Source organism: Sciurus carolinensis, chromosome 7, assembly GCF_902686445.1.
Source record: "Sciurus carolinensis chromosome 7, mSciCar1.2, whole genome shotgun sequence".
Classification (NCBI taxonomy): Eukaryota; Metazoa; Chordata; class Mammalia; order Rodentia; family Sciuridae; genus Sciurus; species Sciurus carolinensis.
The window spans coordinates 49314553-49386641 of record NC_062219.1 but is presented as its reverse complement, the minus strand read 5'-3'; the positions used below and the strand labels follow the sequence as shown (position 1 = coordinate 49386641).

General features: G+C 35.5%; 1 pseudogene; it reads right to left on the bottom strand.

The window, feature by feature from the left end:
- Positions 1–29948: 29948 nt before the first annotated feature.
- LOC124989125 (non-histone chromosomal protein HMG-17-like) lies at positions 29949–30220 on the bottom strand (annotated as a pseudogene).
- Between the last annotated feature and the right edge of the window lie 41869 nt (positions 30221–72089).

Below are 72089 nucleotides of genomic sequence, written 5' to 3'. Positions count from 1 at the left end.
GTATACTCGAGGGACTGCAGATATCAACATGGAAACGAGGAGTGGATAGAGATCTCTGTATTCTGTACATTTTACACCCACATCCTGGTTCTTTTCTCCCTACTGGACAGAATCACAGTCTCATAGCTCTGGAGTGTTTAGACTCAGTTTTATCCTCCAAGGGCCATATTGTAAAAACTAAGTTTTTAACCTACTTTATACCGTCTTGCTTTTACTGTTTCCAATGCGTTCTTTGCTTTTTCTATCAGTAACTTTAAATATTTCTAGAAATGGTGGATGTGATATGATTCAAAGTCATATTGTGTAGGGACTTCAATGTTTTTCTCTGGCATACTTTCAACTTTTCTTCCTTCCCACACTCACTGTTTTTGAAGATTCCCTGGGAGACACACACTATGTTTAAAGTGTCCCCGGCATCTCCAGTTCAATATCCACAGAAATGGAAGTTTCTGAAATTAGACATCCTCCATAAATAAGTTATGAATAATTTTCAGAGAGATTATTCAGTTTCCTACTCAGGATTCTCTGCCTAACAACACTATGCTTTGTCAATAAGTTTTAATAAATTATATTTATTTGACTAGGATGAGCCAATTGTGAGACATATATTCTGTATGAACTGTTGTATAATGTCTGATTCTCCAATTGTACTGATCAAGTTATCATACCAATATATCAATATATGGTGTTATTAGCAAGGACATCTGGTTTATTACTGCATTTATTTCATGCGTGTGTAACTTGTCATACAACTAGCTTGTATCCAGTCGTGAACAGAAAGGTTCTTCTCACTTTCACCTGTAAATTCATAAATCCTTGGTTCACAGAGGTGCCTATTGCTGAGAACAGTTTAAAATGTTACTCCTTCCAAAGTTTTCCAGTCAAAGAAGATGGAGTTCATTGAGGACAACTGTGTGGAATCATGTCTCAAACCCTGAAAGCTGAAGCTCCAGTGTCAGGGGCTGAGAGGTAGTTTGCTGGAGCCTACGGAACCCTAACCCTAACATGGTACCATAAGATTTGTATTTGCTTCTGATTCTCATGTGAATTAGTGGTTTGGCTTTAGGTGGGGGACTAAAACTGCTAGGCTCTATTTCTATTCTATGAAATAGGAAAGCATATTTTATAGACAAAGCAGGTAAAACAGATGGTAAATAAATTACAGAGCTATCCACAAGTGCCACCCATTATTACTTAACTTCTTTTCCTATGATGTCTTTTTAGGTGCCCATTAGATACTTTTCAATAAATGATGGCATGAAGTTCTAGAGCAGCCCAAATATAGTTATTTGTGATCATTAGACATTTTTAGGGAGCTGCCATTTAATAATATATATTTCCATTAAATTTTATTTCTTGAAAGAATTCTATTATTTAGAAGCTATTTTCCCTTGGTTATCTGGGCTAAAACATTTCAAATAAATCTCACAAGCTAGTCGCAAGACTGCCTTGTAAGATTGGTTATAGAGTTCTGAAACAAGATTGCATTTCAGTACAAAACCAGTTTTACAGTTTAGTAACTCGTTCTTTTCCCCCCCTTCTTTTGTATGAAAAAATTTGGTCAAAATCCAGCTGTATTGTTCACATGACATTCTCTCAGCCAGGTTTGAATCCTTCCTCCTTCCAGTAAGCAAAACTGAATACACAGAGTAATCTGTAAATTTTGTCCCATAAAATTTACACTATTTTTTTTCTTTCTTTTTTTTTTTTCCATTTTCTTTTTGAGCAAAATACTGCCTGTGAGGGCACTGTCTGGATGCATTTGAGAGAGCTTCTATTTTTAAGCTTCTTAGAAAAATTACCTCTGTTCTTTGGGAATCATCTTAAGGGATTTATCACAGTAATTTTATTATGTAGAGTTAAAAAACACACTTGGATTATTTAGCACTTGATAAAATATAGTAATAAAACAGATTTATATATTTTCTTCAATACAAATATGTTGCCTCAGAAATATCTGATTTCTTGCCATTTTCTTCCTTCTTCAAACTCCATGAAGATATTGAATTTTTACAAATAAATTAACTGTGCATAAGTAAGTTCTCCCTGTTTTAATCCCAGTCCCTGGGCCAAAACTCCTTTAAAATATAAATTGCCCAAGGATCTTTGGTTCTTACTTTCATATCAAAGACTTCTTTCTAAATCTGTATCAATAATCATGCTGAGTGAACCACACTGTGCTCGGTTCATCACCCACAAAAAAAAAAAAAAAAAAAAAAAAAAGAAAGAATTTAGTTGATTCTGTCTGTGTTTGACTTCATGACTAGAGGTAATCAGAATTGCTACTCAGACCAGATCCTGATCCTAGACCACAGTTGATGGATAACATTCTTTCATTTGCTCACAATCTTTTGCTATTCATTTTTTTTAAAGAAATTTGAATCATTATCTAATGTGGTGGCAGATGGCATGTCTCTCAGTGAAATCAAAGGCATATGGCAAGCTGTTTTCAGTAGTGTCATGACACCTAAGTTGCAGTATTTATATTTCAAAAGAAAAAAAATTTAACTGGTGATACCAAGCTTCAAATGTAGTCATAATCAATACATAATTCCCAAACACCTTGCATTTTAAAATTTCTAAGTGATTATATGAAAATTCTTCATTGTAAGCAAAGTACAGAGGGCAGAAACATTTTCAGATGAATCAGACCATTCTAAGAGACCAAATGAACTTTTAAGTCATTTTAGTAAGTTTTATAGCCTGAGAGAGGACACTGAATTTTTAAACTATGTCATCTGTTTAGGTGAAAAAAAGTAATGTGTACATTTTAACTGAAAGCCTTTTATCACTCTTCACCTTTTTCTGTTTGTTCATTAATTTAGGGTTGAAACACTTCTTAAGTTATTTGTGTACGTCATTAATGCCACACAAATAATTCATCACAGAGTAGTAGTGATTAATTAAAACCAGAACAACATGGCACAAATAAAAATTCTAAGAAAAGTATTTTTTCTTCTTTATAATACAATAAACCCAGGTGTCCTCAGAAAACTGGACTCAGACTTAATGTTAACTCACACCATTAAATCTCTCTAGAGTGTACATTTTTTGCATGTAAAAAATCAGCACCATGCAACAGGGACAGCTGCTGTGATAGCAACCCTGTAATTGTCCAGGGCTGAACTCCCAGGGGAGTAAAGCAGGAGGGGTGGAAGGAGGGACAAACAACACCAGGGCTCCGAGACTCCATCCTTGTGAGTATCACAACACTTACAATCTAAGTGATGGATATGTTTGAGTTCACTGGTGATATTTGCCATTTTAATAAATGAAAGTAACATTCCATTCTTCTTTCCTCTACACATACATTTTTTTTTTATCTTTTAATGAAATGACTATTTGTTAACAAGTTTCAGGGCTTTTGTAGAGCAAATCTCTGAACTCAAGTTATAACATTATGCCCAGTTCCCATAAGACCAACTGAAATCATCTCTTTTCTTCTGTCTCAAATTTCCCACACTCACTAGAAACCACTAGATATTATAAATATAATACATTATTCTCCTTAGATTTCTAAGATAATTTTACTATTAGATTTCTCTTCTTTTTGAAGTACCATGCCACCTCATATGCATTTATTGCTTCTTGAATTGACTCTATATTTATCTTTATGCATCACAATCATGAGGTCTAAACTCAGAAAAGGCAGCTTAATGGAAATTATATGTTAACTATCACCTTTCCCACAACTGCATGTTGTTTATATCTTCTTCTACTTGCTGTTTGTGCATTTAGCATGCTAAAGGGTGTTCAAAAAGCACATGTACTAAGGATGAATTCTTATCGATCTGAAAGTTCTTAACTGTTAGAAAAGACTCAGAATTCACTTTGCACAGCATGATGTCTCTGATGTCTGCTGGGTCTTCCCGCCCACCTTGGGAAAACAGAGGATTGGTGTATTTTTTTTAATTCACGAATTTCTCACATTGATATTCTGTATCACTATAATATATCTTGATCTTCAAGGAGCATGTTGTTGCACATTTTAGTAGCTAAATGTAAAAAAATGACTGTTTGGAATCTGCTTAATATTTGTATACCATTATGGTTAAAAATGCATATTTGGAGTCAGTTACCTGGATTAGAGCATGGTTCTTTACTTATCAGTTTTTTCCAGCTTAGGTAGATTGCTTGATCTCTTTTGCCTTATTTTCTCCATTTGTAGAATGGAAATAACAACACTTTTCTCACAGAAGAAAGTCCAGCATATAGTAAAAACTGTATATAAGTTAGCTGTTTGCTTTTTAAATACAGGAAAATGTGAATCAATACTTACAGATCTTTAGTGTATTCTAAGTGTTTTGTTGACCCTATTAATCCCCCATGAGAAAAATCACTCACCCTTTTTACCCTTTGTTTTCTCATCTGTACAATGGGGATAATAAAAGTTATACTATGAGAATTGCTGTGGATATCAGAAATAAAGCATTTAAAAATCCTACTGAAGTTCCTGGCACAAACCAGACAATAAAGACATCAGTAGTTATTAGACATATTTCCCTAGATCAATGCTCTCTAATACTTGGGGAACTGATTTCAGCAGAAAAGAATATGGATGAAAACATTCTTTCTGTAGTTGCACTGAAAACAAACTTATAGGGAACATATTTGGAAAAATTAGGAAATATGGAGCAACTGATTAAGCTAATGTTGTACCTCTTTATCAATCTGTCCTGGCTAAGCATGGGGAAGTGCAGGCCAAATTCCTTAGCTCAAATCCAAACTGGTGCCAAGGGAGTCATCATCCTTGATGTGGGCTAAGAGTGGTTAATGTGGATTCACATATGGTTTTTTTTTTTTTTTTTCTTTTTTACTAAGTGAGATTATTCCATTGAAACTGCTGACTTCCCAAGGTCAATGAGAACTTTGATCTTCTGCAGGTGTGCCTGTTCTTTCAGCGGTGAAATTCAGAAGGCTTAAAGTAGTTGAATTTCAAACCTTGGTTTGGAAGAAGAAAATAAACTGTATGAATAAAACGATTGTTTTCCATTTTAACATTTCCATTTCATATTCAAGGAATGTGAAAGTACAAATATAAAGTTTGACTATCCTTAATCTGGAAACTTTTGTCTAACAAACAAAACAGCATATACCCGTTATATGTTAGCTAACATCGTTATGCATTGCATAACGTAGGCAGTTGTTCTTGTCACATGCCACACATCACATGTACCTGGACATTTAATTTCCAAGTACTTATTGAAGGAAAATTTCCTTCTGTATTTTCTTTGGAAGAACTCTGTTTTCATCCTATTTTTTCTTATGCAAAATTTCTCTCTGGAGGGTCAGACAAGTTTAATAGCCTTAATCAGTAGTTAATTTTAATAGGCCACTTGGTCACATGGTGCTAAAATAAGTGAGTCAATTAATTTTCTTTAATGCATTTATCATTAGTTGAAGTCTTTAACAATTTTAAGATAAAAACCTTAACTTCTGCCATCTCTTTTTCTCTTAAAAAGAAAAAACAAGAAAAGGAAAACAGTGATAGGCACATAACAACTAAAGAAAGTGCTTTTCCTCCTTTTCCATTTTGAAAATATTTCCCTTCTATTTTTAAAACTAAAAATTTAAAACTAAAAACTAAAAATTTCAACTGTTTTAGTTTTCTAAGTCACAAGGGTGCCAAATGGAAGATAAATTTAAGTTAAACTCTTAACATCTATCTAGTGATATTAAAATAGTGAGAATATTAATCCAACTATACCAAAAGATATTAAAATAAATTCATTAAATAATTCACTTTTATAAGATATTTGTTGATTCATTGATTCAGGCCACCTGGGTGTGACGTTAACATCACCACCTATGAAATATGTACAGGACTAGATAGTGATTTTGAGTGGCCTGGAGTTTGCTGCATCAGAATCACCAGAATCTCTTGTGGAAAATGTATAAGTTCTGGGTCCCTGTCTGTGACCTGTGAATTTGGATTCTCTGGAGTCTGAGACCTAGAACTACTTACATTTAACAGAACCCTGGCTAATCCTGGTGCACAGTAAGTTTTGAGAAACAATGGATTGTCATCTGTATCTCTAACCCTTTGGGTTTCCTTAATCACAATCCAATTATTTATCAACTAGAGTAAAGACTTTTTGACGCAACAGAGCTACTGAGACAGCACATTAGAATAACATGGTAAGCGTTCTAGAAATGTCTATATCTGGTTACAGATCTGAGGGGCATTCAGTTCCCCAGGCATGGTGGCACATGCCTATAGTTCCAGCAACTCAGGAGACAGAGGCAGGGACATTGCTTGAATCCAGGAATTCAAGACCAGCCTGGGCAAAATAGGGACACTCCATCTTTAAAAAAAAAAAAAAAAAAAAAATATATATATATATATATATAAATATATATCTATATATCTATATATCTATATCTATCTATCTATCTATATAACTGGGGATATAATTTAGTGGTAGAGTACTTGCCTTACATGCTAAAATTCTGGTTTAATCTCTAGCGCCACAAAATAAAAAAAAAAAAAAAAAGAAGGAAGGAAGAAAGGAAGGAAGGAGGGAAGGAAGGAAGGAATGAAAATTCAGTTCTATTCCTTAGCATTTGAAACACAACATTCAGTAATTAAATATGCAGTGGCTCATCCTACTCTCTTTTTAAATCATGGTTAAGTTATTTTTCTTCTCTGTTTATTCATTTATTTATTTTTCTTTATTCTCTTTTAGATATAGATAACAGTAGAGTGTATTTTGGCCTCTTATACATACATGGAGCATAACTTATTCTCATTAGGATCGCATTCTTATGGTTGTCCATGATGTGGAGTTTCACTGGTGGTATACTCTTATATGAACATAGGAAAGTTATGTTTGATTCATTCTACTAATTTCCAATTCCCATTCTCCCTCCTTAAATTAAACTGTAATTTAATTAGAATTTCCACAGTGTCATATTTTTAAGCATGTATATTTCTCCAAATATTGATGCTGGGTACAAAGGGGTTGTTCAAATAATATTCTACATTATAGAGATTAGACTGGAAAAAAAAAGAAAGCAAGATAATGAAGCAATTTCTCAAAGATATTGATAAGCTTGGTGAAGAACACCAAGTGAAAAGAGGGAAACAACTTAGTAGATAGAAAACGGAAAATTGAGATAACGTGATGAGCCTGGGTCAGCAAAGATTTATTTCTGCTTCAAGGTTTGTGGGAGAGGTCTGTGGTCATTACCACCAAGACCAAAAGGGCAATATCCGGTGCTTTGAGCAGGCTGGTGTACTGTGTGCAGGAACATGAGCCTATTCTAGATTTGGAGGTTAGAGAGGGAATTTAAAACGGCCAGTGGTCACTAGTAGCCCACTATTCTTAATGTTTTATTAAATGTCTCTTATATGGTAATCTACTTTGTAAAATGCTATTTAAAAAATAATAAGTGGTCTAACTATCAATAGTCAATTACAAGAACTTGAATGTTTTTCTTTCAGGGGTTTTTAATTTTAAGAGATCTTTCTTCTTGGGTGTCAACAAACATTGCTTTGCCTTTAATTTCTGATGGCCTAATCCCTAAGTGGAAGCTGTAACAAGAAAATTGTAGATTACAGTATCCCTGAGTTCTCAGTCTTTGAGAGACATGACTGTCAGATTTGGAGGTTCTGTTGAAATGGTACTGCCTAACTCTGCTGATTTTAACTAGAATAAGAGCTGAGATGGCTGCGTGTAAAGATAAGAATTGTTGGTTAAAAAGAAGGATAGTTACTTAACAGTGAACTAAGTAAACTTACATGAGAATGTGGGCAAAGGTATCTGTCTCTGGATTCAGTTCTGGATGGTTTACTTATTATTTTTTTTCAGTTACCGGATTATTTTATGATCGTGGGCTTCATAAGACTGTCCTGTGGAAGCTGTGAATTGGCGAGTGGGGTCATGATTCAAGTATAAAGCACTGAAAGAAGATAGAAGTTTTTCATAGCTATTCAGGTAGAGTGGGCACCACCTAGGGACATCTACACAGCCAAAATATATTATATGTAAATGATGAAGTCATTTTGGAAGAAGGGCTACAGAATGACTCCAGGTGTTCTCATGAAGAAAGTACTTCCATCTTCATGTCTGTGTCTCAACACAGACATACAAAGAGTAAGAATGTGAAAAGTAAATAATGAACTTGAAATTTTGATAAAGGTGAATGAATTATTTTTGGTAAAACTGAGTTCAGTGGAGTTATGATTCATGATTAGGAAGAGGATTCTTTTCCAAAGAAAACTAAAACTTCAAGGAAGAAATTTGTCTCCATAAACCCAGCTGTGATTATGGTAGTTTGCTTTTCTTTTGGTCTTAATTCAAAAATGAATATCATTTGGAAATTTTCCTGTATGGAAAAAGTAAGGGTAATAAGTAATCAACATACCTCTTTAGGTAATTCAATACTAGACATTTGTAAATCCATCATTTTAGTGTGATATTTAAAAAACAAATAAGTCTAGGTGTACTCTAGACAGTTGTGTTCAAGAACTTAATTCAATTATATATGGAATTATATATAAATGCTAAATTTAGAACAATTGGTCTAGAATTTAAACATTTTAGATTATACTTAACATTTTTAATAAAGTTTTAGGAAAAAAATGATCTAGGATTTAATGAGCATAAAACTCACCTGTCCACTTCCCTGAGCGTTCTATTTTATGATATATCTCATGGCTCCATCCCCTTGGTGTAAATGTCACGTACATATCTTTTCTCTGCAGTAAGGAAGATAGACTTGGCCAAGCTCCATTTTTGAAAGCAAGGTGGGAACTACAGCCAAGGCACCTTTTTGCACAGAAAAATGTAAGACAAGACTTCACTCACACTTTTCAAATAGAAATGAGTAACCCCTTGGTCAGGGAACTGTATTTTATATACATGTTATCTGCATGTATTAGAGGTAAAAATCAAGTGGAAGTCTGGCCCCATTTTCTTCCAACTTCTCCTCTTTAATCTCATATCAATACTCACTGTCTCTGAGGAAACAATAGCATGGAGGAGTGCTTTCTTTTCCTTTTCTTCTTAAAGCAGGAGTTGGCATCTGGATACATCCAGCTGCCAGGTGTATCCCATGTAGAACTACAGCTGTTCTTTCTGATAAGAATAAAGTGCAAGGAGTGAAGTATTTGGAGTCAGCAAGAGACAATATACTGGTCTGTTTAAATTACACAGGGCTACTGATTAATACTACAATTGCAATATAATATTTTTAAAAGGTTTGTGATATTCAGGGAAAAATATCAAGCATGTCATTTTCAATAGCTCCAAAAGTTACCCCAAAAAACAGTTCACAGGAACATAAACCCAGAAGAGAGGGAACAAAAATTATTACCACAGCTTTTGAAGCTGTCAATATAATAGGTACAAGAAGTAAAAACTGAATATTTTCTTTAGAGAAATCTGTCATGATAGTCTTTTTATAATTAATTTTTATCATAAGAGATCTTTATCTGAATTTTTCCCACTTAAATATATTATGTTTATAGATTGAGTTTTTTAAATGTAAGCTTACTAATAAGTTATAATTATTTAAATTTATATATGTATTTATTTAAAATTTGATGACTGAATAATTGTATTAGATAACATGAAAAGAGTAAAATAAAGTATTTAAAATAACATTTGACCAACTTATATGGAACAATCATGATATATATCTTGATTTCACTAAGCCTCCATCTATTTTATAGTTAAATTAAGCTAAGATATCACTATCATAACAACATGAGCAAACAGATGGCTGATTTAGCCTATTAAGGCAACACTGTGTTAATCAATATGATTACTAGTATGGATTTAGTAAAAGGTTTTCACATTCAGCTTTCATACAATGGCAAGATATTTTGCTAAGGAGAACATTTAATAAATTTTAAAGCATATTCATTGCATTATAACACATACTTTATATTTAATTGTCATATTTATAATTATAATAGTGAATGAATACCTAAAATGTATTGGAGGGTGTTAGAAATGTGGAATTGGACACATCACCAGATACTCTGTTTACATTATAAATATTCAATCAATCATTTTTGAAAGTCCTCTGTATGCCAGGTATGGCTCTCAAGAAGTTTACATTTCAGTGAAAGAAGACAAAGAATAAACTGCAAATAGTTGATAGATGTTACCAAGAAAAATAAAGTAAGGTGGGGAGAAGTGAAATGAAATTAGAGTTGTTGGAAAGTTCTCAGGTAACATCAGATCTTGAAAACAAAGACCCAAGTAAAGTCAAGGATGGAGACAAGCAACTGCCTGGAATAAGACTATTCACGTGAACTTGAAAAAAGAAATTCTTTAATTAGTAAATTACTAGAAATATTTGTTTATTCATGAAACCTTTATTGAGCACCTTCTAAGTCTCAAGGATTATACTCAGCTGAAGGATTACAAGAATGAATAAGACACAGCCCATCATTAAGAGATTCCTGGAAAAACACATAAAAGGTAATTAGCAAGAATGCTAATTACCACAATGGGCTATGCATGGGGCATTTAAGTGCAATTCTACATTTTAACTTGTATTACCCTATTAACAATGGAATTATTTCCATCACTAATTTGTCTTTGATGAAGAATTATAGTAGGTCATATGGATCTATAATCAGAGGGACTGGGTCAAATTCTGGCTGTAGTATTGTATTAACCAGCACTTTTCCAGTTGCATTAAGAGAAAGCCAGCTCTAGTTTAAACAATAATGGTACTTATTGGCTTTTTCTACTGGCAGTTCCAAGGATTGGCATCTTCAGCTATAGGTAGATTCAGAGGATGTCATAGGATTCAGTTTCTTTTCATTGCTCAGTTCTGCTTTCTTAAATATTGGCTCCATTCACCTGCAGGCTGTTTTTGTAGGGACAGAGAAGGTCCCTAGTACCCTAAAATATACATGACACATAGCACTCGATTTCATAAAAGCAGAAAGAGCAGTTCTCTGTCGTGTGACTTCTTGTCCTGAAAGGATCACATGCTCACTCCTAGACTAATTACTGAATCTACTCTGACTATTCATTTTGGTGATTGATCCACACTTGTGGGGTTAAGTCAAGGAAAAGCAGAGCCATTGAAGTGACAAATCTACTAGAATTCTATCCACTGTGGAATGGACAGCAGAAAAATAGTTCTACTGCTAGAAGAAAGGAAAAGAATATTGTGTTGGCAAACAGTTACACCAAAATACCTACTCCATTTAGATTAATTTTGTGACCTTGATTACAGCATCTCACCTCTCTGGGTCCATTTTATCATCCATAAAAGTACCAGCCTTGAAACATTGAATTATATAAGGTACCTTGTGTATCAAGGTTAAGCACACAGAGAAAAGTGCTTAATAAATAACAATATGGTTGTTACTAATGATAAAAACCCATGATTTGTAGCAATTTTCAGATAATAGAGACCAAAGTGTCAGAAGACATGAAGGGTATATTTTTCCCCTGCAAATAAAAAAGTGACAGGGCCAGTCAGAGTTTGGACGCTTGTGGGCACCACTGAATGATTTTGGAACAGGGAAACAGAATCTATCAGCTTCACATACAAGGATTCACTTAGTTGCAAGATGTAGTCCTTAATAGAATTTCAACCTAAAGGATGAGAACCTTGCCTTTTTGTTGCTACTCCTTTTTTTTGTGGGGGGGTAACCAGATATTGAACTCAGTGGCACTCGACCACTGAGCCACATCCCCAGCCCTATTTTTTCTGTTTTATTTAGAGATAGAGTCTCACTGAATTGCTTAGCGCCTCAGTTTTGCTGAGTCTGGCTTTGAACTCATGATCTTCCTGTCTCAGCCTCCGGAGCCACTGGGATTACAGGCAAGCACCACCGTGCCCAGCTCTGTTGCTACTCTTAAAATCTACTGCAATAATTAGCATTTCAGTGATTTAAAAAGAATGATGATTCAATAATAGTCATAATTAATTCAGCTGATAATTAAAAATGTAACAATATATCCTTCCCTGCTAGGATGCTATGGAACTATATCTAAATGAATGGAATCTAAATGTGGCATTTTGTTTCCTGAAGTGGCTCTTAGGCAAACAGATACAAATGATCACTTTAGGCCAGGGGTTGCAAACCAGCCCATGGGTCCTGTTAGCTCTCTGTATTTTTGTGAGTACCCTGAATGAAGAAGGCTTTTTAAAACTTCATCTGGCCCTTTTCAGAAAAAGTTTGATGGCTCTAATTTCAGGTAAACTTTTTCTTGAGAATTTTATTTCCTTTTATTCACAATTCAGGTCCCAATCTTGATGAGCAAACCAGTTAATTTTCCTGTGCTGTTTCAGGCCGTTGAGGCAAAAGGGAAAGAGCCTCTTTGCCCCAGGTGTACTTTCTGCACATTTTGTTAATTTTACCACTTGATATGATTTTTCCTCAATGCTTTTAAGTAACTCTGTATGTCCCTCCCAAGATCTGATGGTGCACATCTCCATCAGAGCTTCCAACTGAACTTCATCCTTCAAGTTCTGCTCTATATTATAGTTCCTATGTACCAATGATTTGCTGACTGACTGACGCTAGTCTTGCTCAAGTCTGTTTACTAGTTCCCTTTAGCTACAGCTTACCACTCAGCAGACCTTCCAGAATTATCTCGCAAAACAGCTAAGGAGAATAAAGGGACAGAGTCATTGTATATAGTTTGGGCTTTCTGAGAAATGGACACCAAACTTGGATTAGAGGGAAAGTGGAGGAGAGCTCTTGAATCAAAATGCAGGGCTGGGACCATGAAACAGAAAGAGAAGGGGGCTTTGGCAGAAATAGTTGGAGAAAGTGGTATATATAATTCTAAGAAAGTTTTGGCAAAGCCTCGAGTCACTGGATAGCTTTCAAAATTGCCTGTAAGTATCCTCTTTGCCTGGAAAGGGCCTGTAGGAAGCACAGCCATGGCCACACAGTGGTGGATTCATAATGTAGAAACTGGGGTTTTTGATCAGTTGTGCTGTCCACCATTGCAATACTGCAAGGCACATTCTCATATCTACCACTGCCATATTGGATAGGAAGGAAAGATAAGGCTTAAGCTAAGCACTGGGGAAAGCAGGTGGGTCTTGGTCATGAGAAATGAGTGAGACAAGGGGAAGAGAATTGGAGGATTACATTTGTCTTACATAACATTATCTAGTGTTGCTTCCTGAAGAACTGACCACTGGTAAATGAACAATGCGGGTGGTTTGTCCATATTTCACATAGATTTTGGATAGCCATGCAAGGTGGACAATGGAAGTCTCGCACAGATTGACGGAATCTGGGTAACACATAGGAGAGCTCTACCTTTCCATCCTAGCTAGGTCTAGTGAGCCATCCATAGCCTGTGTTTTGAAGTCTGGACTTGACTTCCGCCAATTTCTTCTCACAGGTTTTTCCATTTCTAACTTGTCTCCAAGCCATCTGTTCAAGATGCTGCTGTACAAATAATTTTTCTTGACGGCTGCCACAACAAGAGGGAGAATGATGAGCATGGCTGAGCTGCCCTTCTGGGCGGGGGCCCTTTCCCTACGGTTGCCAGCAGCGACCTAGCAACAGTCAGTTTTCAGTTCTGGTCAAGATTGTTGAAGGATGATGTCTGGTCTTGTTAAAAAAGAATGTCCTTCAATTGCCAGTGCTTCAATTTGCTCAGTTTCCTTTAACATGTTAATTAAGGAGAGAGAAGTGACAGAAAAACTTCCTTAAAAGATTGATGCATGTGAGATTTTGAAATTCTGCATTTCTTATTTTAAATGTCTCTCACAGAAAGCTTGACACTGAACTGGACTTTTCAGTATAAAATGGAATGATTTGATATTCTATCAGTTTTGGCTTTCTGGTAGTGAGTGTGTGTAGATACACACACTTTCCCAGGGGACAAGCAGTTTAGTTGTTGTCCCCACTGTTTATTTGAAAACAAGTCTGCAAGTTATAAAGGTGGAGACTCTGCTTTTTCACTGTTCTTTCATCTAGTTCCAAAAGAGAGGGAAAACATGCAAATAGTGATATTTAGTCTTATACCTCTTTAAAATCTTTGAAGATATAGCTAACTCTTCATTCTTCACATTTCCTGATACCTTTTCACTGACTTAGGACCTTCTAAGAAATATATATTTGCTCTGTTTTTTTGATAAGCTATTGCTGGAATAGCCCTTTAGATTTATTAAGAAATGAATGAGAAAAGAGAATATGTGCTGTTAATTTAAGGTTATAAACACTTTCTTTGTCAACTAATTTCTTACCATTTTCGAGGACAAAGATTATATCTTTCAGATATACAGAGATACACAAATGATCTCATTTGTACCATTTTCCCTACCACCTTAATCTTTCAGTTTGTAGAGATAGTTTGAGAGTCATTGTTTTTAGTTAATTTCTTCTAGAACGTGTTTTCTGTTTAGTGACATTAAATGTTTAGTGACATAATGTGATTCTGTTTGAATTACAGAACAAGTTTCCAGCTAGGTTCTTCTTTCAATAGTGAGAGACATTGTGTTTAAATAAAAACAAACAAAATATAATGTCTGAGGAAAAAACTTAAAAAGGCTGACACTTCATTTTTATTGTTGTCTAGGACATTAACCCTACAAATACATACAAACATGTGTATGTACATATAAAATTATATATATATATTTTACATATATATTATATATACACTTATAAATATATTTTTACATATATGTATATTTTGTGCTGGGGATCAAACCCAGGGCCTCATGCATGCTAAGCACTTGATTTATCATTTAGCTACATCCCCAACTTTTTTTAATATTGCTATTATCAGTGATTGATTATGGAAAGCTTTTTATTGTGTAATGTAAAAAACAATTTTAATATAAAAATATGACATTTTTGTTTGCTATTGTTAAATAGAAAATCCTAGTTTCTAACTAATGAGAATTTTTATGAAACAAAAAAAATCAAAGATCACATGAGGAAGAATAACAAATAGATCTTTTCTATATTGTATATGACTTCTGTACTCTGAAAAAGTTACAAGTCTATAATAAAATACTATTAGCAAAGATTATTTTTATTAATTTCTTCTGCTAACTTACATAGTTTTAAGATTTTATTTTGTCAAAGCAGATTTAAGTTTAGGTCAAAATTAAGAGGAACATAGAGAAATTTTCCATACATACCCTGCTCCACACAGGTATAAACTTCCCCATTATCAGATCCTCTCCCCAGAGTACTACATCTCTGAGTCAAACTATGTCAACACATAGCACCCCAAATACATAGTTTAAATCAGAATTAACACTGATTTTAGACATTCTATGAGTTTGGACAAAAGTTCTTTTTAAAATTTATTCTTTTGATACAAACATGACAGTAGAGTATATTTTGACATGTTGTACATACATGGAGTATAACTTATTCTAATTAGGATCCCATTCTTGTGGTTACACATGATGTGGAGTTCCACTGGTGGTGGATTTATATATGAACATAGGTGTCACCGCCTGCAGCAACAGTCGCGCGGATATTGTTACCGCCTGCAGCAACAATAGCTCGGGTATTTATCGGAGGTGGACTGGAAATGAACTACTTCTACTACTTTTCTTTTAGTGGGCTGCTTTCTTGCTTGTTTGCTTGTTCCCTAGCTTATAGAGGAAGTTTTAGAAAAAGAGAGAGAGAGGAAGAAAAGGCTTTGCTTAAAGGAGAATCTTTGCTTATTGGAGAGGCTACACTTTCAGAAATGCTACTTCTTCTTAGAATTCTGCTGCTTCTTCTTATCGGTGCATCCTACATCCTGTGTCCTAAAGGTGCGTGCTAGAAGTGCGTGCTAAAGGCATGTCTATGGTGCATCCCGTGTACTGCGATCTGTGATCTGTGATCTGCCATCTGCCTTCTGCGATCTATCAGATGTGCTGCTTATACGATGGTGCTTCCTATAGGTGTGTGTCTTATATACCTAAGGCAGCCAATCAGCTTAGGATTAAGTAGCATGGTTGGAGCATGCACCATAGCACCAATTAAAAATGAGGAACATCTGTTGACCATTAGCGCAAAGGAGACATCAACCAATCAGGCAAAAGTAGATCACTCCGTGTTAACACTAAGTATGCGCCACCTCTTGGCTCAACGCCAGCCACCGTCTTAGGGTTACCCAAACATATCTTCTGCACATAGGAAGGTTATATCAGATTAATTCTACTTTCCTAATTCCCATCCTCCCTCCCTTCCCTTCATTCCCCTTTGTCTAATCTACTAAACTTCTATTCTTTCCCTCCCCCACCTTTATGTGTTAACTTCTGCATATCAAGGAGCACATTAGACCTTTAATTTTTTGGAATTGGCTTATTTCACTTAGCATGATAGTCTTCAGATCTATCCGTTTACCAGCAAAGTTTTTTTTTAATTCTTTTTTATGGCTGAGTAATATTCCATTGCATATATACCACATTTTTAAAATCTATTCTTCTGTTGGAGGACACCTTTGTTGGCTCCTAGATATTGTGAGTTGAGCTATTATAAACATTGATGTGGCTGTATCACTGTAGTATGCTGATTTTAACTCCTTTGGATATATACTAAGGAGTTGTATAACCTGAGCCAATGGTGGTTCCATCCAAATTTTTTGAGGAAACCTCCATACTGCTTTCAGAGTGGTTGCACCAATTTGCAGTCTACCAGCAATGTATGAGTGTACCTTTCCCTTACATCCTCGCCAACTGTTACTTGTATTCTTGATAATTGCCATTCTGACTGGAGTGAGATGGATTCTCATTAGAGTTTTAATGCATTTCTCTAATTGTTAGAAGTGTCAAACATTTTTCATATATTTGTTGATCTTTTATATTTCTTCTGTGAAAGTGCCTGTTCAGTTCCTTTGCCTATTTATTGATTGGGTTATTTGGGCTTCTGTGTGTGTGTGTGTGTGTGTGTGTGTGTGTGTGTGTTAACTTTAGCATTGAATGGCACCAACACGGACAGGAAGACAAATGAAACAGAATAGAGGACACAGAGACAAATCCACATAAATGGTTATCTCATATTAGACAATGGTGCCATAAACATACACTAGAGAAAAGTAGCCCTTCAACCAATGGTACTGGGAAAACTGAAAATCCATATGTAGCAGCATGAAATTAAACCCCTGTCTCTCATCCTGCACAAAGCTCAACTCAAAGTGGATCAAGGACCTAGGCAATTGACCAGAGATCCTGAGCTTACTAGAAGAAAAAGTAGACCTAACTCTCCATTTTGCTGGAGACCAGATATCAAAAGCACAAGAAGTAAAATCAAGTAAATGGGATGGTGTCAAGCTAAAAAGCTTCTTCACAGCAAAGGAGACAACAGCATGAAGAGAAGCCTCCACAATGGGAGATAATCTTTCCCATCTGCACTTCAGAGCATTAATCTCCAGGATATATAAAGAACTCAAAAAACTTAACACCAAAAAAACAAATAACCCAATGGATAAATGGACAAAAGTTTAATGAGATGTATCACCCTTATTGTATCACACAGAGTAGTTTCACGGCCCTGAAATTCCTCTGTGCTTGGCCTATTCATCCTTCCTTCCTCCCGGCTACTACTGATCTTTGTACTATCTCTGTAGTTTTACCTTTAAGTACAACTGGAACCACACAGTATGTAACCTTTTCAAATTAGCTTCTTTCACAGAGTAATATGCAGTTAGGCTTCATCCGTGTTTTTTCATGGTTTGATAGCTCATTTCCTTTTAGCACTAATCACATCCATTTTCTAGATGTCCCACAGTTCATTTATCCATTCATATACTGAAGAACATTTCAGTTGCTCTTGCTTGTATTTTAACAATATGATTAGCATGTTTATTTAAATATTAGCAAAACTCTATTAAATATTTATGATATGCATTAGCACATAATATCCATACAAAAAACAAAGCTTTCAATTTAAATAGGAATCTATATTGTTGGTTTTGAAGCTTTTTTTTTTTAAATTAAAGTATTTGTGTTAATTTCTCTCTTTTTGGTCAGTTTTAGTTTTGTTGTGTTTTTAATACTATTATTATTAGTAAAGAATTTAAGTGAAAAGAACTTACAGAAGTCCAGGAATTTGGACATGAAAGAGAATGTTCCAGAAAGATACCCATGCTGCTGGGGCTGCCATATGCTGAGCAGGTTTCCTTACTCCCCGTCAACATAAGCTATTTTGTTCTCTGCCTTTTATTAATAGAATTGAAAAACATGATAAAGAAATATAATTATGTTTTTTATTTAAAACCTCTTTCATTTCTGGTTTCTTCAATTAAGTGAAAAATACCAGTTTAAAAATAGCATTGTCTTTTTTTTAATTAAAAAAAAAAGTACCTGTTTTTGTACATGTGAAGTTCTGTTAAGTATTGTTGTGCCTGTGGAAAAAGTTTTTGGAGAACTTTCATTGTTTTATCATTGAATTTCTTTTTAAGCAAGTTCATCTATAATTTCTGTAATATAAAGGTGTTATAAATTAGTAATAAAGAATAATTTTTATTATTGCAATTCTTTCAAGAATTATTTTGGTTATAATTATCCTTATCACTATTTTTAACAAACATTGCATATCTATAATAATAAATTTTGCATCAACTGTCCCAGTTTTTAAGGAATTTTATGGCTAGCAGAAAAATTAAAATTGATTTTGAAAGCATGAAAACTTTACTTTATAACTGGGTGCAGTGGGGCACACCTGTAATCCCAGCTACTCAGGAGGCTGAGACAGAAGGATCATAAGTTGAAGCCAGCCTCAGCAACTTGACAAGACACTATCTCAAAATAAAAACTTTTTAAAAAGGGCTGAAAGTATAGCTCCCTGGTAGAGTGCCCCTAGGTTCAATCTCTAGTACTGTAAGAAAAGGAAAACAAACAACAACAAAGACAAACAAACAAGCAAACACCTTTGCTTGACTATTTTGATAAAAAAAAATGGTCCTGAGGTCTGTTAAAAATGACTGAAAAGTTACTTATTTTGGAAGATACTTATCAGTAGAGTATCAGGAAAGTTACCCTCAGACAAGGGCAGTTTTAAGAGCAAAAGGAGTTACAATCAATAATACCTCTAGTCAATAGATCTTAGATGGTAATGTCCCAGACAAACCAAGACAGAAATGATGAATCCTTTAGTCAACTAAAAATAGAATACTAATTTGATAGATATAGGAAAATTTATTAAATATATATTTTGATGAATATGATTTAATGAAAATTTGTTCTGGTGTTAAGTTCACAATGTATTTTAAGTTTAATGTCAATATTTGAAACTAATGTGTGAGAAATGTTACCAGGCTAGTAAAAATAATGCAGAACTCAGTATAATGTAGATGGCGATCTCCAAGGGGTTTATAATTAAGGTACCCAAAGGCCTCATTATGAGTCTGTTTTCTACTGCATCATGAAGGATCTGATGACACCTCTGAGAGGGAGGTTCCAAGGTGGGACTGGGATGTATTTTTCCTTCTAGGAATGCAATCCTAGCTTACATGCTGTACTTATATCTTACTATTCCTCCACCAAAAAAAAAAATGCTGGTTTGGCTCATATGTGTCCATATTATTCACAATGCATTAAAACGGGGAGAGAGAGAGAGAGAGAGAGAGAGAGAGAGAGAGAGAGAGAGAGAGAGAGAGAGAGAGAGAGAGAGAGAGAGAGAGAGAGAGAGAGAGAGAGATTTGGGTGAGGGTGAAGTTTAACTAAATTCCAAGATAACTTTTAAAGAAAAAGATAATATATTGTATTTGAAAAGGCATTTCATACTCATTATTCCTTGCTGTTAAGTAGTTCTACTTATCATGTATTAAAAGAGACAAGGCAATTTCCTACCAAATGCAGTGAAAAATCAAAAGGCTATAAAAAGAAAATAATTTAGTATCAAGGCACCCAATTGGGTCTGTTTATGTGTGTGTATATCAGTCTACAATATCATTTATCAAACAATAGCCCACAGCATCAGATACCTGGAAACCTTTCAAAACTTAATAGATACATTTTTAAGATGGTAACAAACTACTATTTTAAATTTGGCCAATTGTTGGTATTTGATTGGTCTTCACCTTATTTCAGGGGAAGCTTCAAGAGCTAATCAGAGTTGTTATCAGCTATGACTTTTATTACTGTTGGACAGAAAACAGCAATAAAGAAAACTGTATATTCAGGATTTATTCTTCGTAGGGGTATTCCTCATGCTTGGAAGATTAATGAAGAATTCCTGGTCTACTGTTTATTAAAGATACCACAATTCTATAACATTTTAATTGTGAATTCACTCTTTGACATCCTAACTAATGGTTTCTGCTAAATTAATAAAAGCAACATATTAAGTTTAAATCCCAGATAAGGTAAAGATTGCCATTTTAATATCCCATCCATATCCTTTATCTTTCTACAGGGGCTTTCAGGCCAGTAGTTTTAATAACATGCATGAATGAAGATGCTCTTTTTTAACTCAAATGGTGGCAAAGAGTTTTTCCTTTATATTAGCAGGCAATCAATTCCAATAGCTTTTTAATGCTTTCTTAAAGAATCAATTTTAAAGCAGACGCTCTTCAGGGGACCCTCTTAAACTTCTTCACAGCCGGTCTCCTAATTTTCTATTACAATGCAATCTAAAGAAGCTACAAAAATAATGCAGATAATGTTTGCTGGGTAATGATTTCCAATTTCCCCATTCCATGTACCCTGTTATTAGGAGGATCATCTTGGTTGTGTAAATTAATTTTCAATTCACTTCAGGGGAACATTACAATGATTTATTCAGCACCAATGTTGAAGAAAGTGTTGGGAGGATTTTAGCAATCTGAGAAACAAAATCAATTTGTTCTGATTATCACCATGTTAGAGGGAAAAAATGGAAAAACAGAAGAATCATTTGAATATGTGCCTTGGTCATTGCCTGCACACTGTACCATGATTTGATGCTAATGTTGTCAATTTCAAATGCATGAAGTTAGAATGTTTGGTGATCCATCTCTACTTGGAGATTGGGTAGTGAAATAGCCAGGCATGCTCCTCTGTGTGATACCTCAGTCATGGGCCTTTAATGCAAGATAACCATTTGTTCATATTTCCTTGGAAGAGAAAGGTAACACACAAATTTGTAATCATAGAATCATTTTCCCAGTACAGTTTAGCCAGCCAGTTAGTTTGATATGAAAATGTTAAAACTGGAACTATTCTAACAATGTAAGAATTACAAATTTTTATCATAATGTATATCATTAATTTCTCTAAGATTGTATTGTGAACTATGGTCCTTATAATATTGCAAATAGTCATCCCTGTAAAACTTTTACTGACTTTTTAATTTAATAAATTTGTATGTGGTGACTGGAGTCAAATTTAACTGTGTTGAGGTGTAAATGCAAATTGCCATCTTCATTCCTGTCACCAGATCACTAACTGACACATGCTATGAGCCTCTATACTGTCCAAAGCACTATCATGGGAGCTAGATACTGACAAACAAGAGCACAGTGCTATAAAATCATGTTTAATTATTGCAAACATAAAGTTACGACCTCAACGCAACTTATGAGGAAGAGGTTCATGTTATGAAGATGTAAAACGTAAGCATTGGACCCCATGGGGAAGACTGGAGCTGGCTTCCTGAGAAAAGGATGGTCACATTCTGATAATCTAAAGGATGAGAATGAATTAATTAAGGGAAGAACAGGAGAGAATTATCTAGAACAAAACAGGATCATATTTGAGTTTGGAAAAAGAAAACCATGGCTACTATGTTGGGAACAAGTTGTGGAACGGCAGAATATGTACACAGATGCCTACCACAGTCTCTGGTCACAGTCCAGAGAAAGAAAGATGAAGTGTGCAGATTTACTGTCTTCCCCAACCTCTGCCCATCTGCAGGTAGCCAGGTTGGATGTTCCTTTCTCAATTATTGTATAGTTAAAGAAGAAGTCACTATCTGTGTGGACTGAAGCCAGTGAGTTCAGTGTGACTTCTGAAACTAGGTACCTTCAGAATTTAGATTGTGGGGACCACAGAGAGTAGACATAGAATCCCCAACTGCTCCAACAGTGAAGCAGCACAGAAAGATTCAGAAGTGTGTGTTTGACTTATAAAGTTTAAGTTTTTTAGTGCCAAGTTCACAAATATTATTTTGGGGGTACTACTAAAATTTTTTTTGTTTCAATGTAATGTTTTAATGAATAACCACAGGTGTTCTTTCTTGGGCTCCTTCTGTTTTCAGGTCAGAGCCCAGCTGGTCTTCTAAGACATGAACTGTTGCAGTATTGAAGCACTCCTAGTTTATGCTCTGCCTGACATGCACACACAGACTGTCTCTATCCCCTACCAGCTCTATCACTTGGGTAGCTACCTAATCCTGAGTCCAGTTTCCTCATCTGTTGGGTGGGGATATTCAGTACCCACTTCATAATCAGCCAGTGAGGAACAGGCTAGATAATGCAGGACCAGCTCTCTAGTAAGTAAGCTGTACACCTGTGTCCCACAGCTGTTTGTGTAGAGGTAAGCAATTAGGAGAAATATGTGTTTGGGCACAAACTGGCAGCAGTGTTGGCCCAGGTTTATGATCACAAAAGTATCAGGTAGATAAATGACACAGCCTTGGTGGTAACATGTCACTCATGATGGGTGAGTACCAGGGATCCAGGAACCAGGGTTCTGGAAAAGTGGGCTTACTGAAGATCTGTAGGAAGAACACAGGTTTACTTCTGAGTGCTGACTGGGTTCAAAATCTCCTGGTCAATATGGAGTTGTATGGTGCTTCTGGTTTCTCATTCCTCCATTGCCAAATGTACTTTGACCTTTTGGCACCATTTTTGGCATTGAATTATTGCCAGGGTCAGTACCTCAAAGAAGCCGAACCATAGGGATTCACAGAAAAGTAGATGATCATATCATCCCTTTCAGTCTTTTGCATAGTCATTAAATAAAACCAGGGCAAGGTTTCATCTATATAGTAGATTGAAACATGAATAAACAGAAATTAGAAGGAAACCCTATGTTTCTTTTGTAGTGTAATCATTATTAATAATGCTATCTCAACAATGCAATTTGAAGATTTTATCTATGGTATGTGTATATGTCTACTGAGTTGGACTGTTCAACAAAAGAGAAAGACATTTTTGATGTTTTAAATTGTATAAATGTTAAATGGTGTTATGGCAGCTGGAAGCATTGTATGTATGAAAACTGCATTTATGAGAGTTAGTGGTATAGATTTTTTTAAATGCCAGCAATTTTCTCCCATGCATTCTAAGATCCATTATCAAGATTGTCAAAAGAGAAGAAACTATCATGATTTCAAAGGACATGCCAACCTCATTTGTTAATCTCCTGATTGCTTGAGTTTTAACAACAAACTGACAGCTTGAGTTAGAAGAAAGCCTATCTAAATATTCTGTGTGTGGGAGACATCACCTTCACTTACCTAGTCTTTCAAATCTATATAAAGGTGACACCTGTCTTTTGGTTTACTAATGCATCAAGTAAAAATGGAGATGTGGATTGTCACCAGATTTGTAGGTAAATTTGCCATGGCCTGAATGTTAAAATGTAAACCATATAGGTAGCACCTTCAAATTACATTAGGGGGGCTCTGAAGATCACTTCAAAGAAAGAGGTAGTCACTTCCCAGAAAAGCTGAACACAAACATGGATATTTTCCACTAAATATGGAAGATAAGTGGGAAACCATCTGACTTTTAAAAAATAGACTATTATGTACTTAAAATTCTTTTTGAGAGAACCTGAGGACACCACAGATAGTGATAAATTCAACTTCCAGAGATTGAAAACATAGTTCGTATTGAGGTCCTTATGCTGCTCAGTGGGAAAGAACGATCTTACATTTTAGGACACTTCGGATGGTGAAAGCAATCTGTGGTTTTAACAAATGATAGGACAGATGCTCGGAATTCCAGGCATCAGTTTGACTCGAGCTGATTCTCACACAGGCAACTCCATTTCTTATTCGTGGGTGAATTGTGGAATTAGAGCATGGATTATTCAAAAAATAATATTTTTTAAATGTCAGCAGTTTCCCCCATGTGTTCTATGATCCTTTATCAAGATTATCAAAAGAGAGAACTCTATCACAAATTGAAAGGACATGCAAACTGCATGTATTAATCTCTTCTTTTTGAGTTTTAACAACTAACTGACAGCTCTAGTGGAAGCTTCTGTGAGCTGTTAAGAGCCACCTGCATCTGATCTTCCAACTGAGACACTGGGGGAGGCTTCTTCAACCTTCTTCACCACAGTTTTTCCAGTCTTTTAAAATGCCCAAATTTCTATCTTAAATATGTCTTATCTATAATGCAAAGAGTGGTTGTTCTCTTTTACTGATCATGACCTTAGAATAATAAAATAGAGAAACAGTTTAGCCTAGTGGTTAAGAAATTGGCTGTGGAATTAGACATATTTAGTATTTTGATTGTACCACAAACTGGCAAAATTACTTAAAGTATCTAAAACTTAAATTGCCCATTTGTAAAATATGGATAATAATAGTACCTGTTTTAGTGTGTTCTGAATATTGGAAATAAGCAACATAAAGCACTTGGCACAATATTGGATATTAACAACTGTCATTATGATTTAACTAGAGTTTTGCTTAGAAGCAGTGTCTGAGTTTTCCTGTATCATCACCTCTCCATATATGAAAAGCTAATGTTGAATTTTAACTCAGGTAAATGGAAACTATGGTAATGAGATATATTTCAGATTTTCTCAGAATATTTTTAATGAATGGATTATTTTTCTTTTAAAATAATGTGGGCTCACTGCAAAATGTTAATAATGCATAAATGTATAAAAGTCTAAATAGAAGGCATCTCCACCTCTTAATAATCACCAGCTATAGTTATGTATCTTTTTCTATACCTACTTATATGTATATATGTAGTTCAACAAGTAAAAAAATGGATGCATATTTATTTTTTCCACATTTTGATTTAAAATAATAGATTTGTGTAAGTACTTAATACTACTTTAATCATCTTAATAGCTGCATGGCATTCCCTTGTTGTTATGCCATACTACAGCTCCTATCAGTGAGTACTAAAATTATTTCCAATTCATCTGAACTATAAAAATGTTTTAGTAGGAATCCATGAAACTTTTTGAAAAATATAGTAAGATTCTTAGAGTAAATACTTGCATGTGTAGCTCTAGGGCAAATTACATGTGCATTTTCAATTTTAGTTCATATTGTTAAGTGTCCAATAGAAAGTTGAATAAGTTTTATTTCCAACAAGGAATATAAAAATACTTGCTTCTGTAAACTTTTGATAAGCTTTATGTAGTGGAGACAGAGGTATTATGTTTATGGGATCAAGGGTCATGGATAATTAAAATGTTCCTTATCCCATTTGTATCAATGTTCAATGTCTAAAGTAAGTCTTTGGCAAATGCTGGATGATAGTTCTTAGAATAATTCTTGGAAGAGTGCTTGCTTTTTGGGCCAGGAATATGTGTTGTTAAATCAAGGAGAAAATCACATGCTTTTGATACCAGCTGCAGAGACCACAGATCTGACATGCCATTGTGAACATGTGGGAGCCTGATTTAAGTTTCTGCTCAACTGCAGGTTTGTTCCAATCAAATGGAAGTGAGCTGTGGGCATACTGAGAAGATAACTACCTTTTCCTTCAAAATTTTTTAAAAAATGGGTTTTATATGTACATCAGTATGTATTTAGTTGAGGCATTTAGGGTCTCTGATACATACTAATGAAGAGTTGATTTTTGCTAGATAATCAACCTCTATATGGAAACAAGAATAAACAACTCAAACACCTCAACTAAAATGTGAGATCTTAAATAAAAGTTAAATCTTATCACATACCTAAATAGGTGAAAAGGGCTTCTAAGTAATTGAATGAGTGGAGCTCTTAGGTGGAATCATTTTATTTTCATTTAAGTTGTTGTAAAACCATGTGTTTATTGATTGATGGGAGCAACAGAAAATAGGCTCAGTTGTTTTCTCGGACCTTTTCATAAAAGCAAAGTGGGAAAACTGACCCAAAGAAAGGTGATAGTTTGTTTCCTCCTTGCTGTGACTAAAGAAAAGGCCTTCTTTTCAACACTTGCATCTAGTAATTTAATATACATTAAAAGTGTAACAGGGGCCAGTGTTGCTTTAGGCCATTTGAAATAGAAAGTTAATTTGTCAAAAAAGCAATTCTTTGCCCTCTAACTCTGGCAGCAGTATTATGTGCTGCCAGGGCAGTGATCCCTGCTCTCTAAGTTGTCCGTCTAGGAAATCAGAAGTAGATGGGATGAGGTTTTCTTAGTGTTTTTTACTGGTTTCATAAAGCAGGACTTGAATTTTTTTGCCCATGTATTTCCTTAACTGATTTTCTGTATATCCATTTACACATATATCTATCCATCCAATTAGAATAAAAAAGAATCTAATAAAAGAGCTCTGGGATTGGAAAGAATATTGGGCAAGATATTCCTAATAGACTGATATTAATTTGACTTTTCTCTCTCTCTACTAAAATTAGTTTGAAGACTGTGGGTGTCAGGAGAGGACTATTAGAATAGGCTTTGCCAGAAGAATCTTGTCAATTTTAATTTAGAACATTTTTGTAAAAATATAACGTAACTTACCCACTAACAATACATATTGAAAGAAAACACACCTTTGTATAAAAAGAAAAAAATAAAAACTGGTTCACATAGACTCCTAAATAAGAGCTCTTAGAAGAAAACTGCATACCCCTTAATGCATGGGCCACGGGCCTACATACAATGATTCTTTTATGCTACAGCATGAAGATCAGTCCTTGCCCTCAATTCAGGACAACTCTCTCAAGGACCATCTTAGCTCCAAAGCTCACCTGTTGAAACTCATCACAATTTAACTTCTCTCCTTGCCCAACATGCTTTGCTCATCCTTCACAGATAGTGTTCTTGACAGGGAACTTTCCAATAACATCTTGCACACAACTCTGAAGTCTCAGAATCTGTGCCTTGGCAACATGATTTAAGAGACTTCATGCCTAGAACCCTGATGGTGGTGGCTGGGTTTTGTCTCCTTCCATGTAATCTCAAGACCTTTCCAGGATGTTTATCCAGCAACTCAGTCATTTCTTTCATTATGAATCAGTACTTTGAGAGACTAAGGAAGAAGTAGTCAGTCTTCTTAAAGGCTGGGCCCAGAAATAGTATAGAATTGCTTTTTCCATACTAAGTTGATCAAAGTAATAGGACAGCCCAGCTTTACAAAACAAGAAAGAAAATCAAAGCATGAAAGAATTTTCATTCATTTTTAATCTATTCCATGAACTAATTGGAATATGCTTTAACTTGACAGGGAAAAAGAGTTTTTTCCAACCTCTCTCCAAAAGAGAGTGTATGTAGATTTAACAACTTATGAATTATTTGTCAGCCCAATGCATTTTTTAATGTCAACATAGAAAAATAAGAAGTCCTCTTGGGTAGAGGGTGTGATAAGAGGGGTATAATGTGTGGAAGGATACTAGAGAAATTATTCCTCTCCTGTGTAAATTCTTAGAACAATAGCCATTATAGGTATATAATTTCAATTCAAATACACAGTAATGTAACCTAGTAGAAAAAACAACAGCAATCCGTTGGAAACTAAGAACATGAGATCTGAAATTAGGTAGATTTGGATTTGAGTTCCAGCTTTGGCCCTGAGAGAAAGTGACTGCTGATAAATTAAATTTGGAGCCTCCCTTTTCCCATCTGTGCAGTGGGGATAGAGATGATCCCCTCATGGGCTTTGAAGGTCAATTAAAATGAAGCAAGGTGATGTCTAAAAGTATTTATATCAGATGTGGTGCAAAAACCAACCAAACAAAAACAACAACAACAACAACAACAAAAATCCTCTCAAGAAATAGTGACCACAATTGCAAAAAAAAAAGTAGCAGGAGTTACATTACTGATATGAAGAAAAACCAAAGAGGCACTAATGATGAAAATCCTGAGTAATAAGGAAGGTGCTCAGAGAAGACACTTTGCAAGTGCTGCAGAATCTATTACCATGAAGATATTAACCAGGAAATGAGCTGCATTTTAAGGATCCTGGTAAAGGATGGGCTAGAGTATAGATGATCAGAAACCATCTTTCTTTATCAGTGTAGTCAAAGGTAGTAGAGTTTCTAGTAAACCTTTCCCCAATATTATTTAGATGCCAATGCAAAACCTAAGGTTTAAAGGGGGGAATGTTTGATATTCATAGATTCTGAAGTCACTGGATAACTTCCTTCAGTTATTTATCATTCTTAGTGCTGATTACAGACTCAATTAGAAGTAAAAAATCTAGACTTCTTGTGCCTGTCTTTTAAATTTTTTATTTATTTTATTGACTTTTTGACAGGGTATAGCTAGAGAAGACTAAAACCCAGTTCAAAGAAAGTATATGTACCAATCCATTCCACCCATTAAATATTGATAATATTACATTACTGTTCAAGAACAACAAGAATTATGCTCCCGTATCAACCAGTCTGAAACTGAAACAAGTCTGTTTTCCTTCCCCTGTGGTTAGTACAGTGTGTCTGGACAAACAGGCACTTAAGTTCTTAAAATATGAACCCAAATGAGGCTGAGACTGGGTGTGTTTTCATATTGTTCTACATTGAAAGGCCTTTAACTCATCAGGTGGCTTAGCTTCTTCTGACTTGTCTTGATAAACTTGTATATTATGCTGATGTTTATACAAGTTTTTAAGTTTAAGGAGGAAGAATTATTTGTAAAATAAAGAACATATTTTCCATATTTCAGTATTGATATGGTGGAAAGTAGAATTTTTCTGTGGTAAAGGTCAGAACACTTTGATGGATGTTATTTCACCCATTAGCTATTAGCATGACCTTGGGAAAGTCTTAATTTCATTCATCTGACCTGCAGGTACCTCATCTCTACAATGTAACTGAAGATAATTCTTGATCAACCCACCTGACAGATCTGTGAGGCACAAATGAAATTATGAATAGGAGAGGGAATTAAAGTGCCATATAAAGTTCATTTTCCATCAATACTTTAACATTAAATCTATAAAAGTTTATAGTATTATATTGTGTTTGCATAGCCTTGACACAAATATTTTGAATGTAAAGTTAAAAAGAGTTAGCCAGTTTCTCTATGCTGTGTTTTGCAAGAAGGTAACAATCTACCTACTTGAAATTATATACACATATGCAAAATAAAATACACTTAAGCACATTTATTTTATTTTATTTTTCTCCAAGCCAAACTGTATCTAATTTTATTAAATATACTTTTCACAAACAATCATGGTATTCAGGCAGGACATGATCAGACAATTGATAACAGTATGTGATAACTTTCAAACTCTCTTCTTGGATTAACTGCCAAAATCAGAAAGCCACTATAAACCCCAATGAAGTCTTCATCTGATACTCTGAATAGGGGGAGTTTAGAAATGGTCATTTCATATTAGCATATTGTTTAACATATTTTCACAACCCACCCTGACTTTCAGGAAATGAAATAAAAATGGCAGAATTATTAATCTGAAGATTCACAATCTAGAAAAGGAACTATTGTTCTTTTCAGGGACACTATTTCAATGATGTCACTGAAAAATTCAGATTGCCCAACACACTGGTAAAACCAACTGTTGGAAGTCAGGTCCCAATAGGTATCAAGGTTTAGGGGAGTTAAGTCTATGCCAATGGCAGAGAGGGAGAGAAGGACATGAAGATGAATTTGAGCTTTTCCTCACTACAAGGTGTTTGTGTCAAGGTGGTTACATTTGCCAACATCACAGAATCCCTCCTTCTGGGAGCCAGAAGGAAGTCTCTCAAAACTGGCAGGGAAAGGTGTTTTCTCCCATAGCAATCCAGCTTTGGAGGCATTCTACTGGTGATGTATGCTCCTTCCCCCAAAACAATAATGAAGTGTTCTGTGTGCTAACAACATAACTAAATAAAAAACAAAAAACAAAAAAAGTACAGCAAAATTATGCATTTTTATAAAACTTGATAAAAGTAGTATTTCAAATTGTACAGTCACCAGATGCACACAGTTATCATAAATGCACATACTTCACTTGGCACCTCCAGTGTCTTCAGCTTTCTGTGCCTGGTCTGTTTTGGCATCTCCATTTTCTGCAGGGATATTCCTATTCTTGCCAGCATCAGCTTTTCCCTTTTTCCCTTGGATAACTTCTCTCCCTTCTTTGCAGGGACCTTTTTAGGCTTGGGCTCTGGTTTTGGAGGAGCAGGTTTAGCAGACAACCTTGCAGATCTTCTCTGTGGTTCGTCCTTCACTTTAGCTTTATCTCCTTTAGCATCCCCTTCAGCCTTTCTCTTGGGCATGATGGTGATGACAGCAGGACACAGGCACTGGACAAAGGGATGCAGTGGAGCGTGGCTTTGGTTTATTCTAATTTATTATTTTTAACAATTTTATTTATTTTAATAAGTAATTCCATTTTCTATACATATGTATTATACACAGAATGAATGGCACGTAACTTCTTTTTTTTCTGTACTGTGGATGCTCTATCACTGAGCTAGATCCCCAGTCCTTTTTATCTTTTATTTTGATCTGGGGTCTTGTGAATTGCATAGACTGTCCTCCAACTTGTGATTCTACTTCTCCTGACTCCTGAGTAGTTGGGATTACAGGTGTGTGCCACCACTCCTGGCTAAACTTAACTTTTAAATTTTGTTGTGGCTGTATTCTCAAGCTGTCCCCTGCCTTTTCTATGTTCTTCCTTGAAAACTGCTTTAATGTTCATATCTTCCCTAGTTCCTTCTCATTTGGTTTTATTGTATCATGGTTTGTATATAGTTTGTTATGGCCAACATTGTTTATGTAAAATAATCAAATAAGCTCATTATCTGTATTCACTTTAAAAATCATTTTCATACTTTTATTATTACTTTAGTAAATGCAAAGTGGTGGTGTTGGGGAAGGGGATATTTTTTTAGCAAATTCTATTTAAGATATTGCTGGAAGTAATTAATAAATGTCAAAAATTCTGAGCCTGAAACACTCAGGACTTTCCAAGAGGAAAAAAAAATGGAATAAAATTTGGACCTCATTTATGTAAATAGTTCTTTTGATCAGAGCAATTTTTATTACATTCTTTTAATTTCCTTCCTCCAATTTGCTCATTGACTTTGTCTATATAGCCACACAGTTAACAAATTGGCTGATATTTCTGGTTATCTTCACAGTCAATTATGCATTGATCAACCGATTGACCATGTTGCAATTTGATTTGGTTGCTAACAACAGCTGCAAATATTGGATTGACTACTGCAGTTGTTAATTCAGCTGAACAGACAAGGTTTCAGAGAATTGCTTTTGGAGTATGTATAAAATACCTCACATTTGAAAATGATACTCCAAATGTTGAATCTATGGCCAAAATAAAGTTTAATTTGAATACTTCTTGTTTTCACAGATTGTACATTAAAAATAGACTTTGATATGGAACATAATTTAAGGTATTTTGAAATAACAAGGAAATGTTTGCTTAGTTTTCTTCTATATAAAGAAGGTTGACATGATTGCTAGATTAACAATGAGGTATATCAATAAATATTGCTGTCCTTCAACATGGAAGAGGATGTTGGTTCTTATAGTTGTATTGTTCTTTTACCCTTTGTTGATTTTGGTAAAATGATGAGAAATCTTATATCCTATTCTATATCATTATTAATGCTCCTCTTTTCTGCATAAGTGCTATTGAAAATTAAGGAGAATTCAATTGCTATGAAACAGGAACTCTGTAGCTTAATTTGCACTGATGAGACTATATTGCTTGCATGTCTAAAATGTTTATTATTCAGCCCTTTAAGGAAAGGTTTGCTGACCCCCACTTAGTGTTAGTACTGCCCTGTAGGGGGAGTTCAAGACTTTTCCACCCAAACATCAGTCTTCTCTCCATCCTACCCAAGAAGTCCCACTTGGCTTCAGATTAAGGCAATAAGAATTATTCTGAGATATCAATGGGCCAGGTCTCTAGAGAGTAGGTCTTTGAGTGGGATAGCAAAGAATTAAAATCCCCGGTATCCCTGGACTTTTGAGTTTTGGGAGCTTATTGACTTTTCCCCTTTTACATTAGTGTCTAACAATGATCCAAGTCTTCTTTCTTTTAGAAATTTTCCATTTTTTAAAAAAAGTATCATAGACAAATAATGATGTATATTTATGGGGTACAATGGGATGTTTTGATCTATGGGCATATTGTAGAAATATTTAATCAAGTTATTTAGCACATCTATCATGTTAAAGTCTTCAGGAATTCGATTGCAATCAGGATGGAGTTCTGAGTCCTGGAGTCTGGGGGTCAATTGCTAGCTTGCTGCTCTAAGGTCTTGAAATTATCTTTCATTGCTTTGCTTCATTATACCATTAGCGTGGACAGATCATCTTAGTAAGGGTGCATGTTTAGGGTCAAGGGGGAAAGATAGATATCTGACATTTTCATGTAGGTTGGACAGAAAAGATTTTGTGATTCGTGTGGGGTTCATCTAGCTCACTGGGGTTTAGAATCACATTCCAGATTTTGAAGCCAAGCTCCAGTGATAAAGCATGTGTGTTTACTGGTCTTTTACACAGAGCATCTGTGGTGTCAATAGCCTTTTTTGTCAAGGATTCAAAATCCCCAGCCAACTTTCCCCTTCTCCACAAAACGGACAATAATATTACTACAGATGCGCCTCTACTTACGTTGGGGTTAAGTCCTGGTCAACTCATCACAAGTTGAAAACATCACAGTTGAAAATATATTTAATATACCTAAGCTACCAAACATCAGCAGTGCAACACTCTGTAGAGTTTTGGTTGTTTACCTACGTGATCATGTAGTTAACTGGAAGCTGTGGTTATCTCAAGAAGATCGACCACAGAATCCTAACCCTGGGCAAAGAGCCAAGTTAAAAATTTGAAGGACAGTCTCTCCAAAATGCATGTAGCTTACACACCATCTGGGAAGCTGAAAACTTGGAAGTCAAACCCTTGTAAGTCCTTTTGAACTAATTGATGTTGTTAAAGTCCCAGCCCTTGAGAAATTCCTACTCCGGTGACTAAAACAAATGCAAACAGTTAACTATAATGAAACATAGTAAGAAGGTGATATTTCTCAGTAGTGTGAGAAGCTGGCTCACTCTCAGTGGCTCCATTGTTAAATATTCAGAAATCTTGACAGCTGGGTTGTTTAAATATTGGTGCCTTGAAATTGGCCATGGTGGGCGTATATACATGATGGAAATTGGCAAATGCTACAAATCAGGAAGATTCTGCTGTTGTTCAGGGAGCCTAGCTGCCAAAACAGCCCTGCATTTGAGCTGGAAAAAGGAAGAAGAGGGAAAAGTCTTTGTAAACAGACATGATTAAAGCATAATATATAAAAATATCAGTAATGCTGGATTTTTAAAGGGGTTATTTTCTTTGAGGCATAACTGTTAATTCAGTCTTATTTAAATAAGAAAATTATATATGTTGTTATTCTTTTACATACTTCATTTGCCACAGTGTGATAGTTAAGTAAGTTTTTCACCATGACTATCTTTTGGTCATTTTCTTTTGCTATTTTTTGTGGGTTAATATAGAGTTCTCCTGTAGATTTTGTTTTACTTTCCTCTAATATAATATTTAGTATTAAAGGAGGTCTAATGTCAACCTGATTTTTATTCAGATGAACTATTTTCTTCTCTGATGTTTTAGTATTGTGTGCTCTTCTATAGTCCTAGATTTACTTTATTTCCAAGAATGGGTCTTAAACTTTATTTAGGCCTGATATTTAGTGAAGCTTTCAAATCTATGAATTTGGTTTTCTCCTTCACCTGAGGCAGATTTTTCTGTTATTAATTTCCTTAGTTATGTCGGAAATGCCTTTTGAAGGTTGAATTGCCTTTTATTTCTCTCCCTTTTCTCTGGATTTATAGGTTCTCAAGGTCGCCGTCTGGTTACTCAGTTGACTTCATCACTTCCATTTTCATCGTCCCCAATGGGAATTTGAGATTTGCTCTTGCTCTGGAGTGTTCTTTCACTACTTTAGTCAGATTTCTTTGTTATCCTCTACTTTCACATACTTTGCTCTTCTCTCTCTTATTTCAGAGACCACTTCCATCTTTTCCTGTTTTTAAGGACATCAAGGATAATCTGCTAAACTTTTCATGTTCCATTTGTTCTATTTTCTACTGTTTTTCTGTTTGTTCATCCTCATGCAGATGGAGATTCATCTAGACCTAACCTTTTTCAAAAGACGATTTCTTGATTTCCTTAGCTTGGTCTGCCCTTCACCTGGGTGCAGGAAGTTTCCATCCTTCAGAACCAAAGGAAAATTTATGTACACAGATCTTAGAAGGTCCCTTTCTAACTCTGAGTTGCCTGGAAGGGATGACATTCAGGGGATGCATCTCAGTCAGTACTTCTCAGCATATGACTGATTCATGTGGACATTCTGAGTAGAAACACAGGGCAGTTTCTGCCTCACTTAAAAAAAAAAAAAAGATTCTTCGCTGGTCACAGTTGCACACACCTGTAATCCCAGTGACTCAGGAGGCTGAGGCAGGAGAATTGCCAAGTTGAAAGCCAGCCTCAGCAACATAGCAAGGCCACACTGTGAGTCAGATGATTCCTTCTGGTGCACAGTAAGATGTTTAGCAACCTCCTTGGTCCCTGACCAAGTAGAAAAAAACCTCACCTCTAGCTGTACCAACCAAAAATATCTCTAGACATTGCCTGGGAAGTAAAATTGTCCTCTGTTCCTCCTGTTGAAAACCACTACTGTAGATTCTAAAATAATACTTAAAAATCCACACTAAATACTATGCATTTTTGCGAAAGTATCTCAAAAATCAAATTCTTTTGTCTGAGTTTTATTGTACTATTACTAGCCTCCCCCCCATCTTCATAGGCATTCAATAGAATGTACAAAGGAACTATATGAAGAATTACTTCTTTTACTGCTGTTTTTTCTCCCATTTATTCATCTGCTAAGTAATTTTTGACTACACAACATATGCCATACTTTCTGCAACAGCAAACTCAGTAAGACTGTCCCTTTTCCAATTCTTATCTTTTAGGAATTTGTCTATATTGACCATATTTACCCCCTTCAAATCTCTTGTCCTTTCAGCTACCTTAATAAACATTTCTTTTCTTCCAAACCTGATATAAATGTAGGACTTGTCAGTGTTTTAAAATGTTACTCTCATTTACAACTTTTCAAAGGAGGGTGATAAATCGTGATATTCCTTAATTTTATTTGATCATGAGTGCCTGTTTCCTCCAGAGCATCTAATGAGATGATTAATCTTGGAGATAAGTTTTGAAAAATATCCATCTACACATTTCTCTGTCATCTGAGAATGGATGACAGTGACATTTTCAAATTAATATCTTCAGCCCTAATATTTTACAGTGTTCCTGGCCACTTGGCCACCAATATTCAATTCCTCCTATGTGTTGATGATATCCCCAAAGTACCTCAAACTCAGTACTTTTTCCAAGACATTTCTGATCTGCCATATAGTATAATTTCTCCCTTTTCTCTGTGCCTTTAACACTGTTCTGCATGACATTACTGCATGATACTCTGGTCATTATTGCAGTTCTCTCTCCTACTAGACTGTGAGCACTCAGATATAAGACCTAAGCCTCATCTTCACTCCTTTTTTAAAATTTGGTTCTGAGTGGGTGCTCAGAAGTTATAAATTTTTTAACAATTGAACTTAAAGTACAAATGCCTTGGCTAAAGTTAATACAGTTGGCATTTCTTTGAAGATGTCTTTAGCTTATTTCTCCACATACTTAAATTGGGGCTTACAGATAGATTTTTCAGTCTTGGAACCTGAGGTGAAATGTCAAAAAGAAATAATTGCACCAGAAAAGTCATGGAGAAGTGGGGTACCTGACTTTGCTGAAGACAAGCTTGAGTAACTTACCGATGCTAGATAGAAGCCAGTGGTGGTGGCATATGCTTGTACTCCCAGCTATAAGGGGGCCTGAGGCAGGAGGATGATGAGTGTGAGGCCAATCTGGGCAAAATAGGAGGCCCTGTCTGAAAAAGTAATAATAATAATAACAACAATAATAATAATAATTAGTTCTTGCAGAGTCTTGGAAAAAAGTGCCTTTTAGTTTAGTGTAGTTTTTTTTTTTTTCCAGTTCTAAAGATTTTGCAGGTTGGCATCAGTCCAGTGTGATGATTAAACATTTGTTTCTTAAAAAGGGAATTGATTCTTTTGTTTTGTGTTGCTCAATTCAAGATTAAATCATGAGGGGATTTGGAAGGATGTACTGAAATTTCATCAGGTTCAGTGAGAAAAATATACTACTAGATAACAATTGCTTTGCAATAGCTCAAGAAAGTAATAGTATTTTTTAAATTAAAGCTCCACATAGCACTTCTGATTAAATCCAAACCACAATAAACATGAAAACTGGGTTTAGGGGGAGCACTGAATCTTTCTGCCTCAATTATTTTCTAGACTCAGAAACACCACTTCTTTCTCTTTTCTTTTGAGATAGGTATGTTATGGACACATTTATCTTTGTGTTCAGGTATAGCAAGAAAGAGGTGAGGAAGACAATCTTCCCAGCACTAGAAAACAATATTAAACAGGCATTTTGAGGAAATTGCAAAATAGTTTCTACTTTATCAGGATTCCAATTCCAGGTATCTTACTTCAGAACTTTTGTATTACTTTGGTATCGCTCGTAAACTGTTCCATTTCAAAAACTGCCAGATTCCACAGAAATCTGTATCCTTTTTGGTGCAATCTATGAGAAGACCATAGATTACAATCTGTTGATTGTAAAAATAAGTAGTTTGATTTTCTTTTCTTCACTATCAATCCTTTGTCAAGAAAACGTGAATGTTAACTTTCTGTTCTTCTAAGTCTGTGTGAAAAATGAAGCCTCAGAGGATTGGACTTCATACTGTAGATAGAATTACTTTTATTTGTTCTTGTGTCTACAACTAGCGTTACTTCAAGTTCAGATACTGTAACCAACAAAAAAAGGATTCCTTCTTTTTTTATGTTGATTTAGACATCTAAGGTTACTATACTCTGAGAGAAATAATTTGACCAAACTATGCCTACCTATATACATAATATAATGATGTGTTTTTTAATTGTTATGTAACAGCACTAATATGCATTAAAATCTGTCAGTGACTATGTTTATTTAAAAGGGATGGATTAGAGATGATAGTCTATAGAGGCAAATGTAATGTTAATGAGAAAGAAATGATAACCTGACACACACACTTCAGTACTCCCCATCTATATTCTAACAGAGGAGAAAGTGTAGAATGCAAACTTTGCTTAAGTTATAAATACGAATTTGTATGACCTATGTCACACATGCTATTTAAAGCATACATATTTGAATATTCAACAGGTTTCCTCTAAATAAACTTTTATGTTATGGGTACATTTAGTTATTTTTTAAAATTAAAATTTCATATAACATTTGACATTTTGTCAAGATTTCAGTAAATTAAAAGTTTTTGTTTGTTTGTTTGCTTTTTTTTTTTTTTTTTTTCTGTTTTGTTTTTGTTTTGAGTTATACCCAGGAGATGTAACTGCTGAGCAACATCACTAGTCATTTTAGGTTTTTTAATTTTAAGACAGGGTCTTACTAATTTGGTTAGGGCCTCACTAAGTTGCTGAGGCTGTCCTCAAACTTGCAATTCTTCTGCCTCATCTTCCTGAGTTGCAGGGATTATAGGTGTATACCACTATGCCCAACAGAAGAGAAAATTTATGAGTTAATATTATAAAGCTTTTAGAAAAAGCATGATATGAAGTTCTCACTATTTGCTCTCATTGCACCTAGAATATGTGCTGTTAATTAATGTTAAATTAGTCTTAAGCATCTATTATATGCCTGTACTGTGAATTGTAGGAGTCACAGATGTGGTATACATATATTTTGTACACAAGAAGTGTGCTCATTAATGGTAAAGAACATTGAGAATATAATGTTAAGAATGTATTTTGGTAAGTGTGCAGTGGATCAGAAGTTGAATGAATGGAGAGATCTTCATGACCTCATGAAAGGTGTAGATTGATTGATTATGGGGAGGAAGATTGTGAAAGGGATGATGAAAATTATAGGAAGAGAAAGAAAAAGAAATGGAGATAGGACCACATAAAGTATTTATAAGCTGGTGGTACTGGAGGTCAGGCTGAGGAGATGAGATTAGAAAGAAATGCCAGAATCAGAGGTCTGAACTTCATTCTATTTAGCATTGAATTTTTCTGGGCAGGGATAAGCTAGGATGATATTTGTGTTTCAGAAGATTAACATGACAGTTATATATGGAAAGGATTTTAGGGAGAGAGACTAGGAAGCTAATCAGATGGCTAATAGGTAAACAGGAAAATAGCAGTGAAAATGAAAAAGAAAGATGGATGTGATGGGCATTAGCAAAGAAGAATCATAATGCTTTATTGTGCTGATAAGTTTTATATATCCTGAATATTAAAGTAAATCCCTTCATTTGTGAAAAGTTATTTTAGAATTCTTAAGGATTACAGGCAACTTTTCATAAATACTAATTTCATTTCTTTGGCCAAATTAATTAACTGAATAATGATAGATGAAAGAGATAACAATTACAAAGCGCATGTAGTTTCATGTGCATTTTGAAATCTAGTTCTCTAAATTGGGCTTTGACCATAATTCAGTTACAATGATTTATAATTTACTTATGTGAGTTTGGGCAAATTTTAACTCTCTGAACTGCACATTTTTCATCCATAAAATGCTGAAAAAAACTTCTTATAAATTTATAATGAGAATGAAATAATATATTTGAAATGCTCAAACATACATACAGTATGTAATAATCATAAAGTATATGTTAAGTTTATCTAACACAAGGAAACCACATGTAAGAAAACAGAAACCTGGCATTATTGCCAAGTCTATCATGGGGGTTAGAATATGATGCACTTTATCGTTCTTCCTTCAAGAATGTTGCAAATTTTTTTTTTTGTTTCCTACTAACTTATGTGCCCTTTAAGCCCTCATTGATTTTGTCCCTTCTGTCCTCTTTGACCCTTGCTGTTGGTGTGATCCAGGGACTACATCTTACATTTCTCTGTCTCACATTTTCCTTCAGTGATACCATTGGTTTTAAGACTTCACACATCATCTGTGTACTTCTAACTTCTGTGGTACTTTTAAAAATGTGTTCTCTAGTTATTTGATTTTCCTTCCTTCAAAAAGTTGATCTTAATTCCAACTCCCTTAAGTATGGATTGCACTTAAGTTCTCTCTCATAATGGATAGAATACAAAGTGGTGCGCCACTTTTGAGATTAGCACACCATCTTGGGCTCTCTCCCTCTTCCTTTCTTTCTCCTTCCCTCATCAGTTGTCCTGGATAAAGACATAGCATTAAGAAGCCTTATAGAGGTCCAAACAAGTGAGGAGGTGAAGCATCCACGTGAATGATCTTGGAAACAAATTTTTAACTTCAATCAATTCTTCATAGACTGTGGCATTAGTGACAATTTGATTACATCCTCATGAAAAACTCTGAGCCAGAACCACCTAACTAAAGCATGTCTGAATCTCTGACATTCAGAAACCATGTTAAGATTATAAATATTTTTGTTTTATTTTAAGATATTAAATTTGGGAATAATTTGTTATACAGGAATAGACAACTAATGCAAGTGCTAGTTTTTAAGCTCCAACCAGATTGTCTCCTGGACAATCCAGACCTGTATATCCAACTACCTTATTGCATTTCTGCTTTGATATCTAGTACACATCTTGATTTCACCATGCTTGAAAGTAAACTCATTTTTTTTTGTCCATTTCTCTCCATGGCTCCAGCATAACTTTCCTAGGTCAATTATTATGAGCTTTTAAGTTACTAAATCTTGAAGAAATTCTTGAATTTTCTTTTATACCCTTTCTCCATCTATCAGGAAGTTCTTTGGGCTCTACTTATAAATGATGTCCTGATATGACCACTTTTTACTACCTTATGATACCATACTAGTATAAGACAAATTGATTTCTTCCTTGGATTATCATAAGAAATTCCTAATTGTTTCTTAGTTTCTATCCTTGTCTCCCTCTCTTCCTGTATATCCTCAATAATGAAGATAGCTATCCTTTCAAATCTTGTCATTATTCTTAAAAAATTTTAGTCAAATGTATTGTACTTATCTTTCTGAAGATGGAAAGTGTGAACCCTGGGCATTTTTTTTTTTTTTTAATAAGGCAGTGGAGAGCTGTCAAAAGTAGGGAGACATAAGAGGGATTTGACTTTGAAAGAAGGAAACCACACTGAGTGACAGACACATTTACACTGAGGATAATAATCAATGTGTGGTGCAGCTGGAAAAAAAAAACTAAGTAGAAATCACAGTTTTACTGTCTTGTGATACCTGGGGAAAGAGCTAGGAGCCAGCAGAGTGACGAGAAATTAAAGGGAGAAATTACAGAAGAGAACCCACAGATGTAGGACCTTCAAAATCTGCTTTTAAAATTTCCTTAAACCTGATAATGATTCCCTGAAAATCATATATTTAAGGCACACTGTAAGGAGTTCAAAGAAAATCAACAACTTGAAGGCTGAAAAAGTCAATAGACTTCAGCTATAGGCCTTTGTTTGGGAGCCAGAATCTGGAGTTTGAGTCCTCTCAAACTTGAGTCCTCTCAAGATAAAGGGGTTTGATAAACACCTCAGACTCTCCACTTGAAACCCATGAGATTTCCCACAGTAGGCTTAAGTATTTTGTTCTCTAAGGAATACACATTAAGGCTAAGGACAAAGCTCAAATTGACCTGACCTAACAAATCATAAACCCAAGCCTTCAAAAATTTAGTGTGATCAGCCAATAATTTAACTGGTTGCTGGAGAACAAACAAACACATCACTTCTTACAGGATTATACAGAATCCAAGGTCTCTGTCTATAATAATTAAGTATATAATAAAAGTTCTTTAGGAATGTGAAGAGAGAGGAAAATGTGAGCCATCATTAAGAATAAAAGCAATCAATATGGTAATTAGTAGACAATTAACAGTCAAGGACATTAAAGGATCTATCCTAAGGACTGAATTTAAAGTATGGTTATGATGAGTGAACAAATGAAGGAAACTCTATAGAGAAATGGAAACCAAAAAAAAATCAAATAGAAATTCTAGAAGTGAAAAAATTTGCAACTGAAATAGAAGACTTCTGTGGACAGGGTTAGCCAAAACTTGGCAATGGCAGAAGAAAAGTTTTGGTGGTGAGAATGACCCTCAAAGATCCACATCCTAATTGCAGGAATTTTTGGAAATGTTACTTTACGTGTAAAATAGAATTTGGAGATAGAATTAAGTTTACAAATTTTAAAACAAGGGAGATTTTCCTAGGTTATGCAGGAGGGCCCAGTGTAATCCCATGAGACCTTAAAAGTGGAGGAGGGTTGGAGATCTGAGATAATGGGAAAACAGGAGTGATGTGAAATAGGAGAGAGACAGGGACTCACTGTTGCTAATTTGGGGAGTAAGGACGGGGACCACAGGCTGAGGTATGCAGTGCTTCTGCCAGCTGGGACTAGGGTGATAGTAAAAAAAAGTGGAACTTCAGTTTCATAACTTCGACAAACTGAGTTCTCCAATCACTTGAATGAGCAAATAGGTTCTAACCTAGAACTTCCTAGAAAGGAAGATGGCCTTTCTGACACCTTGATTTTAGGCCAGTAAGAACCTTTTCAGATTTCTGACCTTTACAACTATGAGATAATATATTAGTGTGAATTACCTAATTTCATATTAATTTTTATGGCATCATTGGGCAGTGACTATAAAAAGGTCAACAAACTTAATATAGACAAATATTTCTGATGTCATCAGAGAAATGCAAATTAAAACTATAATGATATACCATACACATCAACTGGAAATTATTTTTTCCAAACATAGATGATGTCCAGTGTTGGCAAGGATGTGGAACAACTGGAGCTCATACATTGCTGGAGGTAATGTGGAACAACTACTTAGGAAAATTATTGGTAGTTTCCTTAAAAGTTAAGCAAATAATGAGCATTTGTCAATTCCCACTCCCAATATTTATCCAAGAGAGATGAAAACGTGTGTTGGCAAAATGACATGAACAAGAATGTTCATAATTTTATTCTTTTTACCAAAAAAAGCTCTCAAATATCCATTAATTATAAGCAACAAATTTGGGTATATTTATATAATAAAATACCACTTAGAAGTAAAAGTAGAATTAATTACCGATATAAACAATTTGGATAGATCTCAAAACATTTTGTGAAGTTAAAAAAAAAAAGACAAAAATGCATATGCTATTTAAGTCTGTTTATATGAAGTTCAAGAAAAGGCAAAATAATCTAAGAATTCAGAGAAGAAGATTCTCGTGGAAGTAGAGACTGACTGAGAGGGGACATAAAGGAACTTTGGGTGACAAACATGTTCCATATCATGTTTGGAAAAGCATTTATTCGAACATTTGCACTTATTGAATATTTATTGAATCACACAGTTCAACCTGCATTAATTGGGTAAAATTTACCTTGATTTAATCAGCAACAAAAGGATAAAACAAATGCCAGTCCTCTGTTCCAGATCCTATGATGGCTCCCCATCCCACTCAGTCAAAAGTCAAACAAAATAGCAAAGATCTTGACATTCTTCTCTTATATATTTGTTGAAAAACAGCACAAACACATTTTTCCTCCAAGAAGTCATCAGAAAAATTTGTCTTTTGCAACTGTATGTGCGTAGTCATCTGGTACTACCTGGGAGAAGAAAAGAAAACATTGACATAAGCTCATTTATCATACCGGGGGCAGAAGTGTCAGATGATGGCACATGAAGGGGCTAGTTTGATGGAAAACTGAAAATGGGAGCTTAATACATATGGTATATGGTGTTCAGAAATAGTCAAAATGCTATGCCTTTAGTCTAAAATGTGATTGTTTTCCAAATGGGTTCTAAGGTCCAGATCATTCTCTGAGATCTTCAAATTATTCCACTAGATCTTATATACCAAATTATACCCTTAAGTCTGTCTTTTCCTTTCTTCCTCTCTTCCTCCCTCCTTTCCTTCCTTCCTTTCTCCTCTCATTTCTTTCTTCCTTCACCAAACATTTATCAGAAGATGTACTGCAGTACTGGGAGAGGTAGAAATACACAATTCCTACCAATGAGGAATTCCAGAAGAATGTTCAAGAGACAAAAGTACATTCATACTATAAATTGGTATTTGGGAAGCAGATGTATAGTATAACTGTATTTTTACATGACTGTCTTTATATATCATGCCTCCAACATCTCTAAATCTTTCCATATTTTGTTCTTCTGTGTTAGTGTTTAATTTTTGAATATTTTATAGTACCTTTCTTTTCATCTGAGGACACATAGCTATTTAGAGATGAAAAAGTCACTAGTACTCAGACAGTTTCACACTATTTATAAAGCCACTTCACAACATATTTCACAATGTGCTAGTGAGAACACCAACGATTTTAGCAGTGAGAAGACTGCAGCTATGAAAAACACAAGAGTTTTCCCACCCAAGGACCTGAGATCAGACATTAAGAGTTTGGATTTTAAGTCTCATCTCTTTTCCCTCTTGTCTCTGATATTTCAGGTGTTAACAAACGTAGTACTAAACATTTTTAAAAAGATTTGAAGGAATAAAATATTCCTTGGTTTTCATTAAAAATTATTAATCTATCCAAAATCAAAAGAGATTAAAATTAAACAGAAATCAACTACAATATCTTCATTGATGGGGAAAATTGCTATGCAGGTTATTTGGATAATTACCAAAGGTTAAACAAGAAGTATAGATATGCATTATAACATGATTTTGTTAACTGTGGTGTGGTTATATGAAATGATATTTTTGCCTTGGGAAAATCCATATTGATATACCTATGACCTTCTTAAATATAATTTAGAGAAGTTGAGAGAGTGATAAAGTAAATGCAGTGAAATGCTAACCACACATGAAGTTGAGTAGAGGACTTCTTTATACTATATATGAAGTTGCTTTTGTCCAAAATTTCAAATTTCAAAATAGTAATAATAATGAAGTTTTTAAAAAGGAAAAAATATTTGTTTTTACCAAGTGCAAAAAGGCATTGTGATGGTTTTTGGGATAAAAAGAGATGATTTCAAGAAGCCAGTGCAAAAGCAGAAAAGTAAACAGGACTTGCAAAGGGATGCCATGAGGGTTACCATCCAAGTATTTTGTCTTCTATACAAGACTTCCTCTATGCTCCACATCCATCTGTTCTTGCAAAGGATAGTGCAGGATTCTCCGCTCATCACATTGTCTTAGGCCTTAGCCTTGCCGTTTATTCCTGGTCACTGTGTTATCTATGTGATGGAACATCAAAATGATCATATGCTCAGCTCATGACTTCCTTTTTTTTTTTTTTTGCGGTGCTGGGGATTGAACCTAGTGTCTTGTGCTTGTGAGGCAAGCACTCTACCAACTGAGCTATCTTCCCAGCCCATGACTTACTTTTTACTCAGTTGTGATTTACATTTTCTGCAAAAGAAGACTCTAAGTACACAGCATATGTGTGGGCAGATTAAAATTATAATTATGGAGTTTATTGTATGCTTTCAACACCAACAAACTATGGTTTTTGGCACCAGCCACTGAGACAACAATTTTGTTCACTAGAACAATTCCAGTATCCTTCCTTAGTGTTTTCAATAGGGCAGGATAAAAGAATACCTCAATAAAGAAACATATCTGAACGTCTGTCTATAGGAGAAAGAAAATGTGGTCCCTCCATCCCTGTCCCCAATTCAAATCATTGTTCATCAAGAGAGGTAAACCTGGTGGTGGTGCATGTTGATGGGAAGTGACAGGCAAAATATAGGTTGGCACTCACTGATCTAAAGTTCTCATTTTATAGGTGGTAATCTAAGACCTAAGGAAAGTAAAGTGTCTTTGCCAAGATTATGCAACTCTTAGGTTGAGCCCTATGAGACTGATGTAATTGCACCTGCAAATTGTCCAATATTGGCACCATCATGAAGTTAAAATAATAGTGGTATGATGGTGGAAACCTAGTCTTCACACTTCTGGGGAAAGACCTTTCTAGTAGACTATGTTCTTTGCTTGCCCTGCAAAGTTGTTTCTGAGAAATTCTCCAGTAACGTGTCTTCATTTTAAATTAAAACACTATCTTTGTGCATATACACGATGGGATAATATTCAGCCATAAAAGGATGAAAACCTGTCATTTGTGACAACATGAGTGGAAACATGTTGAGTGAAATATGCCAGACAAAGAAAGACAAGTACCACATGATCTCACACCTACATAAAATATAAAAAGATTGGTCTCATAGAAATTGAGAGTAGAGTTGTGGTTACCAGAGGCTGGGGGATGAAGTGGGAAGGAGGGTTAGGAAGAGGTGGATCAAGTGGGTACATAGGTTAGAGTTTGATAGAAATAAGGATTTCTGATGTGCTATTGCCCAGTGGGGTGAATATAGATAATGAAAATGTACCATATATTTCCAAAAGCTAGAAGAAACAACTCTGAGTGTTTCCACTATAAAAAAATGATAAATGTTTGAGGGGATAGATACATAATGAAACATGACATGGTAACCAATAAATCTGTAAAATTTTTACATTTTCATGTACCATTTTAAAAAGTAAAAATTCTTTCTAATGTGCCAAAACATTTTTGTGATAGCAAGGGCTCTCACATAATGGCCACATTCATTGTGCAGGGCACAGTTCGAGAGGACAATTTTGGAGGACTGCTTGCATATTGTACAATGACTTTAATAGTATCATTGCATCATATTTTTGGGAAAAAAACATGTTACATTCATATTCTTGAACCTGTTTCTCTTTCTAGATAGATATCTGACATCAATATTTACAAATTATATCCATTTTTTTTTCTTTGTGCCATCCTACCTTCAAAAATTGCATCAAATTCCTCGTTTTGATATATTATATTTTACATAATCTCTTGGGGCCTGCTCATTGACTTTCCATTGATGAATTATTTCCATCACAGCTCTAAATTCTTCCCTTCAACTTCCTTAATGAAGTTCATCTCATCTTCCATTATTCTTTTTTCTCCATGACCAGTGTCATCAAAGTGATTCCTTTCTCCACCCACATTTAAATACACAGATCTATCCATTTACAACAAAACAGCTCTTATTCTAAGTACAGAAGCAGAAACATAAAGCAAATAACAGGTAAGGGATCACAGTGTGTTCATTATTTTCCTGTAATATTTCTGAATGTGTAGGTGATTGGGTAAAATCAGAATCATATTTGAAAGACATTTATTACTCTATTTTTATATATACTTTGGCTGGATAAATGTGTTTCAAACTGAACGTGATGGTGCATATCTGTAATCCCAGGTACTATGGAGTCTGAGGCAAGAGGAATAAAAGTTCTGGGTCAGCCTAGATACCTTGGGGAGACCATAAAAATAAAAATAAAAGGACTGAGGTTTGGCTCAGTGGCAAAATACCCCTGCATTAGGCTTACTGGGCACAGTGACTCATACCTGTAATCCCAATGACTGGGAATGCTGAGGCAGAAGGACTGCAAGTTCAAGACCAGTCTCAGCAATTTGGTGACACCCTGTCTCAAAATATGACAACAACAGAAAAGGCTGGGCTTCTGGAGATGTAGATTAATGGTAGAGTAGCCCTGGGCTCGATCCCCAGTACACCATCACCCACACACAATGTGTTTCAAGACAGAGTTCTAGAAATGAGGTAGAATAAAAACTAGGAAAATGTAGAGTATGGTCCCAAAGAGGCAGGATGTGGGACATTTTCTAGGACAGTACTGAAGAAATTTATGTAGAAGAAACATCGGTAAGCATTCAGGGGCTTTCACTCATCCTAGGCAGCAGCTCTTACCCATAACCATGATACCAGCACTAGCTTTGTTAAGAGGTTCAAGTCTCTATTACTCAGAGAAGACTAATGACAAATTCCAATGTGCATTGTCATATTTAATTTGGTTTTAGGTGCTCAATTATTATTTTTTGAAGTTAAAAATCAAGTAACACTGAAAATTTTGGTCTTCTATCTACTTTTATTTCTGCATTTAACTCCATTTTAAAGCAAAACCACTATAGTTATTTTTTTCATCAAATGTAGGACCAATTTAATGTTCTATTGATTTAGAAATACCACATTCTCTCAGATGTTGCATGCTAAGCTTTGATGGTTTGACTGCTGGGCTCTGTACTCCAGCACTGTGCCTTAATAACACTTCAGTGATAGAAGGTCTATAGCTCTTTTGTTGCTGCTGTTTGTTTGCTTATCATTTTCTTCCTGACTAGGAAGTCAATATAAATAGATATGTGTATTTCACAGCAGGTTACAAATTACAGACTGGGAATTGTGTTGTAAGACATGGTTTATTTATTCTCCTTTCATTAAGATCTGTCATAGATAACAAACATTTGGAAAGAATAAACACTGGAGAAAGAAAACAACTATGAAATATTATATATATATATAAAATAATCATAATGAAGTATTTTATATATACATATATATTTTATGGAAACTTTTGCTTAGGTTCATGGATTCATTAGAGGTTACTTACTGGATGTTCAATTTCAATCCTTTATTTTTTTTTAGGAATTTTATCTACATTCTTTTCCAAGAACTATGAAAAACGCAATTTCCTAAGTTATCTACTCTACAGGCAGAATTTAAAATACCATAGAAAAGGAAGAAAGTGCTGAGAATGACATTGTATAAAAGGAGATTTCAGTTGACACAATTTCTCAGTAAAATATAGATTAAGATGACCAGACATACTGGATCATTCATACCAATTTCAATTCAATTCACTTCAGCAAATAGGTTTTTAAGAGTCTAAAAATTAAAAGTCACTAAAATGGACTTGGCAGGGAATTAGTAGGTATTCTTAAATAGTTTAGTTGGGGTTGGGGGAGGAAATAAAACCTGTATGTAAGTAACTATTATAAGAAGCAGTAAAATGAGTTTGTTAAAGCATTATCAGTCCAGTGCTACCTTGTGAAGAGTCCAAATAGGAGGAGATGTCATTCCTTCTGGACTAAAAAAGTTATTAAGCCTTCATGGAGGGAGCTATTTTTAAAATGAAGTTCAAAAGAAATTATCTAAAAGCAGAGTGAGATGAAATTGTATTTAAGGACAAGAGAAGTGTGAACCAAATGCAGGCTTAATAGGAGGCAGCTATATGAAGTCTTTTGATAGAGATTGGGATAATGTTTTAGAAAAACTAGCCTGATGACAACATGGAAGAAGAGTTTTAGACAAACATCTCAGCAGGTCACACAGGGATATATGAATGTATTTTTTTCTGGTTGGGGGAAGCTAGGTGAAATACAACAAGTGCTAATATAAATATCTTTACAATCTAGACTCAACCTATTTATTTTCTCAGACACTTCTTGCTACACACTAAGACAATAAGTCAAACCCTGAAAAATTCCAGAATTTTAGCAGTGAAGACAAAATGAGAAGTGGGATAAAAAGTCTGAGAAGAAACAACATTATGAAAAAAATACTTAGGGATAAAACCAAGAGAGAAGGATGTAAGGGACACTTCTCAATGAAGTCTTTGAGCCTAGCATAATCCTGACATTAAAACCTGAAAAAAACAAAAACAAAAGAAAGCTATAAGACAATGTTCCCAATGAACATGGACCCAGAAATAGTTAATGGAACCCAGTTATGTATCAAATGAAAAATGACCTAGTGAGGCTTATTCCAGGAATGCAAGGATGGTTTGAAATTTGAAAATAAATCAACACAATTCATTACATGATCATCTCAATAGATGCAAAAAACCATTTGACAAAATTCAACATCCATTAATGGTAAAAATTATCATCAAACCAGAGACTGATGGGAACTATCTTAATCTGACAAAAGATACCTGTATTTCATAACTTGATGTTGAAGACACTTAGAGAGTATTTTCATGGAGTGCTTGTGGTTAGGGGAGTTGAAGCTGGACTGAAAAGGAGTGAAGAGTAGGGGACTCACTATACCTCACCCCCTTTTCACAAGGCTTGACAATGAAGGGAAAAGGAGGAAAAGGGTGGTTGTTTCAGGAGAATATTAAGAAAAAGTTACCTCTGGATTTTACATATTTTTGTTACATTGAAAATGGCAGAAAAACTGAGCTTTTTATTATTTCTTTAATAGGTTAGTCATTTTGCTACCTATGCTTTGTACATTGTAAATGTCTGGCCACTGCAGAAAAAAGACACATACTCAAAGGGTTAAATCTGCAGAGGGTTAAATGTAGAGACTATTTACAATGAGTAGGGAAGAGACAGGAAAACTAACAAATGAATGTAAGGTGTACACAAACTAGGAATCTGGGAAAGCGTTCCTACCTGCAGCCAAGAAGTTGTTACTGGAAAGCAGTGACAGTTGTAGTCATGAGAATTAGATTGGCAAACAAGACAAATATGTTGAACTGTCTTCTGATCCTTCAATATCCTTCAGGTGTCTGTCAATAGGTGATCCCAGCAGAAACTGAAAGGCAGTGTGGTCTGTAGAGGTCACTCTTTTTGGTCACAAAGATAGTCAGAAAAAGGATCTAGAGAAGTGAATAAAGACTAGCTAGCACACTAATGATGTTCTCTAAATGTAATGCCCTTCCTTACTTTTTTTTATCTGGCAAAAGGGTCTGTCTAAGGGTCACAGCTGGAATCTGTTCCAGAGAGAAATAGAATGATAGCAGAGCACAAATTCAGATTTTACTGTACTAGACATGACTGTTTCTGTTGCGAATGATCCTGCTCATCATAGTTCAAGCACTAAAAGAAAATGTGTTAGCCAATAGAACTAGAAACTTCAAAAAAAATCTGGATCTATTACAAGTAATGGTTCATATGAAATTGCAGTACTTCCCAAGCAAAGACCATTGATTTCTTTCCCATTTGCCTATATGTGTCTATGACAAAGTATATCTATTGGGTGTAAATATGATAGACACAGTATTAGCCTGCATTATTCACCTCACTTACTCATAAATCCTATGGGCTAGAAAGTATAGCTCTTTATTGAGGAAACCTAGATTTAGCAGGTTACCTAACATGTCCAAATTTACAAATTAGTATAGTCATCTCTTTGTATCAATGGGTTTTGCATTTGCAGACCTAACCAACTGTGAATCAAAAATATTTGAAAATTATAAAATCACATTAAGTAACAATAAAATGATAAAAATGATACAAGTAAAAATGCACTATAATATCTACTTACATAGCATTTAGACTATATTAGGTATTATTAGTAATCTAGAGATGATGGAAAGTATTTGGAAGAATATATGTGGGTTATATGCAAATAATATGTCATTTTTTATAAGGGACTTGGGCATCCTGAAGAGCTTACTAGAAGAGATCCCTGGAGATATCAAGAGATGACTATTAGCAAATTCCATCCTGTGCTGTCTCCATCATTGTACACTCTTGGTGCCTTGAGTGCAGCATGAATAAAGTTCTTGGCTACATTTTATCTGCTGAAATTTAAGCAAGAAAAACACTTATGTCTTAAATGATCATATTCAAGTGTAATCAGGAAAGCACGTCATCTTAGATTCTTCATCACAAGTAACATGTGAGCTCCTCTAAGATAAGGGTGTTTGTCTAAGGGTCACAGCTGGAATCTGTTCCAGAGAGAAATAGAATGATAGCAGAGCACAAATTCAGATTTTACTGTACTAGACATGACTGTTTCTGTTGCAAATGATCCTGCTCATCATAGTTCAAGCACTAAAAGAAAATGTGTTAGCCAATAGAACTAGAAACTTCAAAGTATATCTGGCTTCCAAAAGATAAATCTAAAGGTTCAGAGTTCATACCAGGTCTTCGAGTTGTCTTCTTTTTCATCTTTACTTGGTTTAGTTTTTCCTTGCCTCAATATTGGTTCAATTTTTAAATTCTGACCTGGTCTCCCCACTGCTACTGTCAGTCATAGGTTTGCATGACTTTGTCTTCGCATGCCCAGTTGAAAAATAACTTCTTTCCGATATCCATTTACCAATTTAGGGAAGGCCTCTGTTTGGTCCTGCTTGTTTGCTAAATACTCACTTTAGGGTCAATTGCTGTAATGGAGAATTTGGTCACAATGATTCATCATGTTTTGGTTACACATCTACCACCAAATAATGGGAGAGACAGTAACTGTAGGATATTTTAAAATGATTTTTAATGAAAGATATGCTGAATAGCTCCTCAGATAGCTATCAAAATTCCTTCCCCATCTCCCTACCACATCTGTTTTCAGATTAAATGCATTATTCTTTCAAGTCATTTTTAAAAATTCATGTTCTAGCCTTTCCATCAAGTTTCTGAGGAAATAATGAGCATAAGTCTAATCAGGTAGCACTATGGTGTTTTCACCTTTGTGAAAAAAAATTTTGGACTATGTTTAATCTCTATAGCTTACCATATTGCAGCTTTTAAATATCATCACTCTCTTAAAAGGCACAGGAATGCCTTCATACTGAATGATGCTGCATTAGATTAGTCTTCACTTTTTCAGGGTACTCTCAACCTTAAATGTAGACCTGACAACCCAGATTACTTTTCTCCTCTGTCTACTGCTATCCATATTTCTTAAGCTTTTTGGATCAACAAGAATTTGATGAAAGCTGATGGTCCACTTCCCAGAAAAATATATCTAAACATGGCTTTTTTTTTTTAATGGAGTCCTGGTAAGTTTGTGCATCTCTGAAGCTTAACTTATGAAGTGGGGTGGGGTGGGGGGGGACAAACCTAAGAACTCAGTCCCTTAGCCAAAGAGTGTGAAATTTTTCTTTCTTTAGGCTTTATTTTGTGAACATTTCAAATGTTTTAACAGACATGAGACATTGTCTGATTTGTGTTTTCATTATCTAATTTCATTTACAGGAGAGAAATAAATTGGAGACCTATTAAAATGCTCAGGAGATCAAATAGGTGTAATTCTAGAGTTAATTGTAAGTAGAAGTTAGGGTAGGAGAACTTTAAGATGAATCTCAAGTTTCCAGATGGATGTAGGGACATTAATTGAGAATAGAAATAACAAAGGAGGGCAACTTTGGAAGATTATAATGAGTTCTGTCATAAATTTCTGCAAATGACAGTGCATGTAGGATAGTTGGACACACAGAGTACATGTTCATGCTGCAGATCTGGAATGTTAATGTAGAACATTCATTCTCAAACCATATTATGCATGAGAATAATTTAAGGGCTTGGAAAATGTAGGTTGCTGTCTCCCATCCCCAAAGTTTTGACTGGAGAATGTATATTTCTAACAATTTCCCAGGAGATTCTGATGCTGCTGGTTTGGAGACAATGATAACAAAAACTGATGTGAAATATTTCTGTGGTTTGGGTTTCTACTGATCTTTATTCTTATGATGGTATCCCTTCAGCCTCTCCCATTTCCTTTGATAAATTACTTCTCTTTTATTTACTCTTTTCTTTTTTTTCTGTTTGAATATATACATTCATATGCAATTACACAGGGAGAAAAGTCATCTAGGCAGAAAAAACTACCACTGGACTGTGAGAAGTTAGGAATAAGGAAAGAAAGAAAGAAAAGAAAACAAAACCAGAAGAAGAAGATCATGAAAATCCTTGAATCCCAGTCATCCTGGAAGTTAGTACTAGGTCTTTCCTGTCCAAATACTTTAGAAATATATTCCTTTCCTTTCTGAAGCTGACTAGAATGTGTCCCTACAGTTTTCAAAATGAAAAAAAAAAAGAAAAAAAAAGATCTGAATACATCCTTCTTTTATTTGTTTAAAAAGCTTTTTTGGGACTCCTTCAAGTCTATATCTTGGTTAATAGAGCAAGTTGATAAATGTTCTTTCCTTTTAAAAAAAACAAATAATATTCACATATTCCAAAATCAAAATAAATGCAGTATAATTTAAATTTTATTTTGTTTTGTGTACTTTATGTTGTTGTTGCTACATCTTGATTTAGACCACAACTGACTGTATGGTATTTTATTGACTTTGTTATTTTACCATAAACATCATCTAGTTAGAAACATAGGTGTTGGTAGAATTAGTGATGGCACATGTGCTGGCACGGGCAGTATTGAGTAGTTTCTGCATGGACGGTGTCATTGTTATTGTTGCTGATTTAAATGAAGAAATTCAGGTCTCTATCTTGTATTTTGCAAGCAGATTGATTAATATGTACAGCTGCTCTTACTACATTTTCTTGTAGTACAATGAAATTAATGGGAAGGATACCACCTGAGGCACATTAATTAATAGTTAAGAGAAAAATTTTAACCTATTTGCCCTCTCCCTTTATCCAACTGGATAGATAATAGGTTTCCATTAATAAAATTCAGCGTGCTGCAGTACCATATGCAATGTGAATTACCTTCCTGTTGGGAGCCAGAAAAACTTTGTAACAGGCAGAACTCCTAGATAGCACCAGATTTTGTTCTTATTTTCCTCCAAAATCTTTCTCTGGTTTGCCTTGTGGTATTTGGAGGGATTTTAGAGCATCTCACGTTCTGTGGAAAAAGAAAAAACGTAGATTGATAATGACTTAGAAAGTGACATTTCATTGGCTGGCTAATGTTATTAATCCTCCCTTTTATTGTCAATGGTGTCCCCAATTTTTTAGTGACTGTTGATGAAGAAGAAAGGTGATGCTCAATGTTCATATTGTTTAGAGAGAACCTTCTAATCCCAAGGAAAAAATATGGAATATTACTTTATAATAAGGTCTGCTATTCCAATGATGAATAGGACTTTAATAATCTACTGTTACTGAATAAAGATAAAAAACTACATTTCACTTATTCTTAAGGCATGACTTAAACAGAAACTTTGGAAGGTGGGTTATTTTGTATCCACAATTGAAAAAAAAAAAAAAACTGAGAACCCTATAGCTGTTATTCTCTGGTTCCTTTATTAAATTATAGATGCACACAGCTCTACCAGGCCTATTTAATTGCTGCCCCTGGCTTCTCTTTAGGAGTGAGGACAGATAGTGCACATTTCTGTGATGTAGCACAAACAGGAACCTTATTTCATTTGTTAGTTGAGTAGAAGTTGAACAGTTTTTTTTTTGGAAATATAAAACAGTTTCCCACTGAGCTAACCTCATTTTCTAGGATTTTGCATTGCCCTCTCCATATGTCCCACTGCATTATTACAAAGACCTCCAACTGTTGAGGTTATTTCTATTTCTAGTAAATAGATGCTACTTGTATTTTTAAAATTATCTATAAGTAAGTTAAATTTCCCTGTGAAGGAATTATCAGTACTAATGTACAACAGCTTTTGTTCGCCTAAATCTAAGTAGAGGGAATGACGTGTGTAAAAGGGAAGGCTGAGGAGACTGAGGAATGTTGGAAAATAGATTGGAAGTAGAATACGGAAAGAGGCAAAGGAGCTTGGAATTGATTTCGGTACCGTGGAGGAACCCTCAATGCAGTTGGCCTGGGTCTATGGGTATCATGGCAATTTTAAATTTAAGCCATATGTGGTTTCTTTGAGAACTTCCACTGCCAACAGCAGTAGCAGGCCTCACTCCCAATGTGAGGTGAGTTACCTCTGTTTTAGCCAAAAGATAATTTCATTTCAGATCCAGTGTTTTCATTCAAATAGCCCCTCCATCCATCCTTCTGCCAGTCTCCCTCTGATAAATGCAGAAATTGCTGCTGTAAGCCAGCATTCTCATGCTGCAGTCTCCCACGACTTTTCTTGTTACTAGAGAGTACCAAAGCAGTGTAACCTAACTTGTCATTGTTGACACACACCATGTACCTATAAGGAAAGGTGTGAGCCTCATGACTATGAGGAAGGGTTCTAGAGTTGGAATGCTAATTCACTTTCTGATAATAACTTTGGTGACCTGGAGAAAGTTATTTAACTTCTTTAAGTCTTTGTAAAATAGAGCTTCTAGGATTATTTCAATAGATCAATTAGTTAATACCTATAAAGCACTTATGGCTCAATATATATAGTAATGATCCAAAAATTGTCTGAAATATTTCTATAGGTTCTGAACCGACTAGATTCCTAATCAGAAAATAGGGATAAACAAGTTATTTGTAGTTAAACAAATGTGGTTTTAAATCTTCACCCTGTTGCAACCAGTCATGTAAGTCTGGGCTTCTCTGAGCCTGTGTCTATATCATACTGTTACTCAAAGATGGATTTTGTCTCTGAGTGATAGAAAACCCAACCAGAATTGGCTTCACAAGTAAGGAAAGATTCTCCCTCATATAAGGAATGGTCCAGGGGCTGAGGTACTGTGTGCCACCCTCTGAGTCTGGTTCATCCCTTCTCTCTTAATCAAGTTGGTACTATTTATGGCTCTTTTCACGAGCCCAAGTTGGTGGCTAGGACAACCTGGGCAAAACATTTCTTTTCCTACATAAAGGGAGAATGAAAGTTTCTTAGCCAAATATGAAATGCAATTTCTTCCTTTTACCCTATGAGTCATTTAGGACATACAATTACTCTTATTCAAAACAATAACCAGGAAAATGGGGGCATTCACCACCATCGACTATTAGAATTCTCCTTTGGTGGTGCATAGGTGTTGATGACCTGAATAAAATCAGGGTTCTGTTTGGAAGGAGAAATGGAGAGATGGATATTGCATGAGCAACCAAATATGTCCCTCATACTTTATTCTGAATCATTAAATGAGATAAAATATGTAGTCATGAAATAGCATGACTTCCTGCTGCTTCTCCAAAGATGCTAATTCTTCTTTTTCTCTGTTGCTAGTTTCTTATTCATAAAAAGTTATTCATTTAAAATGAGGATTTACCTGGCACTGGTGATAATTAGTTGAAAGAATGCGGAGGCCAGGGAGCTAAAGTAAGAGACTTAAAATGAGTTAGAATAAATTAGGAGGTTTATTATAGTAGTTCAGATAAAAAGTGATAAATCCCTGAACCATGGTGATAGAAATTAAGCTGGAAGACAGTGATGAATGTGAACGTATTATGGAGCTAGAATTTATAAGATTGGTGACTGATTGGTGATAGGAGTTGGGAGGAGAGGAAGTAACTCCAAGATTTAAATCTGGTTGCTGGGGTGAATGTCAATGTCTTTAATATGAGGTTAAGAAAAACGGGTTTGGAAGGAGTGGGATGATGACTTTGGATTATGGAATGTTTTGGACTCAAGGCTTTGACAGAATACCCAAGTAGATAGTTTATAAGATTCTTAATTAAGGGTGTAGAACATATTTCTTGGGTCATTCAGATAGGGTTGTTAGATTTAGTAAAATTTCAGGAAAGATCATATACATCTAAAAGAAGAGACCAACAGAAAAAAAATCTTACAAAGCAGTACATTTCTAGGAAGAAGAGAAAGTCATCAAAAATCATGATATAATTCAATAATAAAGATCAAGGAATAAATTATGTCAAACAGAGAGATATTCAACATTGTCAAATTGTAAAGATATTTCAAGGATTTTAAAGAGAAAAGACATATTAGAAGGTCATTGTTGCCACTAAAAGAACAATTTTAATGGCATATGCAAAGTAAAGAAGTTTGGGGTGATTAAGAAAAAACTACGGGATCTTCTTCCAAAAATGTGAGGCAAAAGGGAGCTGAGGGTGGTAAGAGGAGCAAGCAGCAGAGTGAGGGACTCTAGAATCAGAACTGAGGAGATTTGTTGGAAAAGCAGCAAAATCAATTAAGAGAAAAAAGTAAAAATTCAAGGAAGCAAGGCAGGTATCCACAAAACATCCTGTTTTCATTATACTATAGGGCAGGTACTGTTATGATTCCATTTGTTCAAAGCAAAAGCCTGATTTGTGGCATAGTAAGTAACCTGTGCAGGATTACATAATTGAAAAGGGAAAGAGTCAGGCTGGGAGTCCACAGTGCCTACAACTCTATACTTCCAACTCTACTGCCAAGCAAGCTGCTGGAAGACAGGTGGGTGAGGTGGTCAAAAGTACCAGTGAAAAGAGAATTGCTTTGCCAAAGGAGGAGGGCACTTCTTTTTCATATCCAGAACAAAGGAAAGGAGAAAGTAAAGAAGGGGAAGAATTTAAGATGGAGGAGGAAATTGAAAAGCACATGTGGGAGGACATTAAATTGCTTCTCAGAGCTTTGCATTCAGAACAGGAGTCAGAAGGATTTCTCAGCCTTAAGTAAGTAGAAAAGTTTTCTAATATGTACTTAATGCCTGCTCTTTCACCACCTATTATATCAGGCCAAATTTAACAGTGGTTTCATATGAAGTTTTTCTTTTAGTAAAGAATGGTTTGTTTCATGTCTTTGAAGGGAATATAAACATCTTATGAAATTTCACAGAGTGAAACATTTGGTCCATGAGAATTTGAAATCAGTAAATTGTTGTACATTTGATTTTATCCATAACATGAAAGGATGCTATGATAATTGCTGCTTTATTCATAATCCTTTTACCCAATTAACCCTATTTAATTGGCTGGATATTTTCTTCATTGACCCAAGGAAGATAAATCCAGCCAAATGCAGAGAATACAGAATTAATTTATGAGGTTTCAGAATTAGAACATGGATTGCACCAAGTGTTTTTTATTAAAGTGAAGTAAAAGTAATAAGTAGGAAATCATCTTGAAAATTCAAATAAAAATTATGTTGTATATTGATGTAGAGAGATATTCCTGGGAAATATGTCCTTTGATCCTGAATTGTCATGGATAACTTTCCATTTCCTTTAGTACTTGTTAGTTGTATCCTTGAGATAATTGAAAAAAATAAAGAACAAGCTTATTTTTAGAAAATGAGTTTGTGATTTATTGAAGTTTGGAAAGTTTATTTTCCAAATCTACTGCCATGAGTCACAGTATTGGCTGCAGAGCTGTTGGGACAGTTCTGATTTGATTTGAGTATAGGACCAATAAACTCTTTTATCAAGTGCTGGCAATTTAGTCAAAGAGCACCTGCTCTAGCTCAAAGAGAAACTGCTAAACTGAAATTAATGCTTATGTTTCTCTTCCAAGCAAGTAATTTCATTAACAAAATTAGATTTCTTGGAGGGGTAATTGACACTATTTGGTAATTTAGAGACTTGTCATTAAAAATTAAGCATATAGGGAAACAACATGAACTCCACTTCTACTACCAATCCCCTGGCAACAGAGCATCTAAAGGAAAAATCTCACAAGGCAATGTCAACAGTAGCATAAAGACCACCATGGGAGCTACAGGGAGCATGCACTCAATCTCTTTAGTTTTAGCAGAGAGAATAAATTGATGACTATTTTTCTCTCGTAAAAATTTTTATCATGTTTGGAGAATGCATACTTTTATTGAGAAATAATGAAAACTTTTATAATATCATTTTATTTCTACATAGGCAGTAATAAGTTTAACTTTACCTTGTCCCATAATAAATGAAGACCTTTTCCAAATCCCTTGAAGAGTCAGTAACTCCTGAGTTCCAAGAGGTGGTACGAGTCTTCTTTTTAACCTCTAAAATTTGTCTCATACCAATCTCTTTTCACGTGACGTTCTTAAAGATTATAGAAAGATATGTGCCAGAAGAATCAAGTGAAATCTTGAGAGTTTCAAAGGAGAGAGGTTAGTGCTTTAATACTCTGTGCCTTAATTTGTGGTCTTTCATTTTGAGGCCTTTTCTCAAACCACCTTATGTCTGTCTAGCAACAGGATTGCTGTTTCTCAGAAGAGTCACCCAACCATTCAGCCTCAATGATTTATTCCTTCTCCATATCCTTTTGTATTTAATTCCTGAACCACTTATTTGGTACCTAATTCTATGCCATGTTTAATTTGTCGTTACTAGTTTTGCCATTTGTTTTACATTCTCCAATTGTTCTCCACAGGTAGTGGCTCCATTTGTGGCACTAAGCATGTACATGTGCATTTGCCTGACTTTCTCTCAACATAGACTTTGTCAAAAAAAAAAAAAACCACTTAGATTTATAAACACATAGAAAAAGCTAACTGCAAAGTAGAAGGGCTGGTTCAGCAAATAAGACAATACCAAGCTTTTTAGAAGAAAATACTCTGTGAAATTAGAAAGGTTTCTGAGCTCATACCAATCTGTTCAAAGTGGAAAATAGCATCTTTGTGACATGATTATTATACTCACAGCTTCTACATCTGCATAGGAAAGATGAAGGGCATATTTGTTTTTATCAAGAAATCTAGATTGTAGGAAATGTTCAAATTTCTATTATTTGTGGGATCAGAATCAGTTAAACTTTATATTATTTTTATCTTTTGCTTGTTTTTCCACAGAGCATAAAATATTGACTTTTTACTGCACTATGTGAAGAGTTTACAAGCATTGGAAGTAGTGTCAAGGATTAACTTTGCTTCTACCGTCTCTCCTTATTACTAAGTGTTTGCCACTGAGTTGCCAAATTGACCACATAATTTGTTTTGTGATTTTCTATTCCAATGTGATTGATTTGATGTTTGGTATCATGATGTTATGGTTTGGATATGAGGTATCCCCCAAAGCTCACTTGAGACTATGCAAGAAGGTTCAGAGGAGAAATGATTGGGCTATATCCTTAACCTAATCAGTGAGTTAATCCCTGATGGGATGAACTGAGTGGTAACTGGAAGCAGATGGGGTGTGGCTGGAGGAGGTGGTTCATTGGGGGCTTGGCTATGGAGTATATATTTTATATTTCTCTCTCTCTCTCTCTCTCTCTCTCTCTCTCTCTCTCTCTCTCTCTCTCCTTCCTGATTGTGGTGTGAGTTGCTTTCCTCTGCCACACTCTTCCACCATGATGTCCTGCCTCACCTTGAGCCCTGAGGAATGGAGCTGGATGTTGCTTGACTGAGACCTCTGAAACTGTGAGCCCTCAAATAAACATTTCCTCCTCTGAAATTGTTCTGGTCAGGTCTTTTAGTCACAGCAGTGAAAATGCTGACTAAAACACATGGTTTCATGACAATAGCTTATTATAAATATTTATATATCTTTTCAGCATGACTGAAGAACCTACACATGCAAAATATTAAGCCTTAATATTAAACTTTGTGGTTATTTAAATGACATGAGTCTGTAGTGAACCTTTATGACACTGATAAATTTTATGCTCCTATTAATTCCATTGAGATTAAAAAAAAAAACACCTTTGCACTTATTGTTACCAATCTTCTGTAGAAACCACACCTATCAGAAGGTCATCTTTTACCGAGATCCCTTTTCTGTAGGCATCCCTGCTGTACCAGAAATGGACTTTACTATCTGGATGGCTGAAACTTCATATGCCACAGAGCAGGGATGGTGCAATTTGTCCTGTGAGGAATTTGTAGTCATCATTTCTATATCGAAAACAGTTCCTGCTTTTTACCAGAGGGCTTATTTGACAGTTAAACAAGATATTTGGCTTGGTCACAGTGACATATTTGACTTAACCAATTATATTCTGGTAGAAAAGAAAATACAGACGGGGCGATCCAAGATGGCGGCCTAGAGGGAGACTGCACCCCCAGTTGCTCCAGAACCCTGGAGTTAAGAAGGGGAGGCATTGAGAGACTCGGACTGAAATAGAGCCACGGGTGAGTCTGCCCACTGGGTAAAGCTCGGTCCGGGTGGCAGGCCCAGATAGAGGTGGCTTATCGGAGCCGGGCAGGGCAGCTAGAGTCATCCACAGGCAGCCCTGCGCACTCCGGCGGTGGGCCCCGCCCACACAGCCAGCTTCTCCAGGTTCTCGGAACGGAACTGGCCCGCTAGTGAGAGCCTTTCTGACCAGAACAAGTTCCGAGTCCCGGAGCCACTGCAGCGCAGTGTACTCCTGCAACGAACCAGCGGAGAGCCGCGATCCGCAAACAGCCTCTGGGATTAGGGCAGGGCAGCCGGAGACCTCTTCAGGCGGCTCTGCCCACTCCGGCTGCAGGCTCTCTTCACGGGGCGATCCAAGATGGCGGCCTAGAGGGAGACTGCACCCCTTGTCGCTCCAGAACCCAGGAGTTAAGAAGGGGAGGCATTGAGAGACTCGGACTGAAATAGAGCCACAGGTGAGTCTGCCCACTGGGTAAAGCTCGGCCTGGGTGGCAGGCCCAGATAGAGGTGGCTTATTGGAGCCGGGCAGGGCAGCTAGAGTCTTCCCAAGGTAGCCTTCCACACTCCGGCAGTGGGCTCCTCCCACAGGGCCAGCTGCACGGCGCAGGCCCACAGTGAGAGCATTTCCACACAGAGCCAGTTCCAAACCCTGGAACCAGTAGGGGGCTAGGGGCAGTTTTCTTCGGATGAGCTGCTTTATCAGATTCCTCCAAGACATCAGGCTACTGAAGGCTGGGAGGTGATACACTGGAAATCTACCGGGACACTATAAGCCAGTAGCGGAAAACTGCAATATCTCAGGGTCCCACTGACAACTGACCAATATGAGAAAACAAGGGAAGAAAATGTCCCAAACAAACCTAGATACTACATCAATAAAACCCAATGACAGCACAGCAGAAGAAATGTCAGAAAGGGAGTTCAGAATGTACGTAATTAAAACGATCAGGGAAGCTAATGAGGAGATGAAAGAGCAAATGCAGGCATTGAAGGAGGAGATGAAAGAGCAAATGCAGGCATTAAATGATCGCACCAATCAACAGTTAAAAGACCAAATACGGGAAGCAAGAGATCATTTCAATAAAGAGTTAGAGATACTGAAAAAAAAAACAAACTGAAATACTTGAAATGAAGGAAACAATAAACCAAGTTAAAAACTCAATAGAAAGCATAACCAATAGGATAGAACACCTGGAAGACAGAACCTCAGACATTGAAGACAAATTATTTCATCTTGAAAGCAAAGTTGGCCAAACAGAAAAGATGGTAAGAAATCATGAACAGAATCTACAAGAATTATGGGATATCATGAAAAGGCCAAATTTAAGAATTATTGGGATTGAGGAAGGCTTAGAGAAACAAACCAAAGGAATGAACAATCTATTCAATGAAATAATAACAGAAACTTTCCCAAATCTGAAGAATGAAATGGAAAACCAAGTACAAGAGGCTTATAGAACTCCAAACATACAAAATTACAACAGACCCACACCAAGGCACATTATAATGAAAATACCTAACATACAAAATAAAGACAGAATTTTAAAGACCGCGAGAGAAAAGAATCAAATTACATTCAGAGGGAAACCAATAAGAATATCAGCAGATTTTTCAATCCAGACCCTAAAAGCTAGAAGGGCCTGGAACAACATATACCAAGCCCTGAAAGAAAATGGATGCCAACCAAGAATCTTATACCCAGCAAAACTTACCTTCAAATTTGAGGATGAAATAAGATCCTTCCATGATAAACAAAAGCTAAAGGAATTTACAAAAAGAAAGCCGGCATTACAGAACATTCTCAGCAAAATATTCCATGATGAAGAGATGAAAAACAACGATGCAAATCAGCAACAGGAGGCGCTAGCCTAAAGGAATAGCCAAATAAAGGAGAAACCAAATCATGTCAAAAACAAATATGAGTCAATTGACTGGGAATACAAATCATATCACAATAATAACCCTGAATGTTAATGGCCTGAATTCATCAATCAAAAGACACAGACTGGCAGATTGGATTAAAAAGAAAAATCCAACAATATGCTGCCTGCAAGAGACTCACCTCATAGAAAGAGACACCCATACACTAAAGGTGAAAGGATGGGGAAAAACATACCATGCACACAGACACAGCAAAAAAGCTGGAGTATCCATCCTCATCTCAGATAATGTAGACTTCAAACCAAAACTAATCAGAAGGGATAAAGAAGGACATTACATGCTGCTTAAGGGAAGCATAAATCACCAAGACGTAACAATCATAAATATCTATGCCCCGAACATTGGCTCATCCATGTACGTCAAACAAATCCTTCTCAATTACAGAATTCAAATAGACCACAACACAATACTAGGCGATTTTAACACACCTCTCTCACCACTGGATAGATCTTCCAAACAAAAATTGAATAAAGAAACTATAGATCTCAACAACACAATCAGCAATTTAGACTTAACGGACATATATAGAATATACCATCCAACAAAGAACGAATACACTTTCTTCTCAGCAGCACATGGATCCTTCTCTAAAATAGACCATATTTTATGCCACAAAGCTACTGTTAGCAAATACAAGAAGATAGAGATACTACCTTGTATTCTATCAGATCATAATGGATTGAAATTAGAAATAAATGACAGAATAAAAAACAGAAACTTCTCCAATACCTGGAGACTAAATAATACACTATTATATGATGAATGGATAACAGAAGACATCAGGAGGGAAATAAAAAAATTCTTAGAAGTAAACGAGAACAAAGACACATTATATCAAAATCTCTGGACACTATGAAAGCAGTACTTAGAGGAAGATTTATTTCATGGGGTGCTTTCAAAAAAGAAGTAGAAATCAACAAATAAACGACTTAACACTACAGCTCAAAGCACTAGAAAAAGAAGAGCAGACCAATACCAAAAGTAGTAGAAGACAGGAAATAGTTAAAATCAGAGCCGAAATCAACGAAATCAAAACAAAAGAAACAATCGGAAAAATTAACAAAATAAATAGTTGGTTCTTTGAAAAAATAAATAAAATTGATAAACCCTTAGCCACACTAACAAAGAGAAAGAGGGAGAAAACTCAAATTACTAAAATTCGGAATGAACAAGGAAACATCACAACAGACACGAGTGAAATACAAAACATAATTAGAAGCTATTTCGAAAATCTATACTCCAACAAAACAGAAAACCTCGAAGACATCAACAAATTTCTAGAGACATATGAACTACCTAAACTGAAGGAGGAGGACATACACAACTTAAATAAACCAATTTCAAGCAATGAAATAGAAGAGGTCATCAAAAGCCTACCAACAAAGAAAAGTCCAGGACCAGATGGGTTCTCAGCCGAGTTCTACAAAACCTTTAAAGAAGAGCTCATTCCAATACTTCTCAAACTATTTCATGAAATAGAAGAGGGGGGAACCCTCCCAAACTCGTTCTATGAAGCCAATATCACCCTGATACCTAAACCAGACAGAGACGCATCGAGGAAAGAAAATTTCAGACCAATATCCTTAATGAATATCGATGCAAAAATTCTCAACAAAATTTTAGCAAATCACATACAAATATATATTAAAAAGATAGTGCACCACGATCAAGTGGGTTTTATCCCAGGGATGCAAGGTTGGTTCAACATTCGGAAATCAATAAATGTCATTCACCATATCAACAGACTTAAAGTTAAGAATCACATGATTATTTCAATAGATGCAGAAAAAGCATTCGATAAAATACAGCATCCCTTCATGCTCAAAACACTAGAAAAAATTGGGGTAGTGGGAACATTCCTAAACATTATAAAGGCAATCTACGCTAAGCCCATGGCTAATATCATTCTAAATGGTGAAAAACTGAAAGCGTTCCCCCTAAAAACTGGAACAAGGCAGGGATGCCCTCTTTCACCACTTCTATTCAACATCGTCCTTGAGACTCTAGCCAGAGCAATTAGACAAACCAAAGAAATTAAAGGGATACGAATAGGAAAAGAAGAACTCAAACTATCCCTGTTCGCTGATGACATGATTATATATTTAGAGGAACCTGGAAATTCCACCAGAAAACTTTTAGAACTCATAAGTGAATTCAGTAAAGTAGCAGGTTACAAGATCAATGCTCATAAATCCAATGCATTTTTATACATAAGTGATGAATCTTCAGAAAGAGAAATTAGGAAAACTACCCCATTCACAATAGCTTCAAAAAAATAAAATACTTGGGAATCAATCTCACAAAAGAGGTGAAAGACCTCTACAATGAGAACTACAGAACACTAAAGAAAGAAATTCAAGAAAACCTTAGAAGATGGAAAGATCTCCCATGTTCCTGGATAGGCAGAATTAATATCGTCAAAATGGCTATACTACCTAAAGTGCTATACAGATTCAATGCAATTCCAATTAAAATCCCAATGATGTACCTTGCAGAAATAGAGCAAGAAATTATGAAATTCATCTGGAAGAATAAAAAACCTAGAATAGCTAAAGCAATCCTCAGTAGCAAGAGCGAAGCAGGGGGTATTGCAATACCAGATCTTCAACTCTACTACAAAGCAATAGTAACAAAAACTGCATGGTATTGGTACCAAAATAGACAGGTAGATCAATGGTACAGAATAGAGGACATGGACACAAACCCAAATAAATACAATTTTCTCATACTAGACAAAGGGGCCAACAATATGCAATGGAGAAAAGATAGCCTCTTCAACAAATGGTGCTGGGAAAACTGGAAAACCATATGCAATAGAATGAAATTAAACCCCTATCTCTCACCCTACACAAAACTCAACTCAAAATGGATCAAGGACCTCGGAATCAGACCAGAGACCCTGCATCTTATAGAAGAAAAAGTAGGTCCAAATCTTCAACTTGTTGGCTCAGGATCAGATTTCCTTAACAGGACTCCCATAGCACAAGAAATAAAAGCAAGAATCAACAACTGGGATAGATTCAAACTTAAAAGCTTTCTCTCAGCAAAGGAAACTATCAGAAATGTGAAGAGAGAGCCTACAGAGTGGGAGAATATCTTTGCCAACCATACCTCAGATAGAGCGCTAATTTCCAGAATCTATAAAGAACTCAAAAAACTCTACACGAAGAATACAAATAATCCAATCAACAAATGGGCTAAGGAAATGAACAGACACTTCACAGAAGAAGATGTACAAGTAATCAACAGATATATGAAAAAATGTTCAACATCCCTAGTAATAAGGGAAATGCAAATCAAAACTACCCTAAGATTTCATCTCACCCCAATTAGAATGGCGATTATCAAGAATACAAGCAACAATAGGTGTTGGCGAGGATGTGGTGAAAAAGGAACACTCATACATTGCTGGTGGGGTTGCAAATTAGTGCAGCCACTCTGGAAAGCAGTGTGGAGATTCCTCAGAAAGCTTGGAATGGAAACACCATTTGACCCAGCTATCCCACTCCTTGGCCTATACCCAAAGGACTTAAAATCAGCATACTACAGAGATACAGCCACATCAATGTTCATTGCTGCTCAATTCACCATAGCCAGATTGTGGAACCAACCTAGATGCCCTTCAGTTGATGAATGGATAAAGAAACTGTGGCATATTTATACAATGGAATATTACTCTGCAATGAAGAATGATAAAATTATGGCATTTGTAGGCAAATGGTCGAAATTGGAGAATATCATGCTAAGTGAGATAAGCCAATCTCAAAAAACTAAAGGATGAATGATCTCGCTGATAAGCGGATGAGGACATATAATGGGGGGTGGGAGGGGCTAGCATTAGGTTTAGGGTTAGGTTTAGAGTTAGGCTAAGGAGAGCGGCAAGAATGAAGGAAAGAAGGACTGTGTAGAGGGAAAAGAGGAGTGGGAGGGGTGGGGGAGGGGAAAAATAAAATAAACTTCATTACCCTATGTAAATGTAAAAAAATAAAAAAATTAAAAAAATAAAAAAAAAAGAAAATACATTTTTTTATTAAACCCTTTTGAATAATTACAGTCATAAAACAATTCATTCACAAGGTTGCTTCCACGTTTTTATGAATTTGTTATAGTAGCCCAGATGGGCTAACACAAAGTTCTAGGTAACTGATTCCTCTTTGACTAAACTTGAGTTAGGCAGTCTACTCACATGCAGTCATCTGCTTCTAGATCTGGATGATCCTGGAAATTCGGACTCTGTCCTGTGCATCAGTCCAAGCTAATAATCTGGGACATAAGAACCAGGCGTTTATGGCTAGTAACAGTCAGTCTATGTGATACAGTCCTTTCCTGATATTCTCCTGATGACCCTTCTAGAATATTCAATTTTTAATTTTTTATCATTTAGCAGGCACATTTGTCAAATGTAAGCAAAAATCAGAAAGTTTTTAATATTTTTTTTAATTTGTTCTTTTTAGTTATACATGACAGATTGTATTTTGCCATACCATACATATATGGAATATAACTTCCCATTTTTGTGGTTGTACATGATGTGGAGTTACACTGGTCCTGTATTCATGTAAGAATTTAGGAAAATAATATCTGATTCATTCTACTGTCTTTCTCTTCCCTTCATTCCCCTTTGTCTAATCCCCTGAATTTCTATCCTTCCCCCCACTCCCCCCACCACCCCACCGCTTATTGTGAGTTAGCATTTGCATATCAGAGAGAACATTTGTCCTTTGGTTTTTGGGCATTGGCTTATTTCACTTAGCATGATGGTCTCCAGTTCCATCCATTTACTTGCAAATGCCATAATTTCATTCTTCTTTAGGGTTGAGTAGTATCCTATTGTACATAGACCACATTTTCTTTATATATTTATCTGTTGAAGGGCACATAGGATGGTTCCATAGCTTAGCTAATGTGAGTTGAGCTGCTTTAAACATTCATGTGGCCATGTAACTATAGTATGCTCATTTTAAATCCCTTAAGTATAGACCAAGAAGTGGGATAGCTGGGTCAAATGGAGGTTCCATTCCAGGTTTTCTGAGGAATCTCCATATTGTTTTTCATAGTGGCTGCACCAATTTGCAGTTCCACCAGCAATGTATGAGTGTACTTTTTTCCCCACATCCTCATCAACATTTATTGTTGCTTGTATTCTTGGTAATTGCCATTCTGACTGGAGTGAGATGAAATCTCAGTGTAGTTTTAATTTGCTTTTCTCTAATTGCTAGTCATGTTGAACATTTTTTTCACGTTTGTTGATTGATTTTATTTCTTCTGTGAGGTGTCTATTCAGTTTCGTAGCCCATTCACTGATTGGGTTATTTGTTTTTTTGGTGTTACATTGTTTCTGTTCTTTATATGTCCTAGAGATTAATGGTCTATCTGAGATGCAGGTGGCAAAGATTCTCTCCCATTCTGTAGGCTCTCTCTTCACGTTATTAGTTGTTTCTTTTGCTGTGAGGAAGCGTTTTAGTTTGAATCCATCCCATTTATTGATTCTTGATTTCACTTCTTATACTTCAGGAATCTTGTTGAGGAAGTTGGTTCCTAAGCCAGCGTGATGGAGGTTTGGGTCTAGTTATTCTTCTAGTAGGTACAGAGTCTCTGTTCTAATGCCTAGGTCCTTGATCCATTTTGTGCAGGTGAGATATAGGGGTCTAATTTCATTCTGTTACATATGAATTTTCAGTTTTTGCAGCCCCATTTGTTGAAGAGGCTGTCTTTTCTCCAATGTATGTTTATGGCACCTTTGTCTGGTATGAAATAGCTGTATTTATGTGGGTTTCTTTCTGTGTCTTCTATTCTGTACCATTGGTATTCATGTCTGTTTTGGTGTCAATGCCATGCTGTTTTTGTTTGTATAGTTCTGTAGTATAATTTAAGGTCTGATATTGTGATGCCTCCAAAAGCAGAAAGTTTTGTTTGTATAATAAGACTTAATCCCTATAGTTATTTTATTATAGCAAAGACACTAAAAGATAATGACCTTTTCTGTTGAGTTTGTATATATAACAAGTTTATAAAGTTTTAATAAATGACCATGCTGATAGAATGAAGGCACTAATAAGTGATTTTAAATTCATACCATTGAGTGCAGTTTGGATGTCACCAATAATAATAGGTTATAATAGAGTGAATATTTGAATCTAAAGAAAATATCTTTAAAATTAATTTGTTGACAATAATTTGTTAGTCTTTGAAAATGAACATAATTTTTTTCTTTTCTTTTTTAAATTTTTTTATTGTAAACAAATGGAATACATGTTGTTTCTCTGTTTGTACGTGGAGTAAGGCATACCATTTGTGTAATCATAAATTTACATAGGGTAATGTTGTTTGATACATTCTGTTATCTTTTCCCTTCCCCCCACCCCTCCCACCCCTCTTTTCCTTCTATACAGTCCTTCCTTCCTCCATTCTTACCACCCTCCCTAACCCTAACCCTAAACCTAACCCTAATCCTAACACTAACCCCTCCCACCCCCCTTTAGGTGTCATCATCCGCTTATCAGTGAGATCATTTGTCCTTTGGTTTTTTGACATTAGTTTTTCTCACTTAGCATGATATTCTCCAATTTCATCCATTTGCCTGCAAATGCCATAATTTTATCATTCTTTATGGTTGAGTAATATTCCATTGTATATATATATACCACAGTTTCTTTACCCATTCATCAACTGAAGAACATCTACGTTGGTTCCACAATCTGGCTATTGGAAATTGAGCACCTATGAACATTGATGTGGCTGTATCTCTGTAGTATGCTGATTTTAAGTCCTTTGGGTATAGGCCAATGAGTGGGATAGCTGGGTCAAATGGTGGTTCCATTTCAAGCTTTCTGAGGAATCTCCACACTGCTTTCCAGAATGGCGGCACTAATTTGCAGCCCCACCAGCAATGTATGAGTGTACCTTTTTCCCCACATCCTCTCCAACACCTATTGTTGCTTGTGTTCTTGATAATAGTCATTCTAATTGGGGTGAGATGGAATCTTAGGGTAGTTTTGATTTGTATTTCTCTTATTACTAGAGATGTTGAACATTCTTTCATGTATCTGTTGATTGCTTGTAGATCTTCTTCTGTGAAGTCTCTGTTCATTTCCTTAGCCCATTTGTTGATTGGATTATTTGTATTCTTGTGTAGAGTTTTTTGAGTTCTTTATAGATTCTGGAAATTAGCGCTCTTTCTGAAGTATGAGTGGCAAACATTTTCTCCCACTCTGTAGACTCTCTCTTCACATTGCTGATAGTTTCCTTTGCTGAGAGAAATCTTTTTAGTTTGAATCTATCCCAGTTATTGATTCTTGCTTTTATTTCTTGTGCTATGGGAGTCCTGTTAAGGAAGTCTGATCCTAAGCCTACATGTTGAAGATTTGGACCTACTTTTTCTTCTATAAGATGAAGGGTCTCTGGTCTGATTCCAAGGTCCTTGATCCATTTTGAGTTGAGTTTTGTGCAGGGTGAGAGATAGGGGTTTAATTTCATTCTGTTGCTTATGGATTTCCAGTTTTCCCAGCACCATTTGTTGAAGAGGCTATCTTTTCTCCATTGCATATTTTTGGCCCCTTTGTCTAATATGAGAAAATAGATTTATTTGGGTTTGTGTCCGTGTCCTCTATTCTGTACCATTGATCTACCTGTCTATTTTGGTACCAATACCATTCCGTTTTTGTTACTATTGCTTTGTAGTAGAGTTGAAGATCTGGTATTGCGATACCCCCTGCTTCGCTCTTTCTGCTAAGGATTGCTTTAGCTATTCTGGGTTTCTTATTCTTCCAAATGAATTTCATAATTGCTTGCTCATTTCTGTTAGGTATGTCATTGGAATTTTATTTGGAATTGCATTGAATCTGTATAGCACTTTTGGTAGTATGGCCATTTTGACAATATTAGTTCTGCCTATCCAAGAACATGGGAGATCTTTCCATCTTCTAAGATTTTCTTTAATTTCTCTCTTTAGGGTTCTGTAGGTCTCATTATAGAGGCCTTTCACCTCTTTTGTGAGATTGATTCCCAAGTATTTTATATTTTTTGAGGCTATTGAGAATGGAGTAGTTTTCTTAACTTCTCTTTCTGAAGATTCATTACTTATGTATAAAAATGCATTAGATTTATGAGCATTGATCTTGTAACTTACTACTTTGCTGAATTCACTTATGAGTTCTAAAAGTTTTCTGGTGGAATTTCTGGATTCCTCTAAATATATAATCATGTCATCAGTGAACAAGGATAGTTCGAGTTCTTCTTTTACTATTCGTATCCCTTTAATTTCTTTGGTTTGTCTCATTGCTCTGGCTAGAGTTTCAAGGACGATATTGAAAAGAAGTGGTGAAAGAGGGCATCCCTGCCTTGTTCCAGTTTTTAGGAGGAATGCTTTCAATTTTTCACCACTTAGAATGATGTTGGCCATGGGCTTAGCATAAGTGGCCTTTAAAATGTTAAAGAATGTTCCCACTATCCCTATTTTTTCTGGTATTTTGAGCATGAAGGGGTGCTGTATTTTATCAAATGCTTTTTCTGCATCTATTGAAATAATCATGTGATTCTTAACTTTAAGTCTGTTGATATGGTGAATGACATTTATTGATTTCCGAATGTTGAACCAACCTTGCATCCCTGGGATAAAACCCACTTGATCGTGGTGCACTATCTTTTTAATATATTTTTGTATGTGATTTGCTAAAATTTTGTTGAGAATTTTTGCATTGATGTTCATTAAGGATATTGGTCTGAAATTTTCTTTCCTCGATGTGTCTCTGTTAGGTATCAGGGTGATATTGGCTTTATAGAATGAGTTTGGGAGGGTTCCCTCCTCTTCTATTTCATGGAATATTTTGAGGAGTATTGGAATGAGCTCTTCTTTAAAGGTTTTGTAGAACTCGGCTGAGAACCCATCTGGTCCTGGACTTTTCTTTGTTGGTAGGCTTTTGATGACCTCTTCTATTTCATTGCTTGGAACTGATTTATTTAAGTTGTGTATGTCCTCCTCGTTCAGTTTAGGTAGTTCATATGTCTCTAGAAATTTGTTGATGTCTTCGAGGTTTTCTGTTTTGTTGGAGTATACATTTTCAAAATAGCTTCTAATTATGTTTTGTATTTCACTTGTGTCTGTAGTGATATTTCCTTGATCATTCTGAATTTTAGTAACTTGAGTTTTCTCTCTCTTTCTCTTTGTTAGTGTGGCTAAGGGTTTATCGATTTTGTTTATTTTTTCAAAGAACCAACTCTTTATTTTGTTAATTTTTTTGATTGTTTCTTTTGTTTCAATTTCGTTGATTTCAGCTCTGTTTTTAACTATTTCCTGTCTTCTACTACTTTTGGTGTTGGTCTGTTCTTCTTTTTCTAGGGCTTTGAGCTGTAGTGTTAAGTCATTTACTTGTTGATTTTTACTTCTTTTGTTGAATAAGCTCCATGAAACAAATTTTCCTCTAAGTACTGCTTTCATAGTGTCCCAGAGATTTTGATATGATGTGTCTTTGTTCTCGTTTACTTCTAAGAATTTTTTTATTCCCCTCCCGATGTTTTCTGTTATCCATTCATCATATAATAGCATATTATTTAATCTCCAGGTATTGGAGAACTTTCTGTTTTTTATTCTGTCATTTATTTCTAATTTCAATCCATTATGATCTGATAGAGTACAAGGTAGTATCTCTATCTTCTTGTATTTGCTAACAGTAGCTTTGTGGCATAAAATATGCTCTATTTTAGAGAAGGATCCATGTGCTTCTGAGAAGAAAGTGTATTCATTC